We start from the raw sequence: 72,089 nt of genomic DNA, 5'->3' as shown, positions 1-72,089 counted from the left end.
CTAAAAAATGGATCAAGTTGCACACCTCCCCCTTCTCTAAGTATAGTGTTCAAAGTATTCTTCGGGTGTTCAGGATCAAGAGGACCAACAACTTCAAGTAGATACCCCTTTAGGATCTCAACTTGTCTTTGAAGTGCATGAAGTTCAATCTCCTCTTATTCCATATACTTGAGGACCTTTTTGACTTTCATAGTCATCATTTATTAGGTTGAATCCCATGTAGGCCTTCCCAACATAACATCCTTTAACTCGTAATATTTGAGGCTAAGGCCTTCTACATTTGTGCCTTTAGGAGGGATAGCCACTTGTGCAAATGAATCCTGATTCTGTATAGTAGTGACAAACACCAATGGTGCTGCCTCATGTGATGGAGACTCAAGTTTATTCAAGATCTTTGCAATATCACAAATGTCCTCCTCTAAAGCATGGAATTGAGGCTAAGTAATTCTCATTATCTCCTTTTGGATCCATCTAGGGATGCACCCTACTAAGGATCGGGCTCTTGATGATGAAGGAGTATGTTCTACTACCTCCTTCCCTTTATCACTCTTTTCTGGAGTTGTCTCTTATTGTGAGGGTTCCCCTTCTATAGCCTCAGTCTCCATAGACCCTATTACTTGAACCTCAGTGTCTTGGGAAATGGCTAAGAATATTCTACCATTTATCCTTCTAACACTTCACTGATCACCCTTTGTTTTGGTCTCTCCTCTGATACTAGTTCCTTCTGAACATATTGTTCCTATGAACTCTGAGGTGGGGGAGTGACTGAGCCCTATTCTACCATTGTAACTCATGGTGGAGATGGAGGAGTAAGATCACGACCCTATGTATTTGGTGGCATCTGCATCCAATCTTCCTATTGAGGTTCACTTGTAGGGGTGTCCTTGATCTTATCCCTGATCAAATCTATGCCTATGGGCATGAAATCAAAATATTACATTGAGAAAACATCATCACTCCCTTCACTTTGCTCATCCACCCATTGTTGTACTTCATCTTTTGAAGAAGAGAGCTCTAATGGTTCTGCTTGAGTGGATGACATGGTGCCTATGGAACTCTTTCTCCTTTGTAACTCGGTGGCTCTTGCTAGCTGAGTTCTTCCCTGTAGGGGCACTTGTTTCTCTTCCTCTTCCAATTCTTCTTCTTCCTCCTCTTGATCTCCCTCCAGAATGCTTTTAGGAAAAGATGGATTAGGCACTAATCTTCTACTGATCCTTTTCCTTTTCTTCATCCGAATCTTAATTCTTTTCTTCTATTTCTTAGAGGTAGAAGGAGAAACTGGCTCATCTTACGTAGGAGGAATAGAGACTTGTGGAATCTCTCCCTCCTCTAGTTGGCTAGACACAATGAGAGGCAATTGCAGTTCATCTTGGACTTGGGTAGCTCCCATATCTTGGGACCCTTGTGGGCTCTGTTCTTGCTGCTAGGGAGATACCTATTTTGTCTAAATCCTCTAAGGAGAGGTCCTCTTTCTTTTGTTCTTTCCCTTCCCCTCAGGAGGGTGATAATATTCAATCGAGCGATCAAGTTGGTACACTATTTTTGGCCTAATAGGAGACTATAGCACAAAGGTGGGAATTGTGACTTTCCTTCCTTTACCCCTTTCTGGGTGAGCATGTGCATGGAAGATCATTGTGTCAAGAATTGGATCAAGTGGAAAAGGCTTCTTGATCCAATCCTTTGTCATTTTGATAATATGCCTCATTGATGATTAATGTCATCCCTTTCTTCCTTGTCAACCTTTACATTCAAAATAGGTCTTTCACCAATTTTATCCGCATTGAACAGGGGGTCCAGTAACCCTTTTGAATCTTGTTGCTTTATCTCCTCTAAGATGTTCAATTGGAGAGCCTTGTCTACAAGATACAAAGTCATCCTACAATAGCCCCTAATACAGACATCATAGTCATTTGTGGCATTCATCCAATGATCTTCAACAAAATCCTCATGATGAAAGTCCTTTCTTTCCAGACTCTCAACTTTCCCAACATTATAGAAGTACGGTCGAGGAGAGTTGTATTCTTCAAGAGGATAGTTTTCCCACTCCCACTCAAAGGATGGAATATCTTGTTTCCTCTTCACCTGATATGGTCCTATGATCAATGGCCATGCCCAGAAGGGTCTCTATTGCCTCTTTATCTTCTCATAAGCTAACTCATTTGCCAAGAAATCTCCAACAATACCAACTTGTCACTAGGATATCATGGGAGCTTCTTAGGATTGATGGATGTACTGGCTACCCATAGATATGTGAACATTTTCAATTGGATAAAGTAGGCTCCAAGAGTTATGACTTGTGCTTTGGCTTTGTCGGATAACCACTTTCCATAATCACCCTTGATGAATTGAATGATCACAAAGATGAATGTATCATTCACAATTCTGTATTCTTTGCTCTACCCTGAGAGCTTCTTCTTCACCAATTGAGGATAAACTATGTATGACAAGGCATTGGGGTCCTGCATACTACCTTTCTTGTATAAAACTAGGATAGTTGATTGCCCTCACTGCAAGAAAGTACACCATGTAAGAAGTCATGGAAAACTTCTTCTTGTCCTTCATTGTCCTCAAATGTTCACACAATTTTTCACTTAGTGTGGTGGCCCAATCCAGTGGTATTTTTACCTATCTGATGGTCTCAATGAAGTTGACCATGAAAGTACTAAGGTGGCCTGTTGCAAGTAAGCCCATGACTTTGCTTAGGAGAATGATAGAGTACCTGATATCCTCATTCATGTATCCTTGACTCATATCCACTTTGCTCGTTATCTTTCCCCTTGGAGGCTTCTTAATGAGATAAGAAGATTGTATGATATCAATGGCCTCTTGCTGATGCTTCTTGTATCATCTCTCAACTACTTCATAGGAAAGTCAGATGAACTGGTTTGCTCTTGGTAGGTGGAAAACCCTCTCAATGTTTTCAAGTTGTAGATCCAATACCACTTCCCCTATGAGTCTCTTAACCACCCTCTCATTGGGCACAAAGTGTTGTGATAGGGCCATGATTAGTTCAACTGATTGCACTGACACAAGATGTGACACTCCATTCACCAATCTAGAAAGAATTAATGCAAATACCAAGGTTGAAATTTCTATTGGCTTGTTGCAAATTCTCAAGAATTTTCCTAAGTCTATGTGTCTGAGGTTGGTATCTCTGATCTCAGTTTAGTCATCGTGGAATCTTGATTTTGAAGGTACACCTTGGAACTTGAAGACTATAGGTTTGAGTGCTACTCTAGACGTGGACGCCATTTGGTTACAGTTACCTGCACATTGTGAGAAAAGTGTTATTAGTCCAAAAATAACGTAAATGCTTTTTAAAAAAAAAATGATTAAAAAAAAAAGTCCCCTTTGGGGATTTATTTTCTTTTATTTATATATATATTTTAAATTTTTTTCTCTTATTATTTTTTAATTTTTTAATTTTTTAAAAAAAATTATATATATATATATATTTAAAACATTATCTATATATATATTGAAATTACATTTATATATATATATATATATATATATAATTTTTTTTTATAGAGATTAAAAAAATGAGTAAGTGGCACATGGCGCGAAAGGGGTGGCATGCAGTCGAGGCACGTGGTGCCAGGCATCGAGGCACATAGCACCAAGGTGCGCGGTCTGTGGGTTTGAAGGGCACCAAGTGTGGAGGGGGTTTGTCTACCTTGCGCGGGCATTGCAAAAATTATGCCAAAAAAAAAAAACAAAAATGAATGAAATGGGGGGAAGGGAGGAGGGTTTTGTATCCCCTCCCCCGCACGCTGAGCAAGATGCATGATGTGCCTCGGTGCGTTCACGAGTGCGTGATGCACACTTCACTAGCATGCATGCAGGTATGCACTTGTAAATTTATTTATTTTTAAAAAAATTTCTTTTATGGTTTTGTTTTTTAATTTTTCCCAATTTTTATTTTTTTGTACTTTTCAATTGTTTTATGTTTCTTGCATTTTTTCAATTTTTCAATTTTTTTGGGTTTCAAATTTTCAATTTTTTTTGCTTTTTGATTTTCTAATTTTTTCATTTTTTAATTTTTTTTGACAACTCTAATGATTTAATCTTAATGAAATATCTTCTCTCAACTCTTGAACTATGAGTCTAGGAGTCGAAATAAGTAGGGGGTCCCCATTCCTAGCGAGGAATGGGGCATGTGTTGTGGACAGCTAGCTTCAGATACATATGGTTTTAGACCAAAGCTGTTGTGATTCATGCCCAAAGCTAAAACAAGGGCATCTTCTAGAGGTAATTTCCAATACCAAGAGCCTTCCTTTTGAAATCCTAGAAGAAGAAAGATTAGATTGTCTCTATCACCAGTTAGGTGTACAAAGGAAATACATACACCTGCAAGGTCAATCTCCACTCCTATTGCTAGATCCCAACCTAGGAAGCCATCAACTTATATCAATATACCACTTCCTTATATGGCCAGAGCTCATGCTTTTTCCATCTTTAATGGTGGAATTCCTCTTTTGTTAGGCCAAAGACATGATATACCAGTAGCTACACTTAAAAGTATACCTAAATTTACTGGTGAAACTTCTATCTCTCCCTTATAACACATTCAAGAGGTTGCAAATGTCTGCAATATCCATGGTATTATGAAAGATGATGTGGCTATTAGACTCCTAGCTTCATCTTTAAAAGGAAAAGCCCTACAATGGTACCGGGGTCTATCACATAGTTTCATAATAGATTGGGATGGGTTAGGAGCATGATTATGTAAACACGTTGAAGACAAAAGTGATTATTTGTCACTTTTAGAATAGATAACCACCATAAAAAGAGCCCCATGAGTGTATGACTGATTTCAACTATAGATTCCAAAAGACATGGGATAGAATACCTAATTTAGTGAAGTCTACCCTTGGTAATGACTTCTTGCATTACCTCAGAGCTTTTAACAATGATATTGCCACTGCAATCCAAACCATGGGAGGAGATACCTTACCTAATGCTTATGAAATAGCAATAAGGGAAGAAAACATATTGATACAAGGAGAAAATCTAGCTCCAAGGCCTCCTATGACTTTCTTCCCTGATATTCCAAATTGCCAACAAACAATAGCCCCTATTCCCATAATTTCCACATCACGAACCCTTGTTCTAGCCCCTTAAGCTTCCACATCTTCAAATGAAATGGATGAAATCAAGGAGATGATGCAGTCTATGATGTTGAACATAGATAAAAGATTGCAAGGCCAAGAGAAGAAGTTGGAAGATAACTTCTCTGTGATGCAAAAGATGAACAACGAAGTGGTGACTTTGGAGAGACAACAAGCTCAAGGTAATAAGGCTCATCAATTTCAATATCAAATTCCAAACAATGGTAGGCCTCCAAATCATAATTATGGGAATACTTCTTTTGATCATAATAGGTAGAATAGTCATGCTTCTACTTCAAATGAAAATCAAAGTAGGGCCTTGGTCCCTCAAAACAATATGGCTCAAGACCAAGATTTTTACTCCTCGTACAATTACTCCTATACATATTATAAGTGTCAAAAGGTTGAATCCTATTTAGCTTTGACCACCCAACAGCTTACAGTAGGACAATCATATAATGAAAGCTAACCTAAAGATGCCTCACATATGCAAGGACATGGTGATTGCTCCTTTATGAATCATCAAGTGGAGGAACATTGTAATGTAAACTAGGACTTCATTGCTCACAATACTAGGAGCAAAAGAAGAGCCATTGAAGATGCTACCCCTCCTCCTCCTTATCAAGCTTCAATATCAAATGTAGTACCTCATATATGAGCAACGAATGATCAATCCAATGCTCCCCAACAACAAAGATAGACTAATAGTAGAGGAGATATGAATGGCCCCCAAATTATTGCAACTCAAACCCCTACACATACAACTCCCAAGGCTTCTACTAGAGCACCTAATGCTTCATTCAGTGTGGTATGATAGATGATTAAGAAAAATGTGAATATTTCCATGTGGGATGTTGTTGTTACCATACCCATACAAAAGACGTTGCTACAACAAGAATTGGAAAGTGTTGAACCAAAGGATCCGCTACCTAGCATGGAAAGTGCCACAAACCTAGTATAATCATCAAGGGAGGTAGAAAAAATTAAAAAGGTTAGACCTCCTCCATTTTATGTTTCTCTAATTATAGGGGATAAACTAGTCCAAAATTGCATGATTGATTCAGGGGCCAGTAGTTTAGTGATGCCTAGGTGTGTTGTTGATGCGTTAGAAATAAAATATGAGCCCTTTTTTAAGGATGTATTATAGTTGGATGGTAGCACTATCAAGACTTTAGATATCCTTAGAGATGTTGAAATGGCCCTACATGCATGCCTTGGTTGTACTATAACTCAAGATATATTAGTTAATGAGGTTAAGCCATACTTTGCTATTTGTCTTTCAAGAGATTTCACTACACAACTAGGTGGTTACATATCTTCTAATTGGTCATACATGGTTTTTAGAATGAGATATAAAACCAAGGCTTCAATCAGAGAAAAGCCTCTAGGCCTCCATCATATTGAGCCCTACACCCCTAATCTCATCAATATGAATTGCACTATCCTAGAAACAGATGAGAATGACATAGGAAATGAGCCTATCACTTCTTTAGTAGAGATACCTAATTTTATCTTAGATGAATGGACTAATGCATATCAATTTGATCCCATATTAGAAACCCTTGAGATAGGTCTTGGTACATACTATGTGTCAGAAAAGGATGCTCTTGTCCCCAACCTTGTGAAAACCAAAGAAGATTTGAGTGGGATATGGAGTATGTATTTTCATGGACCAAGGAATAAGAATGGATTAGGGGTGGATGTGATATTTATTTCTCCTGCGCAAGTAAGATACTACTTCTCCTTTAGGCTCCAATTTAGTTGTACCAATAATGTGGCCAAGAATGAATGCTTGATCCAAGGTCTTCTACTTGCTCAAAAAAGAGGAGTTCGAGAATTAAGTGTATATGGAGATAGCAAGTTGGTGGTCAATTAGGTGAGAAATTAGAATATCACTAAGAATGGTTTGCTTAAGTCATATAAACATAGAGTATGGGATTTTCTTGAAAGTATCAATGCATTTAATATTCAGAGCATCCCTAGAAAAGAGAATAGACATGTTGACAGAGTTGCAATAGTAGGTGTGTCTTATGATATCCCAGAGAACCTTGAAGCTAAAAAGAAGTAGCAGATTAAAGTGGTAGTTAGGCCTACTATTCCGACCAACAACACCAATTGGCAAGTGTTTGAATCTGATGCACAAATTGTAAGTTTCTTATAGAATGAGGTAGAATTCTTAGAGAAAAACCAATCTAGGTTGCATGACAAACATGGAGATCAAATCATTAATCTCAAATCCAAAAAGTTGCCTAAGGGTCTCATTACCTTAGAGAGTGTCTTCAACCTTGATGACCAAGCAAGAAATAGAATTATGAACCCAACTTTTGACAAAGATGATTGTACACTAGTTGTGGTTTCTAATGGCAAAACCTTAATCGTGGGAAAGGTATGTTTTGAAATTGAGAAAGAAAGTTCTATTCATTTGTGCCAAGAATTTAGTGATGTGTTTGTATGGACATATAATGATCTAAAAGGTTTTGACCCAAGCCTATTTCAGCATACCATAGACTTAGTATAAAATGTCAAACCAATAAGGTAGAAATAGAGGCCAGTGAATCCTAAAATTGAACCATTAATGAGAAAAGAGCTATCCAAGCTAGCTGAGGCTAATATAGTTTTCCCTATCAAGAACTCATCATGGGTAGCAAACCTTGTCCCTATTAGGAAGAAGAATGGAAAAATTATATTATGTGTCAACTTTAGGGACCTTAACCAAGCTTCCCTCAAAGATCTCATCCCCTTTCCTCAATAATGTATATATTGTCTAGGGTCAGTGGTTCAGAGAAGTTCTCATTTCTTGATATATTCTCTGGTTACAATCAAGTGTTAGTCAAAGAGTCTGATAGATACAAGACTGCATTCATTACCAAATGGAGCACCTATGCTTATACTAAAATTCCTTTTGGGCCAAGAAATGTAGGTGCCACATTTCAAAAGGCAATAGAGATGGCCTTCAAAAAAATGATTGAAAGATTTGTGTTGGTTTACCTTGATGTATCACAGTGTACTAAAAGGATATAGAAGATCATTTTGGCCATGTCAGGAAAGTGTTCATAAGGTGTAGAGAGTTTGGGGTATCCCTTAACCCAAGCAAGTTTGTCTTTGCTACTAATCAAGGAAAATTATTATGACACATTGTATCAAAGGATAATCTAACCATTGATCTAAAAAGTACTTAGACAATACTTCCCCTTCCCCTTCCTAGTCATAAGAAAGGTTTGCAAAGTTTTCTTGGTAGAATAAATTTTGTGAGGAGGTTTATCCCTAATTTAGCTACCATGGTGAAACCCCTTATGGTCATGCTTAAGAAGAACATGGTATTTTCATGGATGAAGGATGGGAAAGCAAGTATTGAAGAGATAAAAGTAGCCATAGCCTCAACCCCTACTCTCATCAATCCAAATTATGAGAAGGATTTCATTATTTATACCTTAGGTAGTGAGTCAAGTATCTCTGATGTTTTGACTCAAACAAACGATAAGAATGAGGAGTAACCTATTGCCTTCTTTAGTGAAGGCCTTAAGGAATATGAAGAGAACTATAGTTATGTAGAAAAGCAAGCCCTTGTAGTCATAAGAGCTTTGCAAAAATTTAGACACTTCCTATCTCATAACAAGATCCATTTGTTAGTACCCCATGTCATTTTGAAGGAATTTCTTTTGAGAAAAGATATTAGTGAGGAAGAGAGCAAGTTGGATCACTAAGGTAATGGAGTATGATGTTGGCATCTAGATTAACAAGTTGGTAAGAGGGAAGGGATTATGCAAACAAATGATCTCATCTTAGGAATCAGATGAGGAAGTTGTCTTGGTATTGAAAGAGCAACAAGACATAAGAAATGATAACCCAAGGAGTTGTATGGATGACATGATGACCTTCTTGTTAGGTAATAGATATCCTCAAGGATTGGATAGGACTAAAAGAAGAAAATATAGGTTGCAGTCAATTCCTTATGTCATAGTTGATGGTATCCTTTTTAGAAGAGATTTCAATGGAGTCCCATTGAGATGCATTGATACAGACCAAGCTGAAAGAATGATCAAAGAGCTTCATGATGGTCCTGATGGTGGCCACTTTTTAGCAAGGACAACTTTAATGAAGATCATGAGGGCTGGTTACTACTGGCTATCCTAGTTCCATGATTTCCATAAGTATGTGAGGAAGTGTGAAAAATATGCCTTCTTCTCTAGTAAACAGAGGCATGCAACTCTTCCTCTTCACCCCATTTAGGTAGACCAACCCTTTGCTCAATGGGGATTGGATTTCATAGGCCCAAACAATCCTCCTTCTAGTTTTGGTCACAAATGGATCCTAGCGACTATAAATTACTTCACCAGATGGATAGAAGCAATTGCCTTGAAGGATGCCACAAAATCTTTAGTTTTTGAATTCCTTGATGGAATTGTGACTAGGTTTGTTTCCCCTTCAACCATTATTTTAGATAATGCAAAATATTTTGGAGGAGCTCAGATTTGTGCATGAACAGTGGACCATAATATCTACTTGAGCACATCCTTAAACTACTATCCTTAGGGAAATAGATTGACCGAGTCATCTAGTAAAAACCTAATCAGGATTATGAAAAGGACCATAGAGGATAATCAGAGGTGTTGACATCAAAAGTTGAAGACAACACTATGGGTTGATAGAATAACACCTAGTAGGGTGATTATAAATTCACCCTTTATGTTGGTATATAGTGGGGAAGCAAGACTTCCAATTTCATTAGAATTCCCATCTTTAGAGTTGGCTCATCAGTTGGAGCTAATTGAAAAAGATGCCATGACAATAAGAATGGTAGAGATGATGGAGCTAGAAGAGAAAAGGAAATAGGCAATGCAAACTCTAGAAACACATCAACAACAAATGAAAAAGAGTTTTGATAGGAAAGCTAGAGTCAAAATCTTTAGAGAAGATGATTTAGTATAAAATGGGATGTAGACAAGGAAAAATTAGGGAGCCATTCAAAATTTGATGCACTATGGAGTGGTCCCTATGTGGTTATCAATTGCAAATAAGTTAATGCTTTTAAATTGAGAAGGTCTAATGACAAAATTCTTCCCATTCTAGTTAATGGGATATATCTCAAACCTTTTTTCTAAGATGCAATGAGTATTTCATGTATATAGTTAGGTTAGTTTCCCTTCTATGGTTTCCTATTTTCCAAGAAGTGCATGAGCACATATGTTTTTTAGAGGTTATAGACAATTTTGGCTCCCAATTTCAGTTTTAGAGAGGCAGTTTGAGGTTTCTTGGGCATGATTATGCAATTTTATGGTTTTTACTAGGAAAATCTTCATGATTTCGATGACTTTATTGCCCATGGATGCACACGCCACTAGTTTATGCATAGGTGGCTTGCATCCCCCCTAAGTCACTAGATTTGTTGGTCATTTTGCCTTCTCACCAAAATTACCATATTTAAATTCAAACGTAGTAACGTTTATATATTTAAGAATTCAAATATAGTAGGGGACAAAAATAATTCATACTAAACTTTAGGTTATGTTTTATTTCCTAATTGACTACGCAATTTAATATTCTGCGGGCTCGCAGCTTCCCCATCGTTAGATCTTTTCATGATCTATGGTTATCGCTATGTCGCTATATAGAGTTGCATGACCTTTATTTTATGTGACATAGAGATGGCTCAGTGGACCCCCCTTCTTATTAGAACATGTTGGCAGTTTGTTGGTTTTGCATTGTTTAAGGTAATAATTGTGTAAGATGTGGGTTTGCGTTTCTTTTGTGGGTATTTCATTGGCTGAGCCTCTGACATGGTCAATATCGTGGGCCACATGTTCTTAGTTTCTACCTCCTATTGTCTGATGCAAACAGATCAAGGGTGGTTGCTTTGTCGCTTTGGGGAGTTGCACGTTCTTTATTCATAGCGACAAATTGATGAGTTGACGTGTGGTAGGTGGGTCCATTCCTTTTGTGGGTCATGTTATGGTGGGTTAGTGTCAAGTAGGTTGGTAAAGGACCATGTTTCTATTCATCGGTGCATTGATAGTTTGGTTGTACCTTTGGGACCATTAGATGGAGGAGGATTGACATGTCTCGCTATGTCGCTATGGAAAAATGTAATGTCCCCACTTTAACATATAAATTAAATAATTAATAAGTATTATATATTAATATTAATATTAAAATAATAATATTTTATAAATAATATTATATTATAATCATGTAATAATATCATATTATATTGTATTATAATGGTAATCAAAAAATATAAATCTAATACAAGAATAATGATATTATCATTATGATATATTTTAATATGGTAATACTATATTAATGCAATATAATATAAATATAGTTGATATATTAATTGTAATATAACTATTAATATTATATTAATTTTTATAGCTAAGCTTAAATATATATAATTATATAATATAACTATTAAATTAATATAATATATTATGAACAGGCATGACTCTTACAACGAAAACATATATATAATGAATAAACTCTAGAAAAGGATAATCAGATAGAAATTATCAAAAACCATCCATAGAAAAAGGATGGACCCCCAATTTGGGTTCATTACAAATGGTATCAGAGCTTCGAACCTGCCATCCTGTTGGAATAATCAAAATTTTATGGCAACATATTAGCAAACATAGAGATATTAGCAAATAGTTCTTAATTTTCCTTAAATCAAAATTGGAAAAACTTTGGAGAATATGGACAAGATATTACTCTGCAACTTCATTTGAACATTGCAAAAATACTGTCAAAATTATGGTCATTGTGAATAATATTCTCAGCTAGTAAATATAGAAATATTATTGACCCTTTTATAGTGGTTTGAGGGTTATTTGTGGGCTCGTCTCTTTGAATTTTAAACTAGGCATTGGAAAAATAGCCTAGGGAAAGAGACGATATAAAGTTTTTGAGGAAATATATTTATTGCAGAGCTAATATTTTATTTTATGGGACTTATATTCTTACAAAGTTGGAGGAACTCATTTGCATAGCTCCATAGTTTTGTGTAAAGGACACTTTGACTATTATATTTAGTGTAAAATTGTTGTATCGCAACGTTACACACCTCAGACATCAAAGGTTGTTAGAATTGTTTGAAATTCAACCATAGATCTAATGTGAAATGATGTGAACACTATGATGGAAGAAAGAAACCAATGGGAGATAGTTGTTTGAACTCTTAGTAAGAGAAAGGAATTTATTAACCAAAAGGAGATACAACAAAATGCAAAAGAGACCTCCCTCCATCTACATTATCCACAACAACCAAAGGCATCCTCTCAGTCCAAACATGGTGTCTTTTCAATGAAAGGGTAGTAAGTTACCTCATTTGCGAAAAGGATTCAAAGCCAAAGGAGGAGGAGAAGTAGTGGTTACTTACTCTTGCAAATTGAGAGTTTACACAACAATATAAGAGGCAATCGAGGCTACATATGATCAGATCCTGCCACACATCGATGTGATCAAAGTGAGTAAAGAAACATTTGATATATGTCATCAAAAAATATGGAGGTCAATCATCTCACCGATCCAATATTGAAGTCATAATCATTGACATTCCAAGTCATGTTGAAGGTTGAATATGATCAGAAATGCTTCTGATTCCATATCAAATACTTCCTTTTTGTCATGCGACAATATTATAAACCCTAACTACAAAAAAATCAAAGATAATAATGGTGTGTAATTTGGTACCAACAAAGGGATATGTATTACAAATTAGTGCAACTGTGGTGGGGAGTGTGCGCTTTTATGCATACAGAGACGACTGATGCACAACTGGATTCATAGCCTCTTGAATGATGATCCTGGTCTTTCCAAAATTGTGTCATTTGAACCTCATCTAGTAAACTTGTGTTATGGTGCACATTTCATCATTGGTCTAATATTCCATTTCAGGGTTGCACAAAGAAAGCCTAGTGAGATAACTAATATTGTCATTTCAGGTCCCCATAAACTTATCTTGGTGCAGTAGTTTTTTGATGGAGCATGATAATTTATTATCACTATTCATGAATATAACCTAATCTCCATGGAAGCAAAAAATTTATCCAATTTTGGAGAAGCAAGCTAGAAATCAATAGAGGAATTTGTAGTAGTAACATGAATATCTCTTTCACAATACGAAGACATAGAATGAAGTTCGAGAAAGCATTAAGATTGGAAGAATCCAATTCAATGGAAGAGGAAGGAAGAATATAGAGTTTGGAAATTCAAACAAAGAGGAAGTGATCTAAAAAATAGACCCAATTAAAATGATAGGCCAAACCAAACCAACATGAAAAATCAATCCAGAAAATCTCTACCACAAGAAAGTGTTTATAGATCTTTAATTGTCAATAAAACCCATACAACTAGTCTACAATCATGAAATAGTGCTTTCTTTTACACAATGAATAATGATAAATCCCTCAGAATTCAAGTAAATATCTTCCAATTCCAATGCAATGAATAGTAACATTTTATCATTTCTCTACTAGAACTAATGTTCTTAGCTTATGTATGGATTTGACAGCAACTTAAAATAGCATCAGAAAATTTTCATGTGATGGTTGATGGACCAAGCCCAAAACAGACAAATCATATTTAATGTTACATGATTTTTGTAGCAGATACTTTAAAGCAAATCCATATCTGGTATTGAACTCAATTACTCTTGAAATGAAATGCCTTTCAACAACACCAACCAACTAATCTTTTGAAGGATTGGAACTTACATCAACCTACAACAGACACACAAACAAGGCAAAATGCTTGGTAAGTACAAAAATGACTTCCATAAGGTAAGTATGATTAGTTAATTGAAAGAGTATTAATTCAAATTATCTATTTATAAAGTTATGTTAATTTTTATGATAATATTATTTTGAAACAAATTCTAATAATATTATTAGGTATATGAAATAATTCATAATGGTCAATATGAATATAAATATAAATTTTATTTTTAAATAATGAGAATAAGATAAAATTATTGTTTGATGATAGAGATGAAATTACTTATCTCAATATTATAATTATTGAGTATTCAAGAGTACAGTCTGGTAACAAATTTTATTAAATGTAAGAGGATTGGTTGATGTACAACAAGATAGTAATACACATTGTTATGATTATAAGACAATATAAATTAAAGTATGTCTTTAATTTTGATATTTATTAGAATGATCATATATTATTATTCACAATTGTGTATTTATCTAATTTAATCAATAAAGTCTCTATCTCTGAAACTAATTGCAAAACTACTTGGGAAAGCATTGATTTCACCTTGAGGAGAAATGGTGGAAATAATTCTTGACAAAGGAATTGGAGATTAAGAAGTAAAATAATATCTTCATCAAATTAAAAACATAGATCAAAGGAAGCATAAATACATTGAAGGAATATAAGAAGTTTTGAACATATTCATAAGTCATTTACCATATTTTAATTTGAGAGCAAAAAGAAGATCCTATTTGTGAACAACATATTATCATTTGTGAGGAAATCAAAATCATATTAATATCAACAATGGTAAAATGGTATATGATTAAGGGATAAACACCTTAATGTGGAATGAGAGAGCAAGACTATCATACATTCCTAAATCATCACCCTATCACACAAGGTATGAAGTAAGTTAGATATTTTCTTTATATTGTTATTTTAAAAAATTATTAATATGAAATATCATTATTAGTAACTTTCTTACTACTAACACATTTGTTATTGTGAAGAATATTGAATAATCAATGAATGATTCTAGTTACAAAGAAATGAAATCAGAATATTTGAAAATGGAAAATATATATATGAAAAAATGAAAAAAATGAAAAATAAATATGTTGATTTAAGGAAAACATAGTAATTAGAATACATTTCAATTATAGTACAGAGAGTCTATCTCTCATCCAAATTACATAATCTTAGATATGGAGTTGGTGGGGAGAAAGCCGGAGTAATTTTGAGCACTTATACGCTTGGAGCTTGTTTCACGGGCCCTCTGCGCTGTCATTCTACCATTAAGATGATTGTAACAAGGAGAGAGAAAGTTTTTTGTGTACTATAAGAAGAAATATTTCAAATGAACTAAGTAAATTAAATTTTATACTCATCTTCTCATCCACATTATGATATCCTAAGGTAGGGAGTTGGTGGAGGGAGAGGTGGAGTAATTTGGAGCACTTGTCTGATATGCTTGGAGCTTGTTTCACGCACCCTCTACATCGTAAATCTACCATCTTATGATGATCGTAATAAGGAAAGGGAGAAAGATTCCTTCCAAAGAATTATGTAAATAAGAAAAGGGAACCCTACCACTTTCCTATCGAGTCTACAATCAGGAAAAGACACCCTATTGTAGTGCTAGTTAAGGGAAAGATAGTAATGGTTCCTTTTCACAAGAATCTTTCTAGCCAAACAAGCAATCCACTAAGTAGACCACCTCGTGTGGATGCCTAACACCCACCACCAGGGCCAAGGGGGCCAAAGTTTCGCTCTTGGACTTAGTATGGAACTAGCTTGGATTAACTAATTATTATTCAAATTTTTGAAGTTTATATATATTTATATGCATGTACTGATGCTTATTTTGTGGTTGCAGGGTTCATAAGCCTAATGAAGAAGTATAGTCATTGCGCATTTTTAATTTTAGGATCTAATCAAAGTTATGTATGATGTGTCTACATCGTGTATGCTTCGTGTCTTCATATGTTTGCATCGTGTCTACTTCGTGTTTTCATTCATTAAAGATGTATGTGTTATAAACCTTCTAGGCCTTTTGTAAGCAAATATGTTTTGTATCTATGGCAAAGCTTGTGTATAAAAGATTTTTCTTGAGGGCAAGCAAATTCGAGAGGGGAGGATTGTAATGTCCCCACTTTAACATATAAATTAAATAATTAGTAAGTATTATATATTAATATTAATATTAAAATAATAATATTTTATAAATAATATTATATTATAATAGTGTAATAATATCATATTATATTGTATTATAATAGTAATCAAAAAATATAAATCTAATACAAGAATAATGATATTATCATTATGATATATTTTAATATGGTAATACTATATTAATACAATATAATATAAATATAGTTGATATATTAATTGTAATATAACTATTAATATTATATTAATTGTTATAGCTAAGATTAAAATATATATAATTATATAATATAACTATTAAATTAATATAATATATTATGAATGGGCGTGACTCTTACAATGAAAACATATATATAATGAATAAACTCTAGAAAAGGATAATCAGATAGAAATTATCAAAAACCATCCGTAGAAAAAGGATGGACCCCCAATTTGGGTTCATTACAGGAAATGATGAACCTTTAGTCATAGCAACATAGCGAGGTCTTGCCACATGTCCCAATGGACCCAGTTAGGCAGACACAGTGAGATTTGCATTGTGGTTAGAATTGACAACATTATAACCATCACAGTTAAGTTTGAAGGTGGTGTGGTTAGTTAAATATGATATGATCAAATGCATGAAGACTCCATGAGGTGGCAAAAAGAAATAACACAATTGGTCCACATGGCTTATTCTAGTTGCTTGATTGGGTTGACCTATTGACTTTACCGATTCAAGAACCAAGAACGAGGAAAGATAGGGTTTTCTTGCACAATCTAATCTTTTTTATCAATCCCAACCACTCAAAGTTAATGCTAAGTTTTAATGGCACAAAGGGCACTCTTTCCATCCCCTGATTGTCCATTTTGAGGGTTCTAGCATTGATTGGTGCCATTTTTTAAAATAAAAACTTTGGGGTTTCTTCCAAGTCAAGGTTTCATGATTTCATTCCTTTGCAAGTGTACCAGATAAAATCTATTGTTTTGGATCCACTTGATTGTTCTCTAAGCAATTAATGATAGTGGCTATGAAGTAACTTTCAGTGAGAAGTACCTCAGTTATGCCTGAGCTATAAAGGCACATTTTGTAATTTTTGTAAGGGTTGATCTTTCTCTGATTCTCTAGTTTTCTTCTATGGATACTACTATAATTTCTTATGCCTTTGAGCCATTGTAATCCTCTGCTAAGTCTCTTTTAGCCATTAACACACTATGCAAGATTTCTTTGCCTCTATTTAATGTTTTATCTATGTTTTGCAATTTGCATGATTGTATCTACTTTTGACATTTGAATGATATTAAGTGAAGATTCTTTTGATAGCATTATTTTTTTGTTGGATCTACATGTGGTTGTTGAATTAAGAAAAGACTATATCTGTATTCTTAGAGGTTATAACTGGTTAACTATGCATTTATGGGTAGAGATAAGGTCAAACAATCTATTTTGGTGCATCATCCTTAGTTTAGAGTAGGTAGAATTAATTTCATGCATTCCTTCTCCCTTTTCCTCTCTAAGTGTAGTTAGGTGTACCTTGATAGTAAAGGAAGCTGACCTTCTCTAGAGACTCAACCTTATGGTTCAAGTCCCACAGCTTGGAGGTTGTTTCCATATTTCAAAAGGTTGTCCTTAGGTAAAAAACTTTGGACAGGGGTGCAAAATTTTGTGACAAAAATATTTTGCATCAGCTATTGACTGCAGTATGTAGTTTTGCTTCTTGTTGGTCCATGCAACTTGTCTTCCTCCAAGAAAGAATGCACCACTAATTGTGTTCTTTGTGTCATCTATTTTCCCCACCCAATCAATAAATATATCGAGCTCAAAGTTTCCTTTGCATGGATATCATAGAGCATACTCTTTAGTACACTTTAGATACTTGGAGATCCTTTTCATAGTTACCACGTGTGATTCTTTTGGGTTGGTAGAAAACTCGATTATTATTCCAACTACTTGTGCTATGCCTAGTCTATTGTGTGCAAGATACTATAGTTTACCAATCATGATTTGATATAGTGTTTCATTCACTCCAGGGCTTTCATCCTCATTTGAGAGCTTGTAGCCAGTCGCCATGGGAGTGCCTACATGTGTTTCTTCCTCCATACAAAATATTTTTAGTATCTCTTTCCTATATTTTATTTTCCCTATGAAGATCCCTTCTTTCAATTTGGATACTTGAAGTTCGATGAAGAACTTGATTTCTCTGATCATGGGCATTTCAAACTTTTTCTTCATGGCTTTTGCAAACTCAACACTTAGCTTATCATCTCCTCCAAAGATGATGCCATCCACAAAGATTTTTGCCATCAACAAACTTGTTTATGTTTCTTGCTTCATGTATAGATTGTAGTTATCATTGGTACTTATGAACCCAATCTTTGTCAAGTATGAGTACAGTCTCCCATACCATGCTCTAGGTGCCTATTTCAATCCATACAGGGATTTCCTTAGTCTACATACTTGGATTTTTCCTAGTTCATTCTCAAACCCCTCAAGTTGCTCAATATAAACTTCCTCTTCTAGAACTCTGTGTAGGAATGTAGACTTTACATCCATTAGATAAAGTTTGAAGTTCATGTAGGCTACGAATGCTAAGAGTATTTTGACTCCTTTTAGTTTGGGCATTGATGTGAAGGTTTCCTTGTGGTCCATGCCTTATTCTCGTGCATATCCTTTGCAAACAATTTTTACCTTGCTTCTAACTACCACTCCATCCTCATTTATCTTGTTTCAAAACATCCATTTTGTGTTAATGACATTCTTGTCTTTTGGTTGGGTGACCAAGGTCCATGTGTCATTCTTCACACTATTTAATCAATTGCTTTCTCCATGGCCTTTTTCTAGTCTTCATATTTTAGATTTTCCCTTGTAGCTTTGAGCTCCATACATGAGAGTAGACATACTTCCAATCTTGCCTTTCTCCTGGTCATCACTATAGTATCCTTGTCTCCAACGATTTGGTCAACTGAGTGGTACCTCCTCACATAGTTTTCTAGCATTGGATCCCCTTCAGGTGTATCTGCTATTTTTTCTTTCTATTGAGCTCCTTTTTCTTGAGCCGTTACAACTTTTTGTATAGGTTACTCCTCTACTAGTACTCTCTCCACTGTATCACTTAGTGGAATGTATCCAAACTACTTATTGTCTTTTGATTCTTTCTTACTATCTTCCTCATTCTTATCTATGAATTCATCCACCTTTACATTAGCAGATTCCACAATCCTATTTTTCTAGAGGTTTAAACACCAATATGCTATGCTTTTGGTAGAGTATCCCAAAAAGATACCCTCATCACTTTTGGGCTTGAGGTTTCCTTGGTATTCATCTCTCTTGGTGTAGTATTTTCTTTCAAACCCTTTGAAATAATTGATAGATGGTGTGTTACCAAACCACAGTTCATAAGGAGCCTTCCTTGTTCCCTTCTTCAGTTTTACCTTGTCCAAGGTATACACAACTATGCTTACAACTTCTCTTGAGTAGATCTATGTGACATTATTTTGAATCATCAATGTTCTAGCAAAATCTATGATGGTTATGTTTCTTCTTTTATCATCACCATTCTACTAAGGTCTCATGGGAGATGCCATTTGTCTTTTGATTCAAGCTCCTCATAGTAACTTTCAAACTCTTGTGAGGTGAACCCACCTCCCCGATCTGATCTCAAGCACTTCAATTCTCTATAGGTCTCCCTTTCTACTTTATTCTTATAGACTTTGAACATATGGAAGGCTTATAATTTTTCCTTTAAGTAGAAAATCTACATAATTATATAAAAATTATCGATAAACAACATAAAGCATCTATCACTAGACACACTCTTTGTCCTCATGGAACTACACAAGTTAGTATGAACTAGATCTAGAACTTGTACATAAGTAAGTGACTAGCTAGAGAAACTAGAGCTTGCCAAATTTCCTAGTTGCCAATCTTTACACATAACATTGTCAGATTTAGTAATAGGGGGTAAACCCCTTACACATTTTTTTCTTCTTACGATAGAAATGCCCTAAAAATTTACATGACATATCCTTCTATGCCACAACCAACTATTATAATTTTTTGCTACCATACAAGTATTTATCAGAAAAATTGAGGTAGAAAAGATTATCTCTTCTTTATTCTCATGCTACTAAGAGTTTGCATATCTTGTCAAATATTTTGCAAGAACATTTTTTAAACTCAAACTTATAACCTTTTTCCATAAGTTGGGCCACACTCAATAGGTTATATTTCAATTCCTCTACTAGATATACATCTTCACAAGTAGTGGACTCATTCAGGGCTATAGTGCCCTTACATATCAATGTGCATGGTGAGTTATTTCCAAACTTCAGCATTCCTCAATTACACACACACACACACATATTGTAGGCTTCAACTTCGTGGAATTTTCTCCTGTCACCAAACATGTGATGTGAGAAACCACTTTCTGTTATGCAATTCTTTTGGATACTGATATTGGTTATTAGGGTTTTCTCCACCCTTTATTTTGTGATAGCAAAAAATGATACTTCATCCTCTTCCTCATCATTTTCATTGGTCTACTCTTCATCGGTCACACCTTCTTCAACAATATAACATATTTTCTTCTCCTTCACTTTAAGGATTTTCCATCTTTTGTTAGCCTCCTTCTTCACATTCTTTGGACATATAGCAACATATTTTCCTACCTTTTTATAGTTAAATTTTTTTAAATGAAGCTTACCTTTGTACTTCCTCTTTCCTCTAACCATTTTTTTAATGAATAGATCCTCCAACTCTTCTTGCTTGACTTCTTCAACATACAAGCTCTCCAATTCTCTTCTATATCTAGATGTTCTTGCCTCCCTTTCTTTTTGTGTTGCAGTCAGTGCAATTGAAGATTTGAATAAAATTTCAACCTTGGGTGGTTGAATGTTGTTGAAGTTACTGAGCTCAAATATAGTGAGCTTCCCTACCAAGGCATCAAGTGATACGTCCATCTTTTTTATCTTTCCCATCTCTTGAATGACTCACACCCTTATGAAATATTTGGGTTGTAGGGTTCTCAATATCTTTCTCACACACTGATCTTCTTGTAGTATGCCTCTAGATGCTCTAATGGATAGCAAGAAATTTTTCACCCACTTTTCTTAGGCTTCAATGTATTCTCCTTCTTGCATTCTCATGTCATCAAAATTTCCTCTTAGGCTTTCAACTTTGGGCTTCATGATATGCTTATTGTCACCATAGAAAATTTTGAGCTTTTCCCACATCTCGTATGTTGTCTCTAGGTCTTCAAAATCTTTGTATTCAGAGTAGGACAAGGTGTTCTCTAGAGAATCCATTATGACTATGTGTATCTCCTTCTCTTTCAACTGGTCCACATTGAGTTTTTTGGGACTCAAAATTGAAGCACTAATTTTGAGTACCATTATGAAAACCAAGTCTAATCAAGCCCCTATAAGAGCTATTCATGTGTACATACTTGAATATCACTTCAAATCCTTTGTTGTGTTTCATGTGTTTAACACCTTTTATTTAGCATATGCAAGCATGAGATCCCCACCTAGATCAAGAGGAATTGAACCCATTCCATCCCTAATGCCAAACGACAACTCCATGGTTCATTCACATGGTGGGAGGAGAAGGGCCATTCATGGGAGATGATGAGATAGAATAGTATCAAATCCCAAAGGAACCTGATGAAAATTATCCTTGATTGGTGTGTTGGCCATCTCTAGAAAGAAGATTATTTTCTACTGACAGAAGATCACTCTCTGTCGATCGTGTAAATCACACAAGGAGAAGAAGTAAACATGATATATTAGAGGATTAGAGAAGCCATAAATTTTAGAGGACTATATTTCAGATGTTTTGAGAGAATACCTCATATTCTTGAAGAGTCATGAGTTCTAGTTTTACAAGGAGGATAATCAAGATGATTAATCTCACATTCATCAGGTGAGGAAAACTTAGAATATTTTAATATGCTAGGGAAGAACACTCAATTATATAAAAGGTGTGAGCCTTTTGAGATACAAGGCTCATACGTGGGTCCTAGTCCAGTTGGATAGTGACCAATAATAATGTTTTTTGTGGAATGACACATGTGTGGACATTAATGACTTGGATCTTTGAGAAAATGAAATGGCGACACATGGAATGCAACCTGAGGTGAGTTCAAGTTTGCAAAATTGAATCCATAGTTAGCATAAAAGTTATGAAGTTGCATTAGCAATTAGTGCATGGTCGAGACAACTTGAGAAAATTGCCACGACCTTACAACTAACCATTGTAGTTAGTCATATGGTAGGGGTAGTTAGGGGCCTAACTATGTAGAGACCTTTGGAGATACATGATTTTTCCATGTGGTACAATTATGGATTCTTGAGCATCAAAGAAATACAACAAGGTGAATAAATGTTGGAATGAAGATACATGTCAACATGAAATTGGATGACACTATGAGTAGCAATTAGTCATAACTCATGGGTAGTTAAGGGCCTAACTGCATAGAGACCTTTGGAGATATGTGATTTTTTTTGTGTGGCACAATTATAGGTTTCATAGCATTGAAGAAACACTACATCATGAAGAAACATCAGAATGAAGACATGTGGTAGAATGATGTTGGATGATGCATCAAGTAGCGATTAGTCCTAACTCTTGGGTAGTTAAGGGCCTAACTATGTGGAGACATCTAGAGATACATAATTTCACCATGTAGCATGTGAGACCCACCTTGGGTGCTAAGGTGGCATTGATGACATGGTGCATATATTAAGGCATAGTAACTAGGAAGATGTGGCACGTGACACAACATCATGATGTGGCAAGATGCTAACAAGGAGAGAAAAAAAGAAACAAATTGACACGTGTCAAAGGCGATGGTGTGGTAGATTTGAAAGGGACACACCAGATTGTGCCACATGGAAAAGATCAATGACTATTGCTTAGTCAAGATGGAAAGATGCATGCAAGTTAACTATAATGACATAACGACCCAATCAGACACTGCCACATACCAATAGGCCTAGTTAGATGTGGCATTCTAGGAGTGAATCAAGAGGTGCCACATGGTACCTAGGTGGTAGAGGTTTCTAGTTGATAGTGATGTGGTAACGACTGTACATGGACAATCTAATGGGGTATTACCACGTGTTAAGGTGGGTCAATCCAGGTTTGACCTAGATTCAAAAGGAGGGAAAAATAAAATACTTCCAAAATTCAAAATTTTAATCATTTTTCCTCAATCCACACATATATGTCATTTAAATTGAAAAATATTTTAATAAAAGTAAATATTTGCAAAAAAAAGGGCCTACTAATCAGTTCTGAACCCAAACTTCAAACAGATGCCATAGATCTAGTTTTAAGAAAATATAGGACTATTATATATCATCAAAAAGCTCTCAGAGTCTATTTTCTAGGTTTTCTATTATTTTTTGCATAGGTATCAATAGGTAAAATTTATAATGAATTTTTTCTAAGGTGCTCCATAGACAACTATATTCTGGTATGAGCAGTTTAGATTCACTTTATGGCCAAATGGTTAGATGGGTATCTACCAAATTTGGTGAGGGTCTTAGCAGTGATATTACCTTGCCTCTAAAGTAATTTAGTGTGGATTTTAGTAGTATTGTGATACCATATCTGATGATTTATTGTAAATGGGGTTTTCTAATCATCCTTGAAAGATATTTGTGAGTTTGTTGGAAACAATGATGGGATTTAATCTAGTTTTTAGTTCTAGAGGGAAGAAAGAGGATTTGCAACAAAAATGGAGGGAATTCAAGTGGAAAAGTGTTGATTCTAGATCAAATATAGGATTCCTTCATCTTCTATATCTTTCTTTCTTCTCTCATTGTACAAGGTTGGTTCCAAAATTTTGGACAAGTTTCCATAGCTATGATTCCACCATTCTTTCAATATTTCTCTCTTGATGGATTTTTAGTATAAAGTTCTGGTCTAATTTATTTTTTATTAGTCTTTCATACATCTTAAATGTACTTATTTCAAAGGAATGAATACAAAAAAGTAGCAAGTTACTTAGTTTGATTTTGAGTCTTGTGTTCTATCTCTGTTGTTTGTAACCTTTTTTGGTTTGTGATCAAAGATTATAGATCCAGTTGCAATTCATATTGGGTTGTATGTTTTGATTTGTTTTGACTTTGGTTCAAAGAATCATGTAAATGTTGGATATGCCTTGACAGGGTTTTGAATTTCATGAGAAGGATTTTTGATGAGTATGAGGTTCAAATTGAACATAGATGTCTGATTTATAAAGAAAAAGGATAGATCACCAATATCTGACATATTTTGTGATTTGTACAATACCAAATGGATAGGGCACTGATTAGTCATATGATCTTCTATTTTCTTGTTATTTCATTTTTGGGTTTTGGTGATATAAATCAATTAAACAAAATCCATTTCCCTTTCATGTTGTAGAGCTAAGAAGGATAACCCACACTTAGCTTGTTAATGTCATACATCATGTTATTAGTTGTTTCATGTCTTTGTCATTTGCATAAGAATATAAGATTTGGAGTTTTATCTTCTTTGTCTAGATTTATATGTATGTGTTGGCAACTGGTACTGTATAAAAAAATCTTAGGTCTACCCGCCTAGGTCTTGTAAAGCCTAAAGTGAAGGAGTGCAACCTTATAGTTGGGACGAGTTTTAGATAATTTGTGTCCATCATAGGAGATAGCTGGGCCCTTAGATGCAATCTTTTCTTGGCTACCTAGTAGTTGAAATCTCTATTAAATCAAGAGCCAACATGATTTTCCAACAAGTTCAACATATTTGACCTCTACATGGGTCTAGTAAGCATGACCAAGAGTTCTCAGATGCAAACACATCTTCCTAGGAGTTGTAGTTTTCCTTGGAAAACTTTTGTGCATCTCTCTTAAACATTTGATTTTATCCCTAAAGTTGTTAAAAATAATTACTTTAGAGGACCTACTATCTTATACCAATTTTTGGTTCTACCATAGGTAAGTATACTGAGGGGGTGAAGGAGGTGAATTAGTATACTCACTAGTTCAAAGTTTTCATTGTTTACCACACTTCACACTTGTCTATCGGTTTGGGCTAGCTATAACTTAACCAATTATGATTAAGAAAAAAAAACCATGAAAATAACAACTTATAACATAATATTTATCTTGCTAAAACCTAGTTAGTGTAGTGACCACAGTGTATTAGTTGATCCTCACAAAGCTTGCACTCTTCTGAAGTGTGCTTGATCAAGATCTTATCTCTATTAGAAGATTACAAAGACATAGTTAGGTTCCACCCTATTAAGGAATTTTGATAAGACCTATTAAAGTCTTGCCCTATTAGGAGAAGCCTAGTTAAATGACTTGTAAACACAAGTTAATGTGTTACCCTATTAGGGGTTTTAATAAAAAGAACCTATTAGGGTCCATCCTTGATGGGATTTACTGTTGAAAAGGTTAGTAAACAATAGGGAATTATCTAACAATGTAGCTACTGTAGACACCTAAATTTGTCCAAAACCCATTTTCTAACCAATTAGATAAATATTTATTATTTATTTAATTACCTTTTCATTTAATTAAATAAATTTACATTTATTTAATTATATTCCCCTTTCCTTGATTTAAATAAACTAAGGTTTATTTAAATCTTAACCTATTCCCACTTGCATCTAACCCATCCCCTTTAATTAAGTACTTCATTTACTTAATTAATTCTTGCCTAAATCCCACTAGGAATTAAATATTTCATTTAATCCTATTTGAGCACATGGCTCCTACATTTAACCCTCACCTAACCTCACTAGCCTACCTAACCCATCATACTAAACCTACCCACTTCCTAATCATGCTTTCTTTTCCTAATCATCCTAGCTAATCACCTCTTGATCCTAAGTGTGTTCTCACACATGTGTGAGAGATGTTCACACTTTTCTCATCCCTCATGTCTTGCATGTCTCTTGCACACTTGTCCTCTTGCATGAGAGTCAAGGTGTCTCACACATGTGTGAGAAGCCATGCCTTCTCACACCCCTTGCACACTTGTCCTCTTGCATGAGAATCAAGTTGTCTCACACGTCATTGATCATGTCACCATCAGAGGTTGCTCACACATGTGTGAGCATATTGCCCCCTTTGAATGGTCAAAACCCTAATCCATGTGGAGTCTACTTGTCCTCCACCTCATTGACACCTCATTGATCCTGAGAGATCTTAGCCATCCATCTTGCATTCAATCTCAGCCATCCATCTTGCATTCAATCTCAGCTATCCATTTTCCTATAAAAGGAGAGCCCTCTCCTTATTTTTCAAAGAAGCACTATCTACCTTATTGTTATGTTGCTAGACTTGTGAGCAACCACATCCCATGAGAAATGAAATCATCTACACTTGATGGTTTCATGAGGTTTGCATAGTGCTATTTTGTTGTTCATTTACATGTCTTCTTTCATATTTTAAGGTTTTGCATGATAATGTAGGAATGTGCATTAGTTGCTTAGTGTTATTTCTTTAGTTACATTTTTATGCAACACAGCTACTACACTTAGCTTCAAATAAATCCTTCCTTAGCTCTGTTGACCCATCTAGAACTATACTTTTTCTTCTCTCATCTCTAAAACTTTAAACTTTAATTGCTTGTGCACTTGGCTCTCCTTGCTCTTGCACATGATCACTCTTGTGTCATTCAAGCTTACTAGCTTCTCCTCAGCACATTTATTAACTCTTTGACAATGACTTCTCTTTGTCACTGTTCATCACACCTTGAGATTACACTTAGCTTAACTCTTCTAGCTCTCTTTCTAATCACTCAATAATCTATTATTTTCTCTTTTGAATATGTCTCATTTTATACTTCCTTCTTGCTTCACTTAGAAGCCCCAATCTATGAATTCAAAATTTTAATTCTCACCCTTATTACTTGCTCAACTTCCCATTGCAGTAGTGTGTCTCCCTTGTCAAACGTAGTGTGTTCATGCAAGAATCATGAGTGTCATGTGTCCTCGATGACTTTCTCTTGTTTAAAAGGATTCAAAAATTTTAATTATTCATACTTTTTCACTATATTAATCCATCACTATTAAGTGTAACAATGAGTGTATTCCTATCCTCTTCATGATGTGGTAGTCATAGGTATCCTACTCTATGCTTTCCTTTTTTACTTGGCCAAACCATCTTGTATGGCCACTGATCAATTTGCTTTCCTTACCACTTGGCATCATTCTTCTCATATAGAATTTAGTTAGCATACTTTATCTAAGTGGTTCACCTTTGTCATCGCCTTTGCTGGGCTCATACTTCTTCTCTTCTCTGATCACCTTATGAACTAGATTCGCACATAAATGTGTCTTTTTGGTCATTTCTTTCTACTAGTCTTAGTTCCTTCCTGTATTTTGACATCAATGACAATACATTTGATAACTAAGTCTACTGATCAGTCTTTAGGGATAATAGAAACCTTTAGAGATTCTAGCTTAATCTCTACTGGTAAACCCTTAGAAGCATTAATGTGAATAAGAATGTGAGAAAAGATAGAGTGGAGAATTTTAGAGGACTCCTCGTCTACCATTTGAAATTTTTCAAGTGCATCACAAACTTCTTCTAGGGCAGGATCCACTTAAAGATAAAGAGGGAGGTATGGTATCCTGGCCCAAATAGGTGTCTTGCACAAGGATTTTTAAGAAGGGTTTAAACCCTCATGCCATGGCTTCATCATCAAAGGGAAGAAATTCTCCCATGTAAAAGAATGCCCACAAAGAAAAATTCATCTATCAAAGATATTATAAAACTTTGTGACAAAGAAACCCTTGGCTAAAGAGGAAATGTGAGCTGAATTTGTAATAATAAGCTTCCAATGATCTGTTATCCACTGGTGAAGTTGAGGAAGAGAGGGTGAAAATCCACTAAATCTCCAAATTATAGCACAAGAGGACATGTTAGAGGCCATAATATTGATCTTTTCCATAGTCTACTCTTCCAATGTGATGGTGATAGAATAATAGACCAAGAAAGGAGAAGCCTCACTTGTGCCAATTTTAGTTGCAACTCTCTCAACATAGGAACTACCTTTCAAAGGGTCATCACCAACCACTTTAGCCTTAGCTATAGGGACTCCAACTATTGCAACAACAATTTTTTTTCCTTTAGAGTAGGAACTCTATCCCCTAGAACCCTTGGGATAAAAAAAGAGGAATCCCCCACCACTAGAGTAGCAACAATACTTGAAGATTCTCCCACTTCTTTTTTTTCTATCAAACCCTAATCCCTTGGACAAAGTAGGCACAATAGACAATGACACATTCTTCTCCAAACCATGAGAACTAAGCTTTCTACACTTGGATGAAGAGAAAGACCCAACTCCAACATTTTTTTTGCTGAAGAGGATGCCACACGTGGAGAAGTAGTTGTTGACTCCCACATAGGAGAATCAACTTGATCAATGGTATCTCCACTAACAAGAGCAATAAAACCAACATTTTCACATGCACCATCTCGCATTGAGAGATTATGGTAGGGAAAGCATCTAAAACAACCTATAACCCATATCCATCACAAGCAGAGATAAAAGGTCTTGTGGAAAAAACCCTAATGTTGATGCAATGCAAGGTAGGAGAATGCCCAAAGGAGATGTACAAACCCCCAACAAATAACCATATAATAGAAACACAACAACAAGAAACAATAGTGCAAGATCTAATACCAATTCATAACTCTTTATTCATAAATAATTGATTACATGTAATATGCTTGGCTGTAAGGCCTTTCGTCTTAGGGCCAAATACAAACAACAATGACAATACTAATTCTGCAAGATCCCACAAGATCCAATTACCACACACCAATTCTAGCTAGTCCAAATCCACAAATGGATAAGAACACTAAGAGGAATCCACACTTGTACCCTCTGGTCCACCAAACAATCTTTTGGTTCCTAAGTTGTAACCCTAGCTCTTCAAAATTTGCATCTACACTTCATCCCCTTCTCCAAGATGGAATGAATCATGCTACTCCTCCTCATCCTCATACCAAAAGACTCTACAAGACCCCTAACTTATACCCAATTAATCCATAAGTTGGCATGACTTATTACAAACTAAATTAAATGCCTTAAATTAAATATAGGTCGAGCCACAAGTTGGCTACAACACTAAATTAAGTACCTAATGCCAAAAGTCAGCTCACAAACAACTTGACACCAATAGAAACCAAGACCAACCCAAGTGTCAGCAAAACCAAGTCGAGAATTAGTATGTTCTAGAGACCATGCCAAGCTCCAAAGAACCTACCAAGTTTCCAGATCATGTCAACTTCTTAGACCATTCTGAGTTCCATAGATCATGCTGAGTTCCCAGACCATGTCGAGTTCCTAGACTATGCCAAGTTCCAATATCTTCCATGCTCCCTTCAATTACTAAGCACCACTCCTTCTTTGACTAAATACTAGGCCAAGCACCCTCCAAAGTAATTACTGAGCCTCCTCCCATGAACTCAAAAGTAGTCACCAAGAAAACACAAGATGCTCCTACATCAAACTCCCTAGGTAAATAAAAAAGTGTGTCCTACACTTTGATGCCCAAAGAAAGACCAACAACCATATTCATCTTCACCAAAGGCTTCCACTCCAATAGGGACATGAAAACCAATCTACACATCATCCACATCTGCATCATTCTATCAAACACTAGAATCTCAACCATCCAATCAACATGCTCACTCATAGGAACAAATTGAACATAATTCTTCATCAGCAAAACCTCATTCACATTAGTAACTATTGAATCCACACCAACAACAACAATATTTAGATCTCCATCAATAAATTCCAAACCCACAACACCAACCATCTCATTGCTCACAACAAGATTCTCTACACTACACAATTCACTGGTAATTGGATCATCCATGACCAAGTGCTTTGCAATCTCCATGTCAGTCCTAACTGATTGATCATGAAAATCCATCTCCATTCCAAAATCACCATGTTAGGAATATCCTTCAAAAGAACCTCAAGTTTCTTTGTAGGTTCTATATCAAACTCCACAAACTTATCAAAAAAACCATCCTCTTCCACATCGACCTTGTTATGCCATCTCCTCTCTTGACCAAGTCTTCTAATCGGCCATACAACTCTCTTCTAGATTGGTAGACTCCAACTCCACAAACATCCACATAATACCTTCCTCACTTCATCCTTAACTCAATTAGCCAATTAACATTATTAGATTTCCACAATCCGTTTGTAAATAACTTGTCTTCTAGATTTGATTGTGTGTGTTTTTTTACCATCAACATTTCGGATCATACTACATGATCCATCATCAAGATGAGAAAGTGTAGGAGTAGAGATATTGCAGACTGGGCCTTCCTCAAGAGATATAAGAACAACAAGGGATAGTACGTAAATTCATGCAAAGAACAAAAAGAGTACAAACTAATGAAATAAATGAGACAAGAAGGATAAAGGGCAAAAAAGAATTTAAAACTATAAATATGAATAAAAGGAGATAAAAATAAAATAGAACAAAAGAAAGTCCAAACCTAAGAAAACCTTAACCACAAGTATTAAGAGTAAGAAAAAACAAATAAACAAAAGTAAGCAAGCATATATATATATATATATATATATATATATATATATATATATATATATATATATATATATATATATATATATATATATATATATATATATATATATTACTACATATTATACTATTATAAGGATATATTATTATATAATATATCTAATTACACATATTAATATGCGACTTGAAACTAGCTAGCTTCAAACTGAGCAAACATCTTAGAAAACCTCCTCTACACAACATCACAAAGATTCACAATCATCTTAGGGTCCAATCCTCTTAGAGCCATCTCCCAAGATTTTCCAAAACCCTCTGCAAAAAATCTTTCCTACACTCCTTGTGACAACCTTGAATTATCTACAAGTTAGATGGTAACCTGCCACCTCGTACGAACAATCAAGAACCAGATCACAAGTCTAGGAACATAGATCTGCAATACCCAAACTCTCTGTGATCATGCCTCAACAAGATCAACCTTCCATCTTGGCATCCGTCAATCCATCTGCAAGTCCTCTATAGTTTCAAGTTAGAACCATGATCAATTATCTCACAACCAAGAGATCTAGGACTCCAGAAAGAAAAATCTACCACTAGATCAAGATCTTTACAGATCAACTTCTCTCAAACCAAGTCTTAGTGTAAACTACCTCAACTTCGGTGATCTGTCTACACACTTAGAAAAACCTTCACTTTGATACCACCTAACATAGTGCAAGGTAGGTGAATCCCCAAAGGAGATGTCCAAACCCCTAGAAAATAACCACACAATGGAAACACAACAACAAGCAACAACAATTCAAGATTTGATACCAATTCACAACTCTTTATTCATAAATAATTGATTACATGTAATATGCCTGACTGTAAGGCCTTTTGGGTTAGGGCCAAATACAAACAACTAAAATACTAGTTTTGCAAGATCCAATTACCACACACTAATTCCAACTAGTCTAGATCCATAACTGGATAAGAACACCAAGAAAAATCCACACTTGTATGCTTAGGTCCACCAAGCAATCCTCTGGTTCCTAAGCCATAACCCTAGCTTTTCAAAATTTGTATCTACACTTCATCCCCTTCTCCAAGCTAGAATGAATCATGCTACTCCTCCTCATCCTCATACCAAAAGACTCTACAAGACCCCTTTCTTATACCCAACTAAGTCACAAGTCAGTCCAACTCATTACACACTAAATTAAATCCCTTACATTAAATATAGGTTGAGCCACAAGTAGGCTAAAACACTAAATTAAATACCCATACATAAATTAAGTGCCAAAAGTTGACTCACAGACAACTCGACACCAATAGAAACCAAGACCAAGCCGAGTGTCAGCAAAACTAAGTTGAGCACTAGTAAGTTCTAGAGACCATGCTAAGTTCTTAGACCATGTCGAGATCCCCAGACCATGTTGAGTTCCTAGACCATGCTGAGCTCCAATATCTATTGAGCTCCCTTCCATGACCAAGCACCACTCCTTCTTAGACTGTGTACCAATCCAGGCACCCTCCAAAGTAACTATTGAGCCTCCTCCCATGAACTCCAAAGTAGTCACCAAGCAAACCCAAGATGCTTTTGCATCAAATGCGCATTGCAAATTTCAAATTCATAAAAGGATCAAGAATGACTATTGGAGAAATATTCTCCACAATCATTAATCAAAATAAATATTTTTTTATAAAAAACACATACCACACAAAACACAACTTCTTCTAATGAGATTTCCATAATTTCTCTGTTAACTTTCATTTCAACTTATCCACATATATTATTTCCTATCTTAAAATAGTGGGATATATATATATATATATATATATACATATACATATATATATACATATATATATATATACATATATATGTATATATACATATATGTATATATACATGTATATGTATATATATATATACATATACATGTATATATACATATATGTATATGTATATATATATATGTATATGTATATGTATATATATATACATATACATATATATATATACATATATGTATATATACATGTATATGTATATATATATGTATATATAGATATATACATATACATATACATATACACATATATATGTATATATACATATATATATGTATATGTATATGTATATGTATATATCTATACATATATACATATATACATATATACATATATACATATATACATATATATATATACATATATACATATATACATACATATATACATATATATATATACATATATACATATATATATATATATACATATATATATACATATATACATATATATACATATATACATATATATACATATATACATATATATACATATATATATATATATATACATATATATATATATATATATACATATATATATATATATATATATATATATATATATGCCTTTTTCAATGCTTGGATGAAATATCATTGCTTTAGTTTTGGAAATAAATTGAATTTGTTTACAATGTTCATTGAAAATTAGTTAAATCTCATAAGGAAAAAATAATGCAATTATGTTTTAACTTATTTAAAATGTGTTAAGTGGTCATTTTTTAGCTCTTAAGGTTATTCTAATCCTTTATTTATATTAACCACTTTGTTTTGATTTAATGAAGCCAACTTTGCTTAATTGACAGATCTTAAATTTTTTGTAAGATATTCATACCTTTTGAGTTATGATAGATCTATTATCTCCTAACACGTGAACTAATGCAACTAGGAAGATGGTATGTGTAGTGAGTGTTTAAAGATAGCTTATTGATCTAGTCTAATTCAGGATCATGGAAAACCTTTTCAGACTATGGAAATAAAAGACTAAGCATGCAAGACACTTGACATACAAAGCACAAGAGATGCATTTTTTGAATTTTTATATGCAATCATCATGTTCTCATACACAAGCTATAACAATTGTTGTAAGATTATGCAAAAATAGCTAAATATTTCTCTTTTCATAACGCATGCAACATCCTATATATATGAGAGATATCATTCCCTTTTTGTACTTGTAATTGTATATAAGATGTGTAATGCTTTATGATCAAGACTATATATCCTAGGTAATAACCAAAGGTTTCACTTTGCCTCTATTCTTTTCCTTAGTGCCCACATTAAACATAGAGTTATTTTTTCTTTATTTGAATGGAGGTGTGATATATTTTTTTAATTTGAAGGAAACTATACTTTTAATTTTTTTTTTAATATAAATAATATAATAATGTCTAGGTTGTTTACTGAGAAAAAATATAAAAATAAACAATTACAAGTTATCATACTTAATGTGATTTGTGGAGGGTGATAGATTAGTGAAGGTAAGATCCAATCAAATGATTTAGATAAAATAATTATAACATGGAGATAGTGATGACTGTAATTCAATGAAGAATAATACTAGTAGTACTATAAACAATGAATCTCAAGGATATTGATTTCAACAAACATGACAGACTATTGACTTACATTTCAAGTTTAATTATCAACTGGTATAAATTTGATCTAAGGGAAAGAGACAATAGTAACTATCAAGTGATAACATACCTTAATATTATCAAGGCTAATGAGAAAACATAAGCAATGATTAATAAAATCTAATCACCATTATGATGAGGATCAATTAGCAAGAGTTGTTTCCCATATATTATGAATGGATGAAATCCTTTCTAATAACAAGATATAAGAAGACATTCTCCATCATTCAATTCATCATTGATTAGGGAATAAGAAATTGTTATAAGTGTTTTGCAAATTGATCTCATGGAATACAAAATGAATGTTACAAAGACATTGAATACTCTATAGATAAGAGTAATCTAGAATAAATAATGACCTATAGATCAATACTGATCTCTAAATTGCTATATCAGAATATTATTAGAAATAAGGGACCATTACAAACACACACACACACACACACACACACACACACACACACACACACACACACACACACACACATAGATATTTTCTAATTAACTCTATTTCACTTAAGATAAACTTTAGGCATATAATAATTAATTCTTTTATTACTTATTATAATGCAACCTAGGATAATTCCCTTTAGGGTTTCTACCTCTTAGGTTTTACCTTTGTCCTTTCATAAGGATTGTCATTGTAAATCTATTCACTCATTCAAATACAATTTGCAATTCTTTTTTACACATCAAGAATGTCTCATTTTTTGTGGAACTATGAATTTTAGCCTCCATAGCCTTTTCTCCTCTCTTTTATGATTGGTGTTTGCATCCAAAGATTCTTGAGAGATGTGGGTTGAGTTTTAATCAACTTCAACATGGTAGTAGAGCTCCAGATCATCATGCCTTTGTTTTGTTTATGTGAGATTTGGCTTGGTTATTAGATTTGTTCTTTTTTAGAGGTTTTTTATATTAGATTTGGGGGGTCATTTTTTCAGTGCACTTTGAGCCCAAACGGACTTTGCTGTTGATTTTGTGGCATCCAAAAACCCTTATTTCCATATAAAAGTTTTTCAATTTGGACAGAGTTGACTGGTAAAGCAAAAAAATTTGCTGCCAAATTTGGGCATGCTTCTCAAGGTGATGATATTTATTTTTTGGCAAAAATTAAATTAAAAAAAAGAAGAGCATTCATTTTTGAAAAAGGTATTTTTTTTGAAAAAATATATTTCACAAACAAAGCAATTTATTAGAAAAAGTGCATGTTTTTCTTAAACCACATAAAAAGCCTTTTTTGTACAAATGTAGGTACAATAGATCTATCAACAATGACAACAATACATGTGATGTCAACCTTTTTTGACCCAAAATTTGACGACCATTCACCAAACACTGTTTGATTTGTTTTTTCCTAAAGACCTATTGATGGTTTTTTGGCCGTATCTTGGACATACAGAGGTATTTTTAAAAAAATCTTATATTGTTGGAAATCTCTTTATGAGACCATCATAGTGGTACATATAATTTTAAGTTTTGATTCTTTGTTGATGGTTTCTTTCTAGTGTCAAAGTTAGAGGCTCTTTTTTTCACTCTGAGAGACATATCTTTAGCATCTAATCTCCAATTTAGTAATTCTTTATATCGTTCGAAAGGTCTTTTGGAGCTCTTTCTAGTGATCCTAGTTGTTGTTTTTCCCAAATTCTACTTTAGGACCATTCTTTTCATTTTTGCATTCTAGTGAATATTTTAATTTATTTTAGGTTCACCAATTGATTTCGTTGCTTCAAATGATTCGTCACTGGTTGTACTATCTGTTGTATCAACCCTATGTCTTTGTAGGTATCTATTGTATGAATTTTTGCAAATGCTCTAAGATAAAGTTTCATATTCCTTCTATATTTTCATTTCAATTGTTATGCCTTCTTATTTTGGCAATATCATCTAAGGACACTCATACAAATTATTTTATTCTTAGGATTCACCATATATTATGTCTTGTTGTACATACACTACTTTGATTAAAGTTCCTTGAGGGGTTGATGTTTTGCCTTTTTTTTCCTTCTTCCTTTGTCAATGAGTTTCCATTATGTGGCATTAGCCTCATGATGTGTCTAAGATTGATCACCTTTGTACACACATATGTATTTTTTTGTGCATCTTGATTATGGTTCTTTGTTATGCAATTCTATTGGCTCACTTTTCTAGTTGCCTAACACCTTACCCTTGTATACATTAGGGGGAGTTCTTTTGTTGATTTCTATGCTTCCCTGGTTCAATGGAATAAGCTATGTATTTAATATTTATTCCTATGTACTAGGTGGATGCAGTGGATGGGAACCTATGCATTTCAATGAGATGGATCATTTACCATTTAGACACTCTTATTTTTGTTCCTACTTTGGATACAACCTTCCATGTTTGATTGAAAAGCTCTTCTGGCTTTGGTTTTTCATGCCATATGTATCTTCAAATTTAGTGCGTCTCGACTTGAGTAGTATCTTTTGAGAGCACTCATGCATATTATAGTTGTTGATCTCTAAGCCCAAGTTGCCTATTAGTGTCTAACACTTAGTCATTTATAAAGCAACATTGATTAGTCATCCCTGCGATTGAGCCATCCAAAGAAGGCTAAGATACAAAGGATTTATTTATATATCACTAATTGTCGAGCAAGTCAAAGGTTTTTGAGTACCCCAATAGAGACCGAGCAAGCATACATGTTGAGTAAAATAATAGAGATAGAGCAATATGAAGTTAATTAATACCGAGTGAATCAGTAATATATGTCAAGCCTATATAAGTTGAGTGTCAACATGAATGTTAGTTATGACTGAGCACTAGAACATTCAAATGTCGATTAAACAAGTTTTGACATATGATTTTGTAATGACACAAACACTTATGTAAATCATTTTAGCTGACTTCTACATGACATTTAAATATTGTAGAGATAGTTAAGGAGAAAATACATGTTTTTTTCAAAAGGCATTAATCCCAAGAAAGGCATATTAACCAATCAAAAAATCAGAAGGGTAAAATGGTAAAAGGATGAAATATGGATCGTTGATTAACATCTAGAACTTTCTATGATTATCTATTTAAGAAGGGTTCTAACCCTAAATCATGATGGATTATGAATGGTGAAAGAAAGTGAGCATGAAGGAGCAAATAAGCTAAGAACGGATAAGAAGATCACATAGAGAAACCTAACATTGAAGGACATAACAAAGTGTATCAAATAAGGAGATCAGTTTGAGACATTGAAGAGAAAAGTTCCATAAAAAAATTTGAGAGAAAACTTAAGGATCAGGTACTATGATATTGTAATAGATAAATTAGGGGAAAATCTCTTATCTGAGTCATTTTAACAGACCATACTTGAATCTCCTAATAGATTCCTTACTTTATTGTAAGTGTAAAATCCTTTAATTAGGGTAAGACCTAATGGTCTTGCAAATATTTTAACATAGCAGACCCCTCAGAAGGATCATTAAAAGTGATCAAAATTTATCCTTAATAGGAAAACTTTGTTTTTGTAATAGTAAAGATTTGAGGGTTTCATCCCCACCCTAGTTTTACCTTCATCTTGAAGTTTTTTTGGGTTACAAAAATATTTCTATTATGTCTTTATGTTTTCATGGATGTTATGCTTAGATAGATTTAGTTTTAGCATTACAAGTCTATGATTATATGGTATGAGATCTAAGATATAGGATGGATTAGGAGTAAATACACTTAACCTATTTTATTGTTTAAATAGTGAAAAGTTTTATAGATCTTGACCACCCCCCGCACAAACACCCCCCCTTCAGTATCTTGTTTCCCATTAAGACTTCCAACAATTGGTAACATATCTTTTTTCATTTGAAAGAAGTCTAACAACCTAAGAGTGAAGATCTTGGAAATGGAGGAATACAAGTTGGGAAAGATCATTGAGAATCAGATGATTGAAATCTAGATCATACTGCAACAACTTGACGGAGAAAAAGAAGAGTTAAGGAAATCCTTAACGAAAAGGAAAAATATGACCATTCAACAGAATAACACACTATATAAAGAAGTTGATGTCAAAGAATTGATTAAAAGTATAAATATTGGTGATAGTGATGCAAAAATAGAAGATCTATTGGAGAAGAACAACATTCTAAGTAAAGAAGTTAGAAAACTCACAAGAGAACATGAAATTCAATCAGTAAGACTATGCGAGTTGACTGAATAAAAGAAGATAAGATCATGATTGAAGAAGACACAAGACAAATGCTTGCTAGATTTGAAGAAAGATCATTTTTAATGTGCAAAATCTTACAAATACTCAGTTGGAAATAATGAATTAGTTGTTACTTGCAAATTAGGAGTTGAATAGAAAGGACATAAAGATCATAAATCTAAGATCACAGAGTGACCAACTAAGCAATGAGTTGAGGTTTGAGAAAGAACTTCTAGAAAGAATGAACAAACCAAGTGAAGCTATCAGATTATACTTTGAAGAACTAATGAGATCACCAAGGTCATCCAATGATACTTTTAGTCTCTAGGACATATCAAGCATTCTTCATCTATTGAGGAAGGAGAGTCATTAAAGAGTGGAGAGCAAAGAAATGCAAAATCCAAAAGCAAACCAACTTGTCATCATTGTGGTATACTTGGACACACTTTGAATGTTTGTAGAAGAAATAATGCTATGCAAAACCCTAAACCTAAGATTACTAGTAATTATTTTAATTACAAGAAACAAGGATACCAAACACATGAATGTAGGTCAAAGACAAGGAATGAACCTAGTACACCTATATTTGAAGGATATTTTTTACAACTATCAAAAATATGGACATAGAGGTCAAGAATGAAAATCCAAAGCAAAATCCAGCTGGACATTTGAAAGGCAAACACATGCACCTAAGCAAGGTAACTCTTACAATTGGGATTACAACACATGATATAATTATCATTATTGTGGAGAGTATGGACACATTCTAGAGAATTACATTAAAACATATTTTAGAAGTAACTACAAGAAATGGTTGAATGGAAACCTAGTTTATTTCAATTGTCTCAAGGTTGGACATGTTAGTAAGAACTGCAAGACCCAAGCACCAACACCAAACAATGAACACAACAATGAAAAAGGCAAGATTGAGATGAAAAAATCATGGAAAAAGATAGTAGAAGTAGAGGTAGTGGATCAAGTGAAGTTGAGATCACCCAATCTAATGGATTAGGTGATCATACCACATCCAACTAAGCAAAGAAGGTATGTTAGGGATTGTATACTTAAATTTTATATCATACATTAGTTCCTAACAAGAAATGTGATTAAAAGTCCATATCAACATGAATTAAGATGCATTAGGACATATCTAAGAAGAATTGGGAAATGGAATAAGTTACACTATCAAGTGTCAAGCATCAATAATATTGTCTGTATTGACTGAGCATTGCAATATAGATCGAGAGCTTACATCGATTGAGCTGATTTATTGGCCAAACCAAATGGTATTGACCAAGCAAAGTGATAGTGATTGAGTATTCGAATGGAAAGAAGCATGAACACAACTTGTGAAGTTTGAGATAACTTTTGTGCACCTAATAGACTACAAATACATTTATTATAGACCTAAATGACAAGATTGAAGGTATTTATCAAATTTTGGTACTCATTTTCATGTTACCAAGTGATTTTAGTTCACATGTGATTAAGGCAATTTTAGCTACATAACAAGCAAATCACAGTGTGCCATTGGCCAAATTGGAAGAACTCAGTAAGGTTTCAGTACAAAGTTTAGTTATTTTTGAATTTGTTAAAGAAAATTTGTTGAAACCTTTTTTTGGAAATGGAATCCTCTATATTTGTGTCTGCAAAAGAAATGTTGAAGGAAAACAATGCATAAATTGTGAGGAACGATCAATGTCCTCCACCAAAATTCAAGTAATATCCCAACATTGCATTTACTAGTGATGAATCGAGCACCATGTCATCAATTCCACCAAGAGTGTTAATGATTCATGATGTACGATCACGTTATATGTGAAAAGTGGCCAAAATAAGAGATTATGAACTTTGAGTAGCATATGACAAATTGTGTGATAATGGAGTTTTGAGGGATGAGAAAAAAATTGTTGTTGAGAAAGGGTTGACCCATACCCTAGCCTTTCTAGAGGTTTTCAAAGTTGAATGGATAAATATTTTGTTGAGTTGAGTTCACAATATGAAGATATGGTTAAAGGGTGGACCAATCAAGATTAAAAGGTTGTCATTCATCGAATTACATGTTACCCTACTTTGGATAGACCAAAGACCATAAGGTATGCTATGAATGATGTCGATGAACAACTGATGAAGGAAAAATAGAAGGGTCATGGGATGTCAATTGATGGGATTGAAGATCTAGTTATTGAATTTGTAGTACGTGTGATTGCACACAAATTTTGAGTTAGGCTGACTGAACACCATTCCTTGCATTATAGTGGACCTAGGATATAAAATTGTAAAGAAAGATCATAGTTATGATCTTGCCGAGATGCAATTGCAACAACTATCTTAGAATCTTGGAGTGATAAGGAAGGAAAATAATACTTCATGTAAGTTTGGATCTTTACTTGTCTGTATATTTTCTTATGTACAAAATTCATTCCCCACCATTGGTACAGTTTCATGGGACATGAGTAGAGTGACAAATGAGTAGATAAGTGACCTAATCAATCAATTTCAAGAATATTTTGAGACAATTATGGAAATTTAATTTGAAGAATTCAAAAATAAGATGAAGAATAGGATGAGGATACCAAAGTTAGTGGTAGATAATTATTTTGATGACATATATTTAATGGTAGATACATATTTCATTTAACACAGGAAATACTAACAAGGGTTGCATGTCTAAGGCCAATGCAATATTAAGTTAATGTTGATAAAGTTACAATAGTAGTGAATGCATTGTTATCTAAAGATATTGATATGAATGCCGATTCATTTGGTACCTATGAGACAACCAAGATTGAGATGTTAATGGAAAAAAAGGGCCCAAGATGGATAAGAAAAGAAAGAGGATGATTAAAGATCTTGAGGGGGTGGAGGTCAACTTCAAATAACAAAAGGCAAAGGTGAGGATGAGGAATTTGATGAAGAATTAGATGTTGAAGAGTCAAAAGGAAAAGGTCTAGCTATTACCGAGTCCAGGGAAACAAAACAAAAGAAAGTGACAATTGTTGATCCAAAGGTGAAGCCAAATTTGAAGAAAATTGTGAAAAAGACTATCACACCTCCAAAACCCTAACCAAAGAGAAGAGTGATCACAAGATCAAAGGCATCTCAATCCTTGAATACAAAATATAAATAAATCCCAACAAAGAGGAATCCAGACAAAGCACCAAAGAAAAGCTTACCTAAGAAGTTGAGGAGAAAATTAGTTGTTACACCTAATCAGGAGGAGGAAGATGATGAAGAAAATTAGTCTCACAATTTGAGAAAACTTCAAATTATTCACAAATTGGCTCCAATAACTATTGAATGTGATAAGTTAAGAGTATTAACAAGTATATCTAAGCATTGAAGATGATTAGTTATGATTCTTTAAATAAAAATAAACAAGTGAAGCTTGAAAAAGCTATGATGGATATGTTGATAAAGTTTAGGTTTACACCTATAGAATTAGGTAAAGGAATTCCTGAAGATTTGTATAATAAATTAGATGCTAAGTGGAAGTGGGAATTATCCACTCAAAGACAAATAAGGGAGACCACTTTAGCATAAAAGAATGCCTAACTTTGGAAAGACACATATGTCTATATCCCTAAAAGATTTTGTAAAGAGATGGCTTACAAAAGTTTGAAGAATAAATCTCATGAAGTTGAAAAAGAGAGCATTCAAAGGGATCATTTGGATTTCTTTTTCCATTGGCTAAAGAAGAAGAAAAAGAAGAAAGAGATGTAGTTGAACTAGAAGAGCATGATGGAGGAGAACTTGCAAAGCTAGAAGAAGAAATAAGGCAATTAGTAGAAGGGTGTAACCAACAAGATGTTTTTACTATAGAGGAAATTCATAATTTATCTCCATAGAATTAGAATGTATTAACTGAGGAAGATTTGCAAAATTCTCAATGAGATGCCTTAGATACCTCTCTACCATGCAGCAACCTAGAGTTGTTACAAATAAAAGATTATCCATAGATGGAAAGTGCACCAAATGATGATTCTCAAGTTAAATCAGTTATAGTTACTTTTGACATGAGTGTCAAGGAGCAGGGAAAGGCAATAATTGTATTTCCACAATTCCCTTATGTCATAGTGGGCCAAACAGGTGATAAATCATATGAGAAATAGGTAGAAAATGAAAAAGAACTGGTAGAGACAAAGAAACCCAAAGAACAGGTAGAGACAAAGAAACCCAAAGAACAAGAGGCTATTCAAGATCCTATACAAGTATCAAATGCCATGCCAATAGAGACATTAACTATTACACCTATACAATAGGTTATATCAGCTCCATCGGAGCTAAGACAGACATCTAGACCAAGCATGAAGGGAAAAAAACTGCAAGTATCACTACCTAGTGATAGCACCCTTTAGTCAAAGATAGGCACATAAAGATAAAACACCAGAGGAAATAGTGAGTTTAGATGAGGACATCACACTACCTATGTATGACTTGAATAATATGACTCTAGAACAGATGCAAGAATTATAAACTTTGCTAAGCTGCAAGACAAAACAAGAGTAGTTGAGAAGAGAACACAAGGAAAAAAAGGTATAATATCAAGGATATTTTTGTTCATTCTTTTGATATTCATGATGTTAATGAGAAACATAAAACTTTGGATCCACTAGTGTATATAGTTGATAAAGTATAAACATACGATTTAAAGACCGGTGAAAAATTGATGAGATGGTCTGAAAAGAAATTTGAGCACAAAGTTTTGGAGAAAGTCTCAACTAAACTTGCAATCAGTTAGGTTGAGCTTTCTAACCTTACTACTCAGTTGGAAGGAATTTGGAAAGTAATTCATTCTTTGTATATGAAACTTTGTGATATTGAGTTCTTCACATTGGAGAATCAACATTCTATTGATCTAATACATGCAAATATGAAGGCTTGTATAATTTCTTTAAGCAAGAATGCAAGTTCAAGCTCACAATATTATAATAAACTAAAATTTGACCAGTAAAGATTAGCATAGTCGATGGCTAGAGACAGTGGCTTCAAGAATAAATTGATTTCTATTCAATTCATGCTACTACCCCATTTGGAGATAATTCTGAAGGAATTATCTATGGCTCAAAATCTTATAAGGAAAGATCCCAATATTTCAATAGTAGAGAGTCTAATTGAACTAATTTTCCAACTAGACATTAAAATTCAAGTCATGGAATTAGAAAGAGATAGATGGAATCAAGGACTTACAAAGTTTTTGGCAAATCATAAAACATTTTTGGATAAATACAAGTTGGCCTTTGAAAACCCCAAGCCATAAGTGCCAAAAACAAGGGGGATATCCTCATGACATAAATAAGGGGAAATATAATCATTATAGAAACAAAGGGGTAGACTAAAATCATTTCTACATAGGAGAAAGTTAGACCATCAAAAATAAAATTATTCGATGAGTCAGCATCAAAGTTTATAGACATGTATATATTGTATAGCAGAGATAAGTTTTTGAAGACCAAATCAAAGTCTCAAGGGGAGTGCTACATATTATTTATATTGTTGCTAAGTCATGACAAAGTGTTTTTGCCACTAATGTCAAAGGGGGATATTTTTTTATCTCTAAGCCCAAGTTGCCTATTAGTGTATAACACTTAGTCATTTGGAAGGCAACATTGGTCGATCATCACGATGATTGAGGCATCCAAAGAAGGCCAAGCTATAAAGGAATTATTTATATATCACTAATTGTTGAGCAAGTCAAAGGTTTTCATGCACCCTAGTAGAGATTGATCAAGCATACATGTTGACTAAAACAATAGAGATTGAGCAATTTAAAGTTAATTGATGCCGAGTGAATCAGTATATGCCAAGCCTACATAAGTTGAGTGTTAGCATGAATGCTAGTTGTGACCGAGCATCAGAACATTCAAATGTCAAGTAAACCAATTTTGAAATGAGTTTGTAATGGCACAAACACTTATGTAAATTATTTTAGCTGACTTCTACATGACATTTAAAGATAGTAGAGATAGTTAGTGATAAAATTACACATTTTTTTCATAAGGCATTAATCTTAAGAAAAGTAGATTAAAAAATCAAAAAATTAGAAGGGTAAAAAGGAAAAAGGATGAAATATGGATCATTGTAAGATCTAGAAATTTCTACAATTAAATCTATTTAAGAAGGATTCTAATCCTAAATCATGATGGATTATGAATGGTGAAAGGAAGCAAGACTGAAGGAGAAAATAAGCTAAGAATAGAGCAAGGAAGGATAAGTCAAATAAGAAGATCAAATAGAGAAACCTAGCAGTGAAGGATAGAACATAACATATTAGATAAGAAGATCAGTTTGAGACATTAAAGAGAGAAGATTCGTAAATATCTTTGAGAGAAAATCGAAGGTTCAGGTACTAAAATATTCTAATAGATATGGCTTATAGAAATCAAAATACGTGAACCTTATGGACTTAATAATACATGAACTTTATGGACTTAATAATCCATCTATTTTTAGATATAGAAATAGAATAATGAGTGTAGTTCCCAAAAACTCTTCAGAAGCATGCCATGATAATATCTATTTGGTTTGATCAAACCTCCCAATTGTGAAAGAAATTTGAAAGTAGAAAATGCTCAATGATCCCAACTTGCATTATATTTCTTTGAATATCCACATGCCAAAGATACTTAACAAAAATTAAAATTGTTCTTGAAGAATGTTGATTGATAATTATTTTTCCTTTTTTCTCCTATGAAAAATTAGATATAAAAGATTGGTTAGATTTTGGTTTCTCTATTATCAAAGGTAACCATCTCAGATGTTGATTGGACTTCATATCTATGCTAATTTTTCATATCTTTGATACTGGTTGTTCTAATGACTCGAATGTTGAGGATGCTTCCTTGGTTTTTTATTCTTGGATCTCCTCCAAAGGCGTTTTTCTATTATAGGTGTTATGTTCAAAAGTGTGTGTGTGTGTGTGTGTGTGTGTGTCTATATATATATATATATATATATATATATATATATATATATATATATAGGTATTTGATCCAATTTGGTGGAATGATTTACTCAACTATGTTGGGTTAGGCCACAATGATGGTTCTCACTTTCCATCATGGAGAAATTAGATGGAAAGTGGGAACACCCTCTTTTAGAGGCTTCTTATGAAGCCTGACCTTCGAATGAAACCCAACCTTTAAATGAAGGTCCCTAGGGGCTTCATTCAAAACTCCTATTATAGGGGCTTTGAATGAAGCTCATTGCTTCATTAGAATCCTCTAGAAGCTAGAAAGAACCTAGGGGGATTCATTTTATTCCCCCTTTGTCCTACATTATACAAGTAGGGGCTTCAAATTTTTACAAATTTCTTAAATTTTTTGTCAATTTTTTCCTTTCTAAGGGCTCAAACTAGGGAAAACTAGGTCTATTTTTTACAACTAAATATACCAAATTGTTCTACTTTGAATAATATTTCCAATGACTATAATTTTAACATACATTGTGCTTATTGTGATATTTTATTTGTAGTTTTATTAAATATAGGTTGTTTGGCCATCTCACAAGTATCAGTTTGAAGCTTAGGGGAAAATAGAAAATTAGAAGAAAACAAATTGAAAAACATGTTCCACAAAGGTATTTGTGTTGCCTTTTTAGTAAAAAAGGAAAAAAATCATTTTGATTTATACAAAACAAAATATATTGATCAAAATCAACCTATGTCTAATTTATCATTAACATCACTTTACCATTGAATATAATCTACAATTTTTAATGAAATTGAACAAAACAAACTAATGTACCTAGGTATTGATGTTACCATTCTAACCTTGAAAGAAATTTTTCATTATCATATTTAAAATAAAACTTGTGTTGATCAAAATAACCACCACTCTTTAAAAATGTTGATTTTTAATATATACCACTTCTTGAAGAAGAAAACAAAATGGACTTTAATCACTTTGGAATTTTTAAAAAAAAGTGTTAGAAACAAGACAAAAATACTACAAACCACTAGTTTACTATTGAAAGAGGGATACTATTGAAAATAGATTGATGCAAGTATGATCAATATGTTTCAATCATTGTTTTTTCATTGATGTCAAACTTACTATTTTATGGTAAGACAATTGCTTATATGATTTAAGTACTATCACTTGTTTGATTGATGAAGAGGATTTGGTGAAAAAGATGTAACAAAAGTGCCTAGAGTTATGATATACAAAGGAGTACAAGAATTAGCTAAGACAATGATATCATATTGCATTGATAATATACTTAAGGCTGCAAAGGTTGGCTACACTAAGCAAGTTCAGAAGAACAAGTTAAACAAAGTTTGTCTGCAAAGCTTGACCAAGTGGATAGAAGGTGCTGAGAAAAGTCAATGCAAGTCAAGAAAAAAATTAGTTGGAGTTGCGTAAAAGTTTATTTTATTGTGGGCCAAGCAAAATAGTGGATGATGAGTAAAGTTTAGTTGATGTCGAGCACCAGTAAACTTCAGTTTGTCGTGAGTGTTTTTTTAGTGGATGTCGAGCAATGCAATATGTGTCGAGCATCAGAAGCAAGTTAATGTTAAGTGCCAAAATTATTAGAAAGATTGTGAATTCAATGGATCTGAGCCAACAAGTTTTTTTTCATGGATTATGTGAACTAGGTGGAAGATAAGATTGATGAGATGGTGGCATAAAATTTATTGTAAATCATTTTGAGGTAAATTCAAAGAGGAATGAAGGATAAGTTTCTAGAAGTGATATGGAATTAGGGTTATATTCATTGAATCCTACCTAATCTATCCTAACCTTAAATTGGATGATGGAGAATGAACAAAAAAAGATCTTAATTTCCTATTTAAAGGAATGGCTGGTTAGAAGCAAGGGTTGTCATGTGCAAGAACCTAAGGAAGACAAGGAGTCAAGGGATATTGATTCATCAAGTGACCTAAGTGAAGAGTCTACATTGGCATGTAAAGCAAGAAGGATTAAGAGAATGAATGCTTAAAGGGTGAACAAGCTATCAGAATTAAAATGTGTGAAAGCCAAGTAGAATGGAGGACTGAAATAGTGATTTATAATTTGCAAATGGAGTTGTAAGTTGTTATCAAATCAAGCCTTACTGTTACCCTCTAATAATTGTATCAATCTAGGGAAAATCCTTTGGATTAAGGTTGACTTAACAGTCATTTGTAAATCCTTTAACTAGGTGACATTCCAAGTGAATGGTCTAAAGTCCTCTAACAAGGCTCACTCCTAATACGGTGATTGAAATCCATTAACAGGGTCACGTTTAATAGTGTGTATTGTAACCTTTAATAGGATTGACCTTTCACATGGAATCACTTTAGAAGAGTGAAAAAGAGTAGCATGTTACTGGTTGTTTTTCCCAAATTCAGTTTCCATGTAAATCATTGTGTCAAGTGTGTTGTTGAATTTGTTATGTTTCATGTTTACATTTTTGCAAATTGATTTGATAGTAACCTATAAGTTTTAGGTTATTGCATAATCTTATGGATGCATGCATAATGATAAATGTTTTATGGGGTCACTAAGTTGTGAAAATTTTATCTATACATATGGAGCTTGAATAATTGATTCACCCCACCTCTAAGTTATTCTAAAAAAATTACAACAATTGGTATCAAAGCCATCTACTTAAGAGGACTAGTTTGAAGGTACTAGAAGCACAAATATCAAGATGTCAAAAAGAGAAGTACCTAAACTTAATAGAGATAAATTTCTTGTATGAAAAAGCTTGATGAATATACATCTTGGAGGACTTGGAGATCATGCACAATATACCATCACTACTAAGCATGTTGATCCCGTTGAAGCCCTAACTACCGAGGATATGAAAAAGAAGAAAGAACACAACTAGGCAATGCTAGAGATTACTTCTTCCCTAAGCTACATTGAATTCAATGATATCAAAAAACTTGATAGTGCAAAGAAAATGTGGGGTGCCTTAACCACTATCTATGGACGAGACACCAATGTTATAAGAGCCAAGGTTGAAAGTCTCAGAAGTAAGTTTGATGATATGAGAATGCAAGAAGGTGAAAATATTGTTCAATATTGCTCAAGGATAAAATATGTTGTTAATGAAATAAGAGGAGATAATGGTAAAATAGATGATGATACTATACTAAGAAAATTTTTAAGAACACTACTGCCTATATATGTTGTTAGAGTTTCTACAATACAAGGACCATGATGTATCCCAAGGAATAATCCATCTCTTGAAGGTATGGTAGGTAGGCTCACTGCTTTTGAGCTATCTAACTTTGATAATTACAAACCTAAGAATATTCAATCCACTTTCAAAGCTAAGCTTTCATTGGAGGAACCTAATGAGAAGAAGAAGAAGAAAAAGATAAAGTATGTGTTCAGTGATAGTGATACAAATGAGGAGGATGTAGATCAACTTGAAGCACTACTAGCAAGAAGATTCCATAGCGGTAAAGGAAAGTTCAAAGGTAAATTACCTATCATTTGTTTCAATTGAAATGAGGTTGGTCATATTTCTACAAGATGTCCAGAGAAGAAGAACTATAGAGGTGGTGACAAGTACAAAAGTAGAAGAGATGAAGACAACAAGAATTACAAAGACAAAGGAAAGAAGTCTTGCTACATTGCTAAAGAGGAAACAATAGATGAATCTGATGAACATGATGATGAAGTGGTGTATGTTGTGATGAAGGAAAAATCCAATGAAGATGAGGCAACTACACTTGTGACTTGTGTGAACAAGAATGACAAGTGGATCATTGATAGTGGGTGTTCACATCAGATGACTAGAGACAAAAGTAAATTCATTACCTTGAATTGTTATGATGGAAATAGTGTAAGATTTGGTAATGATGCACCATGCTTGATAAAAGGAAAAGGTTTCATCAAACTCATAGATAAGATTTTATGTGACAATGCATACTATATTGAAGGACTTGACCATATCTGTTGAGTGTGTCACAATTGAATAATTCAGGATGTAAGGTTGAGTTTGAAAACAAGATTGCTAAAATATATGATAGTAATGGAAAACTGATTGGAAAGGGTGATTAGACTAGGAGTAATCTATTCTACCTTGACATAGAGGATGCTACTTTTCTAGTTGTAAAATTTGATGATGTGTGGCTATGGCACAAAAGGTAATGTCATCTTAATTTTGATAACTTGGTTAGTAACAGTAACATGAAAAAAGTTAGAGGTTTTCCTAAGTTGAAGAAGCCTAATAAAATTATGTGCAAACAATCTCAATTAAGAAAAATGACAAAGTCAAGTTTTGAGAGTAAAATTCATACCTCAAAAGAAATACTAGAGATTGTTCATACTGACTTGTATGGACCAACTGAAGTGCAAAGCTACAAAGGAGATAAGTACATTATGTTGTTTGTTGATGATTTTTCTAGAATGATGACAGTTATGTTTCTAAAATAGAAATCTAATTCTTTCCAAATGTTTAAGTGGTATCTAGTAAGAGTTGAGAAGGAAATAGGTAAAAGTATGAAATGTTTGAGATCTGAAAGAGGAGGAGAATTTACATCAAATGAGGTTAGATGTTTTGTAATGATAGAGGTATCAAAAGATAGACATCTGCTCCTAAAATCCCTCTACAAAATGGAATTTCTGAAAGGAGGAATAGGTCTATAATGGACTATGCTAGAACACTCATGATGGAGAAAAATGTTGCTTTGAAATATTGGAGAGAAGCTATAAGTATAACTGTCTATATCTTGAACTGTGTACAAGTCAAGAAAATAACTCATTCAACACCTTTTGAACTATGGTATGGATACTCACCCAATGTAAAATATTTTAAGGTATTTGGAAGTAAATTCTATATTCTCAAAGACTTTAGGAATGGTAAACTAGATGAAAAAAGTGAAGAAGGTATATTCCTAGGCTATTCTACAAGAAATAAAGCTTACAAATGTTTGAATACTAACACTAACAAAGTTTTGGAAAGTGCAAACGTAAAATTTGATGAATATATAGAAGTATGTGAGGCTGAACCTATGAAGGAACCAAAAGAAAACAGATCAATTGTATACTTTTATGAAAGTATGCCTACTAAAGAAGATGTTGCAAACCAACAAGTTTTAGTGACTTCCAAGTCACATACTATGAATTCCAAGTTGCATTTAGGAAATGAGTCTCATACTATGAATGTTGAGTTTCATTCAGGAACTGAGTCACATACTATGAATGTCGAGTTGCATTCAAGAATCGAGCCACATTAAGATGTCGAGTTATCGAATGAAGTTGAAGTAAATTCTAATTGTAAGATTAGTGTACATGAAAGAGATGCTAAGCTATTTGAGAGAGATGTACATAGTGACTCTAAAGTTGAAAGACCAAATGAAGAAACTAGAGTTGAACCAAGATTGCCCAAATATGTTAAGAGACATCATCTTGCTATATAATTTATTGGAGATAAAGATGCTAGACCAATGACAAGAAAAAATTTGAAAAATGATACATGTTTTTTGAGCATGAAAGAACCCAAAACAATGAAAGATTTCTTAGAAGATGTGGACTGGAGTAAAGCCATGGAAGAAGAGATTGAATAGATTGAGAAAAGCAAAACATGGACTCTAGTTCCTAGACCAGAAGACAAAAATGTGATTGGCACTAAGTGGCTATTCATAAACAAGCTAGATGAAAATGGCGAAGTCGTAAGGAGCAAGGCAAGATTAGTCTACAAAGGTTATGCACAAGAAGAAGGAATTGACTATGGAGGAACTTTTGCTCTTGTTGCTAGACTAGAAGGAATAAGAAATCTACTTTCTTATTTTGCATACAAAGGTTACAAAGTTTATCAAATGGATGTTAAATCTACATTTTTGAATGGCATATTAGAGGAAGAAGTTTACATATAGTAGCTAGAAGGATTTGTTGATGTCAACAATAGGAATATGGTATGTAGATTACAAAAAGTGTTATATGGTTTGAAACAAGCACCAAGACCATGGTATGAGAGACTTCATAAGTATCTTGTGAAGATTGGATTTGAAAGGACTGATGATAACAACAATCTGTACATGAAGAAAGAGAAGGCAAAGGTATTCTGTTATCTGAAATTTTTGTTGATGATATCATATTTGGAGGTCAAGATGCTTTATTTTAGGCCTTTGCAAATAAAATGAAGCAAGAATTTGAAATTTCTATGTTTGGGGAGATCAAATTCTTTGTGGGTTTACAAGTATATCATATGAAATATGGTATATACATCACTCAGTCAAAGTATGTCAAGGAAATACTTAAAACTTTTGGATTAGAGGATTCCAAACTAATAAGTACACCTATGGTGACAAGACTTAAATTGTCAAAGAATGATGATTCAACTAAGGTGAATCAAACATTATAAAGGTCTATGATTGGAAAATTACAATATGCAGTACATAGTAGACCTAACATTGTATTATCTATAGGGATAGTTGCAAGATTCTCTACTAATCCTAGGGAGAATCATATGTTGGTTGTAAAGAGAATAATGAGATATCTGAAAGGAATAGAAGAATATGGTCTATACTATAACAAAAATGAGAAATTTGAATTGAGAGCCTATACTAATATTGATTGGGCTAGAAACATTGATGACAGAAAAAGCACCAATGGAGGAGCATTTTCTTAGGCAAGAGGCTGGTTACATGGACTAGCAAGAAAAAAAACTACACTTCACAATCTACTGCTAAAGTTGAATATGTTCTTGTTGCTGTAAATTGTACAAACATTGTATAGATCAAACAACTACTCAAAGGCATGAAGGAAGAGATCATAGAACTAGTGATACTTTATTGTGACATTACAAGTGTTATAAATATATCAAAGAATTCATTGATGCACACAAAGACTAAGCATATTGCAATCAAGTATCGTTACATGAGAGAATTAGTTCAAGACAAAGAGGTGAAGATGGAATATGTTAACACAAAAGATCAAATTGCTAATATCTTCACCAAAGCACTACCTAAGGATGCTCATGAGTATCTAAGAGGTAAACTAGGGGTGATACCCCTATCAAAGGCTCTCTAAGTAACAAAAGGAGCGCCATGCATCAAACAAGTTATTTTCCATATGTTACAAATTGATACCGCAGATCTTACTTTAGGAGCTACCTAAAGCAATCAAAGAGTTGAACCTACAAATTAGTCACAAGCAAGGTGACACAGAAGAAACTGAAGAAGTTCATATCTACATAGTAAGATGACAAGTCTTTGGAATTGTTGTCAAAGAGGGAGATAGTAATTGATCGGGAGAAATAAAACAAAGAGCAAAAAATCCTAATACACAATATGAGGAAGAAATGCTGACAGAAAGAAAGTGTATTTGTTGATAACATCTACCTAGCAAGAGGGAGATAATTATAGAAGGGAGATATAAGAAGCAATTCAGAGGGAGTATAAGGATGAATTGATTGTCTAATTGTTTGAACATTTGTAACCTATTCAGAAGATAAAAGTTGCTAATAGAGGGAGAAATTTCAATACAAGGAATTTTTTTTTTGGGTATTTTTTTGGTCTTACTATTTTAACCTAGTATGTTTGGTTGATTAGTTTGGTTTGCCATCAATGCCAAAGAGTTAGACTGTTGAAAGAGGGAGACTATTGAAAATAGATTGATGCAAGTATGATCAATATGTTTCAATCATTATTTTGTCGCTGATGTCAAACCTATTATTTTTTGGTATGACAATTGCTTATATGATTTAAGTACTATCACTTGTTTGATTGATGAAAAGGATTTGATCAGAAAGATGTAACAAAAGCACCTAGAGGAAAGGTTGAGTTATGATATACAAAGGAGTACAAGAATCAACTGAGATAGTGATATCATAGTGCATTGACAATCTACTTAAGGTTGTAAAGGTTGGCTACACTAAGCAAGTTCAAAAGAACAAGTTAAACATAGTTTTTCTACAAAACATGACCAAGTGGATAGAAGGTGTCAAGAAAAGTAAATGCAACTCGAGCATTAAATCAGTTGGAGCCAAGTAAAAGTTCATTTTATTACGAGTCAAGAAAAATAGTGGATGCCAAGTAAAATTTAGTTGATACCGAGCACCAGTAAACTTCAGTTTGTGCCGAGTGTTTTTTTAGTGGATGTCAAGCAAATCAGTATGTGTCAAGCATTAGAAGCAAGTTAATGTCAAGTGTCAACATTATTAGAAAGATCATGAATTCAATGGATCTGAGCCAGCAAGTTTTTTTTCTTGGATTATGTGACCAAGTGGAAGATAAGATTGATGAGATAGTGACACAAAATTCATGATAAACCATTTTGAGGTGAATTCAAAGAGGATTGAAGGAAAATTTTCTAGAAGTGATATGGAATTAGGGGTAGATTCATCGAATCCTACCTAATCTATCCTAACTCTAAATTGGATGATGGAGAATGAATAACAAAATATCTTAATTTCCTATTTAAAGAGATGGTTGGTTAGAAGCGAGAACCTAAGGAAGGCAAGGAGTCAAGGGATATTGCTTCATCAAGTGACCTAAGTGAAGAGTCTGCATTGGCATGTAAAGCAAGAAGGATTAAGAGTATAAATGCTTGAAGGGCGAGCAAGCTATCATAACTAAAATGTGTATAAGCCAAGTAGAATGGAGGACTAAAATAATGATTTGTAATCTACAAATGGAGTTGTAAGTTGTTATCAAATTAAGCCTTACCATTACTCTCTAATAATTGTATCAGTCTAGGGTAAATCCTTTGGATTAAGATTGACCTAACAATCATTTGTAAATCCTTTAACCAGGTGGCATTCCAAGTGAATGATCTAAAGTCCTCTAACAAGGCTCACTCCTAATCGGGTGATTAAAATCCTTTAACAGGGTCACATTTAACAGTCTGTATTGTAACCTTTAACAAGGTTGGCCTTTCATAGGGCATCACTCAGAAGAGTGAAAAAGAGTAGCATGTTACTAGTGGTTTTTTCCAAATTGGGTTTCCACATAAATCATTGTGTCAAGTTTGTTTCTAAATCTATTATGTTTTATGTTTACATTTCTATAAATTGATTTGACAGTAACCTACAAGTTTTAAGTTATTGCATAATCTTATGGATGCATGCATAATGATAAATGTTTTATGGATACACTAAGCTGTGAAAAGTTTTATCTATACATCTGGACCTTGAATAACTGATTCACCCCCCCTCTCGGTTTATTCTAAAAAAAATCCAAAATTTACATCATCTTCAAATTCTTTAAAGTTTTTTAGTAATACACATTTGAAAGTGAAGATTTTTTTAAAACTATTTATTTCAGTGTCAATGTTGGCCAAAAAGTGGGAACCATTATTAATTGCACTATTTGGTTATAAACTAACTTTCATACACCTTGACATATTTTTAATCACTCCCTATATATTAATTTATGTTGCTAAATCCTTACATAGTATATATGTTGTGGCTACAAAATAGTATATGTCAATGTGTCTTATAAACTACATAATTGTTTAGACTATACTAGACTTATTATGGATGATAACTTTGTTATTATCAAACCCTTCATTGGTATATGTTATGATCATCTATTTTCTAGTGTATTGTTGACATTTTGTTGCAATATAACCTGATACCATGTATGGTGGTGCATAATTTTATCTATTTAATATTTATTAGTTCCCACCTAAGACATTTCAGATCCAATTTGCTTTATTTGACTTGTGAATCAACCAATCCAATTATAGTATTTAATTATATTTCATAAAAATACAATAGTTAATATTAATATCTATTTTCAATAATTATAAAATATCACTTGTATTATTATTTTTGATTGGTTTGAACAAGGGGAATTTTTTTTGCTCTTAAAAATCTAAAATATTTAACAATAGAACAATAAATAAATAAAGCTTCACTCTAGAAGCTTTCATCCTTTGTCGATGATCTCTACTTCTCTTAATTTCATCACATATCCAAAAGATTCCATGGTGATGTCAAGAGGAGACCATGGAAGATACAAATGCAAGGGTCTAAGATGGCTATTGTTGCTCAGGTGTTCCAAGTTTCACCTTCCATAATATTGGTTGATCTTAGCAAGGTTGGAGAAGATGAAATGGAGTATGAAAAGCTTCATCATCAAAAGATTAGATCAATTTGTGGTTGAGGTTGTGTGGGCATGGTCAAACTTTTAATTGTGTTGTCTAACCTTGTGACTTGTAAAATTATCGAATTGTCCTTTGATGAAATTGTACTAGATGTCACCCTTAGAATAGTAGGGGGAGACACTAGTTTAAGAGCCAATTCTAGGTAGGCACCAATATTAGTAGATACAAAGCCATAGCTATTAGATCCAGTCAATGAATCAATTGAACTAGAAGCATAACCAAACAAACTAGTAGCATTACTCGATCTAGGTTCAACATATCAATCAATAGAGCTCACAATTGATCTTTACCCAATTGTTGTTAGCTTGAACCCCCTCCCCCCCCCCCACCCTGACTGCTAGTATAGTTATAGTAGGGGGATTGATGCATTAGTTGATCTATTTGATCCATTTGGTGATCCATTTCTCTATCTATATGGTGAACTAACAACATAACCAGTTGTTAAAGATGCAGTAGGAGAAAATCCTCTTAAAATGGTAGGGGTAGTTCCAAATAGGGACCCTGAAGCAATAGAAAAGCTAGCTAGCAGAGTGACCACTATTATTAGCTATAGAGGTAGATACATAGCTATATATGCTAGTATAATCCCTATATCTATATGGGGAACAAAAAACACCACCATTGACAGATTTAAAAGATCTAGTTCCAAAAGAAGAGACAGTAATGTAGTTATAAGAGGTATTCCCTAGCTTATTTGCTAACTATAAATTTGCAATCCACCCAATTTAATTTCCCAAAAAGGCCCTAAATTATTTTTACTTAAAAAAAATATTTGATGAATTTTCATATGCATATGTTATGAAATTCATCATCATTCACTATTCTAATCTTACATAAATCTTCCATAATTTGTTGAGCCTTATACCGTAGTAGCTACCAATCCCTCCTTCCATTATTACATTTCTCTCATCTTTACAAATCTCCTCCCTTATAATCCCTATTCCATCCTTTTCAGTCTCAACTTCAACTCTAACCTTGATTTTCTCAACACTAATTCAAGCATCAATGACCTAATCTAATTGCATAGGAAAATAAATAAGAGGAAATCCATTGCCCATTACTTCCTAAATTGAACTCCACACACAATGGGTCATACAGATTCTAGTGGAAGGATGAGCTAAAATATTTTTTGTGATGCCAAACCCCCCAAAAAAATTCTCATTAATAATCTGAGATAAGGCACATAAATGATTCTTTTAGTTTCCAGGAAAATCCCTCTTAGAATTGCAAGGAAACTGAAGAACATAAATGAATGTTTTCCTACGTATATGCTTCCACATGTTGTGTACAAGTCTGCTAGGGCATTTGCACTACAACCTTCAAGAAGCTCAATTTCACAAAGTGTGTTGTATCTTCTGGCATCATTGTCTACATCCTACATGCACTATGAAGGAGATCCAAGGGTCATCATAACCCAGATAGATTTTGGGTCATGTACTCCATTGTTAGATTAGAATCATATCTACAAAATTGATGTCTCAAAACATTCCTATAAATAATCCAAAATAATATCATCACACTAACTCAAGATTATCATTTTCACAACCATCTTTCGCTCCCTTCCATTGAGAAAGAAGACAAGAAACATAAAGGCCACAGTCTCATTGAGACAATACCATTAAGTGAACAAATCACCCAACATCATCTTTATAGTTAGTATTACAATCCACACCCTCATTCTTAATATCCTCTAGAGCCTTTGCTCTATAATCTTTTGCATGAAATTCATTTTTGGATACCTTTTCTCCAAACTAAAGGTGGTATCTATGTTGTGAAATAATTGAGCTGCAATGTTTAGAAGACTCTACAAGATGTGTAGCATAGATAAGGCACATGCACTTTTGACAATATGTCATGACTTCTAAACTAAACTATAAAACAAGAGATAGTAGATTTGGCTATACAATTGGACTTATGGCTACACAACATGGTTCTAAGGACTAATTTTCTACATAGCATAGTAGAATGTAATTATAAAATGTTTCAATTGGACCATCACAAAGATGAATTATTACATTCTTTCATAATTATATAGAAGGATTTATTTTGGGTGGAAGCAACCCAAAAATTTATATAGACTCTTGATAGGACTCCTACAAATATATTGTAAGATAAGACACCAAAAGAGATTTGGAGTGGTCAAACACCTTCAATCTCTCATCTTTGAGAATTTGGATTTACAACATATATGCATTTTGTAGCTCTAATAAAAGGAAGAATATGAATCCTAAGGAAATCCAATTCATATTTTTCGAGTGCAACACTGTGTCAAAAAATTTCATTTCATTGATCTTGGGGCACAAAAGAAGTATGAGAGCTAAGAGGTGGCTTACATGTTTATTACTACCTCTTGCAAACAAGAAAATCATCATTGCAAAAAAAAATGATAATGTGACTTATAAGAGATAATTCATTATATTAAATTAAAGGTCATTAATTTAAAAGTATTGAATCCAAAGCCAACTTGTATGAAACAAAGAAAAATCATATATAAACTCAAAATATAACTTTAATAAAGTGATACAATTTTTCCATGTGATACAATCTATAAGTATTTATAGGTGCAAAAACACACATTTTATAGGTAACAAGTAGGATTTCTATAAATGACAATGTTTTCCTTAAATTAGAAATTTATACCCAATTGTAGAGGATGATAAATTTATACTCAAGTGTAGAAGATAAGATCATCATGAATTATTGCAAATTTTCAAACTCAATTAGACCTTAATTGTATCCTATTAATAGTCTTACATATTGTACATACACCTCAATTCAATGTATCTTTGATGTAACTAAAAATTTAAAACCAATCAAGGTATTTGATATTGGGCATGAAGCAACAAATAAGGATTAATTTTTTTCTCTAGGTTCTTCTTACAAAATAAAATCTCACAATAAAGAAAATTACACTTCCAAGAAGTTATTATTCTTCAACAAAATGCTAGCTAAAATGGTTTAAGTGAAATCACTCATTATGAATTTTTTTCCAAATAGTGTTAGAAGAAGCTTTGGTCTTAGTATTTTACCTTTTTCCAAAGAAGTTTCTTCTTTGATGTTGTTATTTTAATTCCACCTACCAAAAAATTTTATTCTTTGATGTTTCTCCTTGGGTCACCCTGCTACTAATTTGATAGAACTTGATCAGGGCATAAACTCAAATCCATTTGACCATATATTGGTTAACATTGACTTGAATTCTATTTCTCTCTCTTTCTAACTCTTGTCACCCCCACTGACTCTCTTCCTCTTCTCTCTCTCTCACACTATCTATCTACTTTTATTATTGTCCCCCCACCTCTCTAACTTCATCTCTACTTTTACCTTCTCTACACCATCCAAACTTTGAGGCTTCGCGCCCCTTGTTCATTCTTTTGCTATTATTAAATTTTAATATTTATGTTATTATAAGATTTATTTATTGTCTTAATTATACATACAAAAAAATATATAAATATATGTTTATATAATTTATTATTATCAGTGACTAATGCATTTATTAAAATATTATTATTTCTAACTATATTATTTATTTAACTATCTATCTTGGTATTGTTACTAATTTGTTAAATTATTATCAATATTATATTTTCTATTATTATAACATAGATAATTTTAAAATAAATTATATATTATAATATAGTATTATCTATATATTTATTTTTAATTTTTTCTTTGGAAAGGGGACATTACAACTACCAACTTATTACCCTAGATTGTAACGGTAATGCGATTTATTAAGGGATGTTAGGGAGAGAAAATTGTTCATGGATTAATCATGGTCTAGAGAAGTTACTAATATTTCCTGAGGTTTTGATTGATTTTGAAATTGTGTTGGGAAGGACTAATTTTTAGAGTTTAAGGATATATTTGCAAGGTTACAAACTATGAGTAAGTTCATGTTTCTCCAGCATATTTTGAGGGATCATGTTAAGAGTTGTGTATATTTTAGTTTTTTGAGTCTCTCCAGTTCAATGTTTTTGTTTAGTTAGTTTAGGTTTCTTTTTTCAGTTTTATCTTGTGCATTGGAGGGGATTTTGGTTTTTGTCCCCTATTGTTCTTTCCCATCCCTCCTTGTGGGATTTTGGTTCTCTCATAGTTTAGATGGTTTTGGCTTTGATAGTTTAGGGTTTGTTTTCCCATGAGTTAACCTATCAATCACACAAGGTGGAATCACGTGTCCACAAGTGGTGGATCAATCTCCATTGTACAAAAAAGTATGTGCAACATGTAGAGTAATGCTTAAGAATTATAATGTGATAGGAGCTCTAAAGGTGGATCTCACACATAAAGAGAAATGAGAAGATAATTAGTTCCACCTCAAGTGGATTTCTCCTACACCGTGTGCTGAAATAAAATGCAAAATCTTATATTTCTACATGACAACTAATATGAAAATGCAAACATGCCTTCTCTTGCTCATTCCATGGATAGGGTTATTTCACTAGTTTGTGGACTTCTTGGCATAGGTACTTGTGTAGGGGCTCTTTCTCCCTTTAGTGTCTTCTCATTATAAGTCATCATTTCTTGAGGGAACTTCTCCTACTTGAACATTTGATAAACCTCCCTTTTCTTCCCCCACTAGTGTTTCCTTTCTTGTTAGCAACAATTCTTCCATTGATGGGTTTTAGGAAACTAATCAGGGAAAGGATTCTTTGGGGTCACATACCAGGGATTTTTATATTTATCACAATGTCTCTCATCCTTAAGCCATTTCTACTAATAGAGATAATTCTGGAAGGTTGAGAAGAGTTGATATTGGCGCTATCTCTATTTCTAAGGGTTTCACCATTGATTTGGATATTGGGATAGAGGATATAGAACACAATGTTTCTATCTTTTCCTCTAATGTTTTTATATGATGATTTCAGGGTTTTTGGCCAAGCTTCCCCCAACTTCATGACTAGATTTCTAATGGGCGTCTCTTCTCTCTAATATAGTTTTATTTTCCTTATGGCTTGGGGATTTTTTTAAACAAAATTTGAAATTGCCGAAGAAAAATAATTTGTGAAATCATTTTTAAAGTTGGGAGGACACTATTTTTCTTATGATTAAGCTATGAAACTCATATTTTAAGCTGACTTTTGAAATTTTTAATAAAATGCATGTTTGGAACCATCTTCTCTATCCCCCTTCATCTTTGGGTTGATTCTCTTCTTAAGGAAGTGGGTGAAGCTCTAGGGTATGTTCTTATTTGATAATGGTTATTCTGACATTTATCACTCAACCTTTACTTGTATCTTGGTTGATATGCTCATTTCCAATAGATATCCCAATGAAATCCTTATTTGATCTTCAAACAAAAGTTGGGTTTGAATTCTAGACTATGAAGGGATTCTCTTCAGGTCTAAAAGATGTTTTAAAATGGGTCATTAAACTGCTCAATGCAAAGTAGAGAAAAAAAATGTTATCTTCTTTGTGGTGGGAAGGTGATTCTGTTGAGCATTATGTGGTTATGATGAAATTTGATTCTCAAAGAATTTATGAAGGATAATCCCCTTATTAACATAAATGCACACAACATAATACATAAATAACAACAATTTGCAAGAACAAGAAATTGGCTTCTTATTATCTCCAGTAAAATAAAATTATAATATTTTAAAAAATAATATGCAAAGCCACATGGGAAATTTTCTTACAATATTCTACAAGCCAAATCCACCATATGTATCCCATAACTGTCCTAGACAACCCTACTAGCCTTCTTTATATAGGGAATTTTTAACTGCCTAAGAAGGTTCTAGAAATTTTAACCCTAGACTTTGAGCTCGAACAACCCTAAGATATTGTTATTTATATTGTATTACATTAGGGTAGTCCCCAAACAACTTTAAAACTCAAAAGAAAATTTGAAGGAAATTCATTTTCCTCCTTTAGGTAGTGCAATTTCTAGAGACCATAACTCATCACTAGTTTCTCAGATTGGCTATTATGACCCCATTTTGAAAATCTCTATACCACATAATTAGTGCAAGCCCTAGCTATCTGAATTTTGACCACTTTTAAAAGCCTTTGAATCCTTCAAAATTGAGTTCAAAGTTTATGTACCTTGTTGACAATATTAAATTTTTTAAATATCTTTAATTGAAACTTTACTAGAAGTTGATTTATCCAAAGTGAACTTTCAAGGAAGAAATTAGAACATTTTGAGATTAAATGTCAAACTTACCAAAATTAGTAAGCTTCCTAAAATACTAGCTTTACACTAAGATAACTTTATTAAAACGGAAAATTAGATGATTTTTTGGGGTAATGCAAGATTTCCCTTACCCTAGTATAGTCTTGCATTAGAAACTTGAGATAATTTGAGAAGTGACCCCATCACATCTCAAGTTTTTAGAGGAAAACTAAGAAGGTTAACCTCCTCCCTTATTAGCCCTGATGAATCTTCCACATGTCTTCCTTTTCATTTGACTATATATTCTTTACATGTTCTATTTTTTGTGCTTTTTTCAATATAATTGTCCAAAATATATTCAATCTCTTATGTACTTGAAGTAGTTGTTAAAATTCTCCACTATTTTTCTATGACCTCATCTTTAGCATCTCCTTCATGATACTTTGTTAGATTGGAGATGTTAAAAACTGATGAAATATTTAGTTCACTAGGAAATTCTACTTCATATACATTTGCTAAATAAGTCTTCCTCAGTATCTTGCATGGTCCAAAATTCTTCACCTTTAAATTATTATATGTTCCTATTAGAAATATTTCTTCCTTAAATGAAACATGACTTCATTTCAAATATGAAATTCTTAAAGCCTTATTTTTTCATTTTTCTTAGCCATGTACTATATGTTCATTTTACCAATGTGCTTCTTTACCTACTTATGAAAATTCTTCAAGTGTTCTACAAAGTCTTTAGCTTCATCACTACTTGTCTCCTTTTTGTCCAACTTCCTCAATTAATAAGTATTTATGAGACTACTTCCATATACTATAGAGAATGGTGATTTACTAGTGCTCCTACTGATAGAATTATTGCATGCAAATTAATCCTTTGGTAAAATTAGATCTCATCCCTTTGGTTTATCTCCAATCAACTATTCTAGGAGGTTTTACAAACTACTATTCACCACTTTTGTCTATAAATTAGTTTGTGGATGAAGTGCTGAGATGAACTTCAAATTCATTTTTAGCTTCTTTGAAAATGTTCTCTAGAAGTATCTAATGTACTAGGTGTCTTGATCTAAAACTATGCTCTTTGATGGATCATGTAGTCTCACCACTTCTTTGAACTTTTTTTTTGCCATTAGTCTTCTTGCAAGGAATGGATTGTATCATGTTTGAGAACTTGTCAATCACCAAAAAAATTAAATCATGCCCTCTCTGAGTCCTTGGAAAACCAAGAACAAAGTCCACACTAATGTCCTCCCATGACTTCTCTGGTACATATAATGGCTAATACAACCCTTCATTGTACTTGGTTCCTTTTTCCATTTAAAATACTCCATAACTCAGTAAAAATTTCTTAAAATCTTGCTACAACTGTAGCCAATAATAAATTTCATTAACTAAAGAAATAGTTGTATCTTGACCAAAAAGTCCAACTAGCCCTCCACAATGCTTCTCTTTGAGGAGATTCTCTCATACAACTCCTTAGAATGCACAAATGAATACCTTTGAATAATATTCTAACTAGATTATATATTCTAAACATGGTTTTGTCTAGAGTAAAAGATTCTGCACAAGCTTTCTAAGCTTCACCAAAATCAAGATCCTCTAGTCACAAAATGTTGAGTTCCTTGAACCCAACAACCTCAATTTGCATCTATATCAACAAAAAAAATTTCCTTCTATGAGAATCAACGACTCTATTAGACTTAGAGAAAGAATGCACAAGTCTTTAAAATCCTAGTGTAGCAAGAGCTATGAAATGAAACTAGAATGTCAAATGTAGGAAGTAGAAGTGCTCAAACAAAGAAGGTAACTAGAGGACTGGCCTTAGAATGAAGAACTCTGAACCAAATTATTTGATGTTTGTGCAACTCCAATCAATGAATAAACCCTGAAAATGTGAGATCTATGTCACCTAGAACTCGTTTGGTTATTTTGAAGCAACTCAAAATTTGTATAAAATACTAGGTTTAAGTTGTACTTCTAAAATATAAAAGTAGGTTTAAATATTTTTCTAAATTAAAATATATCAATATACATTAAATTATACTATACAATATGTTAAATACGATATCATAATATATAAGATATAATACATAATCTACATTATATATAATATAATATATATTATAAATAATATATGTCGAATATAATATGTAATATGATAAAATATCATAAATCATATATATTCTATATAATAACATATAGCATAAATTAACATCTCTTCAAAATTTTAGTGATACATAAACTCTGCTCTACAACTTTGCTACCCATTACTACCCATTTTCAAATTTTGAATCTGTTCATGGTAGGCCCTAGGCCTCCGGACCCTCCACCATACTTTGATTTGTAGATGGTGTTGACATTGCGTAGGGATTTGGAGGACACGATAGATAGGAGTGGGTTCATGGGGGTGGAGGGAAAGACTTTTTCCAACCCTACTGGGTTCACAGGTGGACCTACTAGTAGTCTGATGGAAGGCGGACAGAAGAGGATAGATGAGACCCTTGGAGGTTGGATGAATGCACTAGTGGGTTCACAGGTGGCTACTATTTTAATGGAGGATCCCAAGATTGTTCATAGTGCTAATGGGCTAGTAATTTCCCTCCCAGATACTTTGGTGGATAGTGTTACCTCTGGCCTCAAACTATGTGTAGTGGGCAGATTTGTTGCGTTGAAACCCACGATCGAGATGGTGCATAAGTGGGTGAGCCAAAAATGGAAGATAAAGGATAGTGTTGGTATTTCTGCAATGCCAAGTGACCTTTTCTATTTTAAATTCACTATGGAAGAGGATATCAATTTCATACTCTCGAGAACTTGGTATTATGGATAGAATTGTCTTGCTTTAACGAGGTGGGATCTCAACTTTGATGCTAGCGTAGAGCTTAATAAGCTAGCTCTAGTTTGGGTAAGGTTACTTAGACTTCCCCTTGAATTCTGGGATGACAAGATCCTAAGGTGGGTAGGGAATTCCTTTAGTCACTTTGTTACTGCAGACAAGGTGACAATGCAAAAATCAAGATTGGTGTATGCCAAATTCTGTGTGAATGTGGCATTGAATTAGGCCCTCTCGACTGTGGTCACACTAAAAACTAAATGGGGAGAGAGATGTCAACCCATAGAATATGAGAATGCAGGGATTTTCTGTCAAAAGTTTGGACAATTTGGACATCTTATAGTTGACTGTAAGGCCCAATTGTAGAAGGATAAACAAAAGGAAGGATCCCTAGGAATAGTAAAAGAATTTTTTGGGGAACCTTCAGAAGCTCCAAGATTGGAGGAGGAGACTAATGACACAAAAAATATGGAGGTTAACATGATTCAGGATACCCATGTCAAAGGATCTAGGGGGCAAAGTGAACCTGAAGTGGGGGAAAGCTTTAGAGGGTAAGAAAAAAATGAGAGAGTATCCTTTTAGATGCAAGATAGAGGAATTAATTAGTTCACCCTTGGGGGGACTTAAGGAAGGAGAAATGATGGAGGAAGGTAAAATAGTGGCACACCACTCCCTTCCTAGTTTTCCAGCAAGTCTAAGAGATAAGGGCTTATACGAACATATGGCTGTAGACTGTGCTACCCAAGAGGGAGTATACGCACCTCTAGGAATGAGAAAAGCCTCTCCAACGTAGATAGCAACAAAAGTGATGGCAATTCTAGAGAAAGCTAAAAAGGAACTAAGCCCCACTTCACCATAACAGGGTGATAATGGGGAATGGGAAGTTCAAAAAAGCAGCAAGGGATGTGACCAGTGGTAAGCAGCTTACACTGGAGACTGTAACAAGAGGTAAGAAGTGAAATTCCTCTCTTGGAATCTAAGGGGGTTAAATAATCCCCAAAAGCAATATGCTCTAAAACAGTGTATATTTTAGGAAAAGGTTGATTGTGTGTTAATTCAAGAAACTAAAATGTCTAGTGCTAATTTTGATAGAATAGTTAGTCATGTTTGGCCTAGGGCCACTTTCATGCATCTGGATGCTGATGGAGCCTTAGGGGGTATTTCCACCATGTGAAACCAATGCTCTATGACAAGAGTTGAAATAGGGAGGGACAATTTTTTTATAATAACAAAGTTCCAAACTAGTAACCAAAAATGGGGGTTTATTAATATCTATGCTTCTAATAATAGGGTATGGAGGAAAGAAACTTATGGTAAGCTAGAAAGGATTATAGATACTATAAAGGATAAACAATTAATGTGTATGGGAGACTTTAATACCCCCCTCTATCACTCAGAGAAGTTAGGAGGAAATAGAGATCACCCTGAAAGCTTGCAAGATCTTCATGATTTTATGGGATGAGTGGATTTAATTGATGTTGAGTTGAGAGGGAACCCATTTACTTGGACTAATAATAGAAAAGAAAGTGATCTCATTTAGGTTAGGCTAGATAGGTTGATGGTGATAGGGAACTAGAAATGGTTAAGTAACTCCCATTTGGAGAACCTCACAAGAATTGCTTCTGATCATTCCCCTTTAATCTTCCATTAGGAGGATTGTTTAAAAGGAGGACCGAAACCTTTCAAGTATGAAATAATATGGCAATCTCACCTAGAATTCAAAGATAGAATTCAAGAATGGTGGAATATAAGGATAGATGGTACTGCAATGTATAGACTAACTCAAAAGTTAGATAATATAAGGAGAAGAATTAAGGGCTAGGCTAAGAGTTCCTTTGGAGATTTTTTCAAAATCAAAGGAGAAGTGGAGGAAAAAATTAAAAAGCTTCAAGGGGAGATTGCTAAGGGAAATAACCTAGAAAATACTACTTAGGAAGAGGAAGAATATAGAAAAAATGGAAGGACATCATTTTGAGGGAGGAAATATTTTGGAAGCAAAGATCAAGGGTCCAATGGTTAACTGAGGGAGACAGTAACACTACCTTTTTCCATAAGTCAGCTTCCAATCATAAAAGAAGGAACACAATCAACAGGTTGGAAGGAGAAGGGGGAAGAGAATATAAGGACAAGGAGGAGATGGTAAGACACGCGGTGGAATATTTTAGCAGGGCATATAATAAGGATGATAGTATAGGAAATCAAGTTATCAGAAGAAGTTTGATAAATATGATCCCACATGTGCTTGGAGATGTGGAAAATAATAGCATTGTAGGAAACATCATGGAGGAGGAAGTGAAGAGTGTTGTGTTTTCTATGAAAGCTTTCAAGGCCCCAAGACTTGATGGTTTCCCCCCAACTTTTTCCAGCAATTCTAGGAGGTTCGTTAAAAGTGATTTGGTATGGGCTACCAGAGATTTCTTTAAAATAGGGAAGATGCTAAAAAGGATAAATAAGACTTTTATTCTTTGGTCCCTAAGTCTTTGACATCCATGAGTCTTCTAGATTTTAGGCCTATAAGCCTTTGTAACACATTGTTGGGAAGACAAATTCTGGATGCGGTGATAACTACTCATGAGATCATACATTCAATGGAGAGAAATAAAAGGCCTAGAATGGCCTTCAAGCTAGATATCTCTAAGGCATACAATAAGGTAAAGCGGGACTTCCTTTATGATGTGGTCGAAAGAGTGGGGTTTAATGGAAAAGTTATAAATCTTATTAGAATGATGGTGGGTATGGTCTAGTATTCAGTACTTCTAAATGGATCCCCTTGGGGCATTTTTAAAGCAGAGAGAGGACTAAGACAAGGGGACTTGCTATCTCTCTACTTTTTTATTATGGTTGCAGAGGTTTTGGGGAGATCATTCTCTAAATTGGTAAATACAGGATGTGTTAAAGGGATTACTATTGTTGTTACTAAAGTGTTACAATAGTTTGTAGATGAAACATTTCTTTTTGGAGAATCCTTTATGATGGAAGTTGAGGCATGGAAGAGTATTCTCTGTAATTATGAAGACAATTTAGGTCATCAAATAAATTATTCTAAAAGTAAGATTTTTTTTTTAACACTGATAGAGGAAGATTAGGAGCATTTTAGTCTGTTAGTCATCCAAATTCTTGGATACTTATCTTGGCCTATCGCTAACCACTAAGGAGGTGACCAATGACTTCTAGAATACTATTGTTGAAAGAATCCAAAAGAAGTTGGCAGGATGAAAAGGGGAAATTCTAAGTAATGTTGGTAGACTACAGTTACTCTTAGTGGCTCTTCAGGGTATTCCAATCTACTTTCTATCACTTTTTAAAATTAACCAAAACATGGCAGACATAATTGAGAAAATACAGAGGAATTTCCTTTCGTCAAAAATAGAGGAAAAGAAAAAATTGAGTCTGGTCAACTAGGAGGATGTATGCAAACCAAAGGAGAAGGGGGGATTGGGAGTGAGAAGACTATGTGACCTAAATAAAGCTCCCCTTGCAAAGATTGGATGGAGACTGGGAGAAGACAATATAGATTGGAGCAATATAATGAAAGCTAAATATTTGTTAAACCCCCTATTCACTCAAAATCTCTTTAACAATGATCTCCCATGAGGCTCCAAAATATGGATGAATATTGTTAAGAGTCGAAGCATTTTGAGGGAAGGGGCAAGGTGGATAATGGGAAATGGGAAAAGTATCAGATTCTAGGAGGATAATTGGATGGGGGGGAACCGCTGGTTTACATCAAATTTAAAAGACTAATGGAGAATTTGAAGAAGGAAATGGGAATGAAGGTGGAAGATTATATTGACCATGAGAGGAAGTGGAAGAAACTACAAAAGGATAGATATTCCCAAAAGGATATTCAACTTCTTATTGAGTTGGAAGAATTGTTGGGAGCACAAAGACTACCTATTCTAATCTAGGAGGATAAAGTGGTATGGGATTTAACTTCTAGTGGCAATTTTACAGTTAAATCAGCTTAAAAACATCTCTTAAGTAAGGACCTCTACCTCCCCAATATGGAGTAAAGTTTGGATTAGTAATCTCCTCCCTAAAATCTTTTTTTTTGGTGGACTATTTAGCATGGTAAAATACTAACACTGGATAATCTGAAAAGAAGGGGCTTTTTTATCACAAACCAATGATATATTTGCAAAGAAAAAGAGAAGAATATCTCTCACCTATTCCTTGAATGCCTATATACCTTAAAGATTTGGGCACTGGTGTGGGAGAAATTTGGACTGTTTTGGGTGTTGAAGGATAACTTATGTCAATTTGTGGAAAATTGGAACTGCCCCTTCTATCACCCAAAGTTGGTATTTTTGTGGAGAATTGTTCCACCATATATTTTTTGGCATATATGGAAAGAAAGAAACAATGGAATCTTTTGGGAGGAGGAAAAACCTGAGGAGGTAGTCATGGGAATCATGGAGAAATTGCTAAAGGAAAATATAAGGATTGCTAAATCTAGACATCAAAGGAAGAACCAGGTAGGAAAGAATGTCGAATAGTAGAAACATGGGGTATTCAAGGGGATTTTTACCATTTTGATAACTCTAAAGTGTTAAAGAGATAGCAAACAAGATGGAAACCACCAACTCTAACACAACTTAAGCTAAATTTTGATGGTGCTGCAAAAATGGGCATAGGAGTGGTGAGTGGAGTGTTGAGAAATGGAGATGGTGATGTGTTGTTAGTCTATTCTAGGAAGGTAGGGGGAGGAAGTAATAATTTGGTTGAAGCGATGGCTTTTCTTTGGGGTCTTTAGCTGATCAGTGAAATGAAAATAAAGGAAATAACTATAGAAGGTGACTCCAAATTAATTATTGATTTAGTGAAGGGAGTTTCCCAGCTAGGTTGGAATATCAAGACTATCATCATAGATATCAGACACATATTAGAAGGGATGGAGAAAGTCCAGTTGCAGCACATATACAAAGAAGGAAATAGGGTGGCAGATATTTTGATTAAGTAAAAGCAGGTTTTAAGGACCCAAAACTATAGTACAACAAGTTAAGCTAGAAAAAGATAGAGGAAGTAGAAGCAAACATGAAACAGACCTCCAGAAAAAACACAAAAGAGGTCAAAGAAAGAACTACTGAAAGAAACAACAAAAAGATAGCAGAGAGATAGCTAAAACACAACAGAAAAGATAGTAAAGACCTAGCTAGGTAGCCTTGATCAGATCCAGCACCTAATCAGCCAAGATCTGCATGTTGTTCGCCATTTCCTTCACCTCATCCTTCATTCTCGTATAATCAGTCTTCTTGGAGTGAGCCCTGGTGCGCTTATTGGGACCTTGGCAATCGACTGCTTGAGGGGAGTTCTGGCCTTTATCCATTTCTAGTTTTTAAATCAAAGTACCCACATTGTCAGCCAATTGTTTTATCAGTTTCTCAAGGTTACTTATCTTGGCTTCCATTATGGTGACCTTACCTAGGTTCGCATTGAAGTCTCTATCCATAGTCTTGTTCTTGGTCTCCAACTGTGAGATCTTCATCATTAAGTTTTTAACATCTTCAACACTTCCAACCACCTCCATGAGCTTGTCAATATGTTGGCCGAGAGTGCGCTCACCACGAGCAATTTTATTGGCATGCACAACTTTCATCCTTAATTCTTGCATCTCCCTACCAAGTGTCTGCATTTGGCCTTTCATTACCCCAATTTATTTCTGAATAGCCCCCGAATTACCATACATCCCTTTCAGAGGTCTAGAAGAAACATCAAACTTGTCATCAAAATCTTCTTGTGTCCCCTACTCCTGAGTGTCCTCATCATCTGACTCCCCTTTATCACCTAAATCTTTCTTGAGGCACCTTGAAGGATATTTTTTCTTCTCTAGTCGACAAACCAAGGTCTCATCATCCGAAGGGGAAAAAGCCCCACCCCTGAACTCGTCTTAACTCTCTTACCTTTAAGCTTAGATTTCTTCTTATAGTCCCTCATCAAATCCTCCACAAAATCGCTCTCCTTGTCAGAGTCAGAATGACCCACCACTCTTCTTTTCTTCTTAGACCTATTCCTAGTTCCCTTGTTTGTATTAACATCACCCCCTTCAGCTTCATCCTGGGTTTCAAAATCGTAACCCTTCTCTTGCATGCTCCCTTCCATATCATAATCCACATCCTTAATACGACCTCTGTTCCTCACAATTCTTTTGGACTTTAGAACATTCATTACAAGCACCATTAGACCCTCATGAGAGACATGATTACCATTAGGGTCTTTTTGTAAAGCTTGAACATAAATTCTAAGGGACTAATTCAGATAGTAAGGGAAATTTATTTTGACATTGTGCCTAAAATGGTTGGCTAGCATAAAGTGATAACCATAACATTTTGTAAATCTCCCATCCAAAGTTAAATACTCCATTATAACATACATAATAAACCACCAGGGACAAGAGATAGAGGCCAAATTAATGTAAGACTTCCCAATTTTAACTAGACGGCTCTTCTCAGTTTCAGAATCCACAAACTTTGCAATGGCTCAGTCAGACAATTTCCACTCCCAATAGAAATTGAGGCCCTCCATATCCAAACCCGTAGCCTCAACGATCACCTCTACAGATACTTCCATACATTGATTTCCCACTATGACTGAGCCCTCTTTCCAAGTTTTTATAAACTATTATGTGATGGTAGAATTGTTTCCATTCAACCTCTCCATAAACCCAGTGAAGTTACCCATTCTCAAAATTTCCCACACCTCGTCCTTTTTCATCGATTCTCTACAACTCACGGGTTCAACATGCTACCTCTTTCCTCCCATTATCCAAGCACTTAAACTCTCAAATTTCTTATTCTGCAACTCCCAAGTGAAGGAAAGCTCGGGAATAGCCGCAAACATAAAGGAAAAATAGACCTAAAATCCATGCGAGACTTTGTAAAAATCATTAGGAATTAAAACACGAAACCCGCGGCCACATAAATCCACATCATAACCCCATACTGATATAGCCATAATTAAAAAGCCTTCTATGATGACCTCCATTTATCATGATTAAAGAGAAGTCAAGCCTTCAAAGGTAAGGGATCATGAGTATCCCAAATGAAGGAATGGTCATTTCTACAAGCCACGTTAGCTGCCCAGTCAGCCAACCCATTAGCCTCTCTGAAATTATGGGAAACCACACACATATCAAAAGAATTAATAATTTGGATAGCCTCATAAATTATATTACTAATTGTCCATGAAGGTGTGGTTTTTTTATTTAGGCAATTAATAAGATTCAAAGAGTCCCCTTCTAACAAAATTTTCTTCATGTTCATTTATTTCACATAAAGAAGACCATGGAGAGCTGTCGAGGCTTCAACAACATGATTAGTTTGAAATCCAATAGGTATAGCCAGACTTCCCATATTATCACCATTGGAATTTCTAATCACAATACCACACCCTGCTTTGCCTAAGTTACCTTTCGAGGCCCCATAAAAGTTAATCTTATACCAATTGTCAATAGGGTAATCCCATCTAGCAAGATCTCTTGGATTAGGTCCCTGATCCCCCTTTGTCACATTCTTTGAATTACAATTGTGAAGAACACTAGTTTCCAATTCATTACAAAATTGTTGTTCTAAAGCCAAATTATTAATATTCTCAATCAATAGAGTCTTTATTTTGTGGAAGACTTGAGTTGAGTTGGATTCAACATCTCTAAAGATTTTTTCATTACGCTCCTTCCAGAAGCCCCATCCAACATATGGTAGAATGAAGTCCCATAATTTACCAATCAAGGTATTCTTAGAAGGTGCCTTCCAACTAGAAAAGAATAGCTAAATAGTGGTAGGGAAGACCCAATCAACATTAATAAGTTCTAATAAATCATCCCAAACCTTCTTAGAATATAGGCAATGCAAAATGAAATGATCAACTGATTCCCCATCATTCTTGTAGAGAACACATCTATTAATAATAATAATCCCTCTCATTTTAAGATTATCCAGGGTAAGCATTTTATTCTACA

Source organism: Cupressus sempervirens, chromosome 3 (genome assembly GCF_028749045.1).
Source record: "Cupressus sempervirens isolate cs-2001-9-10 chromosome 3, ASM2874904v1, whole genome shotgun sequence".
NCBI classification, from domain to species: Eukaryota; Viridiplantae; Streptophyta; class Pinopsida; order Cupressales; family Cupressaceae; genus Cupressus; species Cupressus sempervirens.
The sequence above is the reverse complement of the archived record's forward strand: the minus strand, read 5'-3'. Positions refer to the sequence as shown.